The sequence below is a fragment of the Nycticebus coucang genome, chromosome X, assembly GCF_027406575.1.
Source record: "Nycticebus coucang isolate mNycCou1 chromosome X, mNycCou1.pri, whole genome shotgun sequence".
Classification (NCBI taxonomy): Eukaryota; Metazoa; Chordata; class Mammalia; order Primates; family Lorisidae; genus Nycticebus; species Nycticebus coucang.
Genome location: NC_069804.1, coordinates 30,567,245 through 30,639,333, shown reverse-complemented (window position 1 = coordinate 30,639,333; position 72,089 = coordinate 30,567,245). Strand labels below are relative to the sequence as shown.

Sequence of the window (72,089 nt, the reverse complement as noted above, 5' to 3'; positions counted from 1 at the left end):
ATTATATAGTTCCTTATGAGCAGAAAAATCCCATGGAATATAATCTGTGGAGTATCCTAGTTAATTGTTACTGACCATGATCAATTAAAAAAAAAGTGCATAATCTTTAACAGTAGGAAGTTTCAGTGTTTCTTTTTATACTTGAAATTGATTTAAATTTTTTTCTTTGTTTTTAAATTAATAGTAAAAGTGGTATATAGTTCTTGTGCCCAACATAATTTTTTATCGATACATACTAGTTGTACATGTTTATGGGATACATGTGATATTTTGACACATGTATGCAATGTATAATGATCAAATCGGGGTGATGAGGATATCCATCACCTCAAACATTTACCTTTTTTTGTGTGTGTTGAAGATGTTCCAAATCTTCTCTTCTAGCTGTTTTGAAATATACTATAAATTCGTGTTAACTACAGTTGCCCTACTGTGCTCTCAAACACCAGAACTTATTTTTTTCTTCCAACTGTATTTTCATAACCATTGATCAACCCCTTTCTTCTCCTGCCTCCATTTCCCAGTCTTTGGAACCACCATTCTACTCCCTACCTCCACGAGTCACTTTTTTAGCTTCCACATATGAGTGATAACATAATATTTGTCTCTCTGTGCCTGGCTTATTTCACTTAACATAATGTTCTCCAGTTCCATTCACGTTGCTGCAAATGGTAGGGTGTCATTTTATTTTATTATTATTATTTTTTGAGACAGAGTTTCACTATGTTGCCCTCAGTAGAGTGCCGTGCTGTCACAGCTCACAGCAACCGCAAACTCTGAGGCTTAAGTGATTCTCTTGCCTCAGCCTCCTGAGTAGCTGGGACTAGAGGTGCCTGCCACAATGCCCGGCTATTTTTTTGTTGTTGTTGCAGTTGTCATTGTGATTTAGCTGGCCTGGGCCAGGTTCGAACCCAGCAGCCTGGGTGTATGTGGCTTGTGCCCTACCCACTGAGCTACCGGTGCCACCCAAGGGTGTCATTTTTAATGGCTGAATGGTATTCCATTTTGTATATACCACATTTCCTTTATCTACTTATCTGTTGATGGACACTTAGGCTGATTCCTTATCTTGGCTATTGTCAATAGTGTTACAATGAACATGGGAGTGCAGATATAGTTTGGATATGCTGATTTCCTTTCTATTGGATATACTCAATAGTGGAATTGCTGGATCATATGGTAGATATATTTTTATTTATTTATTTAATTTATTTTTTAAAAATTATTCTTATTTTTTATTAAATCATAACTTTGCACATTGATGCATTTATGAAGTTCAGGAAACTGCTTCGATATATAATGTGAAATGCTTACATTTAACTAAGTAACATATCCATCACAATTATACTCTTTTCTTAATAGTATTGAAATGTACCATTGCATCATGTACATTAGGTGAGGTCCCCCCAAATACCCTGCCTTCTCATCTGTCCTCCCTCCCCTCTCTCTCCTCTTCCCTTCTACTTTCTGGACTATAGTTATGTTTTGCCATTCATATGAGTATGTAGGTGATTATATATTGATTTCATAGTAGTATTGAGTACATTGGACACTTTTTTTTTTCCATTTTTGAGATACTTTACTGAGAAGATTATGTTCCAGCTCCATCCAGGTAAACAAAGACGATGTGAAGTCTCCATCTTTTTTATGGCTGCATAGTATTCCACAGTGTACATATACCACAATTTGTTAATCCATTCATGGGTCGATGGGCACTTGGGCTGTTTCCGTGTCTTGGCTATTATGAATTGGGCTGCAATAAACATTCTGGTGCAAATGTCTTTGTTGTAAAATAATTTTTGATCATCTGGGTATATACCTAGTAGAGGGACTACAAGATTGAATGGTAGGTCTACTTTTAGTTCCTGGAGTGTTCTCCAAACTTCTTTCCAAACAGGCTGTATTCGCTTGCATTCCCACCAGCAGTGTAGAAGTGTTCCCTTCTCTCTGCATTCACACCAATATCTGTAGTTTTGGGATTTTGTGATGTGGGCTAATCTTACTGGAGTTAGATGATATCTCAAAGTGGTTTTGATTTGCATTTCTCTGATGATTAAGGATGATGAGCATTTTTTCATGTGTTTGTAGGCTGTGTGCCTCTCTTCATCAGAGAAGTTTCTGTTCAAGTCTCTTGCCTATGTAGAAATGGGGTTATTTGTTTTTTTTCTTATTGATTAGTTTTAATTCTCTGTAGATTCCAGTTATCAGACCTTTGTCGGAAGCATAACCTGCAAAATTCTCCCGTTCTGAAGGTTGTCTGTTTGCTTTACCTACTCTACTCTTGGCTGTGCAAAAGGTTTTTAGTTTGATGAGATCCCAGTAATGTATTTTTGGTGTTGCTTCAATTGCCCGGGGGGGTCCTCCTCATAAAATATTCTCCCAGGCCAATTTCTTCAAGTGTTTTCCCTGCACTCTCTTCTAGTATTTTTATAATTTCATGTCTTAAGCTTAAATATTTTATCCAGTGAGAATCAATTTTTGTTAATGGTGAAAGGTGTGGGTCCAGTTTCAGTCTTCTACAGGTCGCCAGCCAGTTCACCCAGCACCATTTGTTAAATAGGGAGTCTTTCCCCCACTGAATATTTTTGATAGGCTTGTCAAAGATCACATGATGATAAGTAGCTGGGTTCATGTCTTGGTTCTCTATTCTGTTCCATAAATCTACCACTCTGTTTTTGTGCCAGTACCATGTTGTTTTGATCACTATAGATTTATAGTATAGCCTAAAGTCTGGTAATGTGATGCCTCCTAATTTGTTCTTATTTCTGAGTAATATATTTGCTATTCGAGGTTTTTTCTGATTCCATATAAAATGAAGTACTATGTTTTCAAATTCTTTAAAATATGACAATGGTGCTTTAATAGGGATTGCATTAAACCTGTAGATTGCTTTGGGTAGTATGGACATTTTAAAAATGTTGATTCTTCCCAGCTATGAGCATGGTATGTTTTTTCATTTGTTAACATCTTCAGCTATTTCTTTTCTCAGAGTTTCATAGTTCTCTTTATAGAGATCTTTCATGTCCTTTGTTAGCTAAATTCCCAGATGTTTCATCTGCTTTGGCACTACTGTAAATGGAATAGAGTCCTGGGTGGCCCCTGTGGCTCAGTGAGTAGGGCTCCAGCCCCATATACTGGAGGTGGTGGGTTCAAACCCGGCCCTGGCCAAAAAAAAAAGGAATAGAGTGCTTGACTGTTTTTTCAGCTTGACTATTGTTGGTATATATAAAAGCTACTGACTTGTAAGTATTGATTTTGTATCCTGAGATGCTGCTGTATTCCTTGATCACTTAAGAGTTTTGAAGTTGACTTCCTGGGATTTTCCAGTTATAGGATCATATCATCAGCGAAGAGTGAGAGTTTGATCTCCTCTGACCCTATTCGGATACCCTTGATCACCTTCTCTTGCCTGATTGCTATGGCTAAGACTTCCATTACTATGTTGAATAGCAGTGGAGACAGGGGGCATCCTTGCCTCATTCCTTACCTGAGTGGAAATGTTTTCAATTTTACACCATTCAATATAATATTGGCTGTCAGTTTGCTGTAGATGGTCTCTATCAGTTTAAGAAATGTACCTTCTATGCCTATTTTCTTACGTGTTCTGATCATGAAAGGATGCTGGATATTATCAAAGGCTTTTTCTGTGTCAATTGAGAGAATCATATGGTCTTTGTTTTTTATTTTACTGATGTGATGTATTATATTTATAGATTTGCATATATTGACCAACCCTGTAACCCAGGAATAAAACCAACTTGATCATGGTGTATAATATTTTTGATGTGTTGTTGAATTCCCTCCCCCAAATATTAATATTGTCAATTATTTATTTTGGGGCACCCCAGAGATTTTAATGCTTTGGGTAATGCAGTATGGTAATATTTAGGATAGAGAAGAAGCAAAGTGACAGAACTCCTGCAATATCAGGCAGGAAAGGTTTTGTATGAAACCTGAGGATCTATCTGTAAATTGATTTTCTTGACATTCTCTGTGCCCATATACTCCTTGGGAAGGCTTTGTAGATTCCCTGCATAACCCCAACCCAGTTTGAAGGCTGTTATGCACATGAAATGGTAGTAATAAAGACAATAATTTGTTAATTTTTTGACTATTATTGGGATATTTGAACTCATTCTTACTGTAAAACATTCAGACAATATTAAAATATGCAGAGTCAAAAGTGCTTCACCTTCACCTCCCCTTAACCCTAATTTCCAGAGATAATTGCTTTTTACCAATTTAAATAACTTCTCAGACTTTTAGGTTATTATCTTATATGCACAAGAGAGTATTTCATTTAATAGGGGAGGTCATTGCCATTTCAGTTCAGTTACCCCTACGTGTTGTGTAAAGATGTCCCTTCTCTTCCACCATCTTCCTGTAGAAGTCTATCTTAGGTTGACCTAAAGTCTAGAAAAGACCTTGAGATGAAGGTTCATGCACATGTAATTTATTAAGGAATTGATCTAGGGGAAACTGATAAGGTACTGAAGGAAGCAGGGCAAAGATCACTAAGAAACTAAACATAAAATATAACCCAAGCATCACATTGTAACTCGTAAATGTATAAGTTATGATTTTAATTAAAAATTAAATAAAAAAGTAAAAAATAATCTTTTTTATTTTTATAAACTGTGTATCTGGGAGCTATTAATATTTCCATTCTGTTACATGCTTTTATGTCTCAATCTTTTAAATAATTACAATTTCCCAGGATTCTGTGATAGTAATGTGCCATAATTTATTTACTCTTTATTAATATTCCTAATTAGGTAGATTCAAAATTTTTACCTTTGAAAGTAATTCACAAAGCATCTGTATTTTTTTGGCATATATATGTATATATTCATTCTGTAGAAAATATTATTAAGAATTGGATGGATCACAACTATAAGAGGGACTTTACTAACAAATGCAATCAGTGTAATCTGGTTCTTTGTACCCTCAAGGAATCCCCAACAATAAAAAAAAAAAAGAATTGAATTTACTGGGCCCAATTTATTTAAAATTTTGACAACTGCTACCAAATTGTCCTTTAAAAAGGATGTAACATATCCTCACCAAGAACATGTAAGAGTCCTCTTACCCCCATTCCCTTGCATCATGTTATTAGTATTTACAGTATTGCAGGAAAAATGATATAGTATTGTAATGATAGTCAAATTTTTATATTCATGATTATTAGTGAGGTGACACTCTTTTCCCTTACATACTTACTGGCCTCTTGAATTTCTTTTGTAAGCCATCTGTTCATATCCTTTGCCTATTTTGTTTGTTACATTTGTCATTTTCTTTGTTTTAAAATTTAAAAAATAATATAGATGACAATTCTTTGCCTGATGTATGTACTGGAAATATTCTCCTTTAGTTTTTTGCTCATCTTTTATCTCTACTTATGCTTTTTTGTAATGCATAAGTTTTCAATTTTTATTTAGTGAATTTCACCAACCATTTTTTGGCAGTTTCTGCATTCATTGTCTTGTTTAAGATGGCCCTCCCATAGCAAGAATATGAAAATTCTCTACTGTATTTTCTTCAAGTACTTTCATAGTTTTACTTAAATTTTAAGATATTGCACCTATTAGGAATTTGTTTTTTGTGTATGGTGTGAAGAATCACATATAACATTATTTTTTCCCAAATGACAGACACTTGTAATTGAACCATTTGTAAAATAATTCATTTCTCCTCATTCATTTGAAATGCTATATTTTTCTTTGTTTTTATTGTTTGGGATTCATTGAGAGTACAAACAATTAGGTCACACTGATTGCATTTGTTAGGTAAAATCCTTCTTATAATTGTATCCCGCGCCCAAGAGGTGTGCTATACACGATCACCCCCCATGCTTCTCCTTCCTTCCCTCTCCACACTCCCTCATTCCCTTACCCCCCATACTTGTATTAGATCATCTACTGCCTTCATATTAGAATTGAGTACATTGGATTCTTGCTTCTCCATTCTTGTGATATTTTACTAAGAATATGTTCCACCTCCATCCAAGTTAATACAAAAGATGTAAAGTCTCCATCTTTTTAATGGCTGAATAGTATTGCATGATATACCGATACCATAGCTCGTTAATTCATTCCTGGGTTGGTGGGCATTTAGTTTGTTTCCACAGTTTGGTGATTGTAAATTTAGTTGCATAGGGCGGCGCCTGTGGCTCAAGGAGTAGGGCGCCGGTCCCATATGCCGGAGGTGGTGGGTTCAAACCTAGCCCCGGCCAAAAAAAAAAAAGAAATTTAGTTGCATAAACAGTCTAGTGCAAATGTCGTTATGATAAAACGATTTCTTTTCTTCTGGGCAGGTGCCTAGTAATGGGATTGCAGGGTCAAATGGGAGGTTTAATTTGAATTCTTTGAGGATTCTCCATACTTCCTTCCAAAAAGGTTGTATTAGTTTGCCGTTCCACCAGCAATGTAAAAGTGTTCCCTTCTCTCCACATCCACGCCAGCATCTGCAGCTTTGAGACTTTGTGATGTGGGCTATTCTCACTGGGGTTGAGTGATATCTTAGGGTGGTTTTGATTTACATTTCTCTGATGATCAGGGACGATGAGCTGAAATGCTATATTTTTCATGTAAAATATACCAATATGGATCTGTACCTTATTCTTTTTCAGAATCTATTTGTTTATCCCTGCTAGTTATAGTATGTTTTATACTTATAGGGCAATTTTCTGTCATCTAAAAAATATTCTTTATTGTTTGTGTACATTTTCTATTCCCAATGAACTTCAGAATAACATCTTCTGGCAAACTACAAGATTCGTCAAACATTTAATTGGGGCACTGATTAGGATGCATTGACCTTTCAGGTTAATTTTGGAAGAAACTATCTTTTTATAGTGCTGAGTTTTACCTTCAAGAACATGTTACCTAGATCTCTTTACTCAGATAGCCTTTCATGTTTTTCAGTGAAGTTGTATTATTTTCTCCATTTAAATCTCATTTTTTTAATTCTTAGTTTATGTATAGGCTATTTTGCATGTGTGAATGTGATCTTTTTGCGTTATATTTCCTAATTGATTATTACTTGTATGTTAGAAAATTGTTGATTTTTGTGTGATTATTTTATTTTTTATTACCTTCTTGAACACTTTTTAAAATTCATTTTTTATTACTTAATTTTTTTGAATTTTTAGGAACAACAAATCATGGCTATTTTGCTTTTTTCCCAGTATTTATGCCTCCTATTTCTCTTCCAAGTTTTTTTTTTAAACACAGGCCGGAACTGCTAATTCAATGTTTAATTGTAGTGCTGATAGAAAGTGTTTTTTGTCCTCTTGTTCTTACCCAATCAGAGTGTCTGATGTTTTTCTCTTAAGTTTGAAATGTTTTCATAGGTTTAAAAAATCTTGTATTTCTAGATAGCTAATTTTAATTCTTTCTAAAAATAAGAATGGTTGCTGCATTTTATGTCTTCAACATCTATTAAAGATGATCAGATGCACTTTCTTCTTTTTTCTATCAATATATTATGTTTCATTCTTACATTTCCTAATGTTGAACTATTTTGTTCTTGGGGTAAACTTTTTAGAGTCTAAATGTATTATTATTTAATACATTTATTTTATTTATATTTTTTGCATCTATATTGATTGATGAATGTTATCTCTCTCTTTCTCTGTCTTTGTGTGTGTGTGATCGCTTGTCTCAATCTGATGTCTGTTTTATACTAATATCTTAGAATGAATTGAGAAGCTTTCCATGTACTTAATATTATATTACTTTGTTAAAGATGTTCTTATCCTCTTCCTGAAAGCCTTGTTGGTTATTATTTGGCTCAGTTATAATAATCTAGTTTAGAGGGCTTCTCTGTCTATAGTTGTTTAAAACCCCAAATTAGACTGTGAAATGTAGTGAATAAAAGTTGCTAAGGGAAGGAAAAGAAAGATAAATAGATAATAGAAACATATGGATGTCAAGAAATGACCCTTGAAATGCCATAATTTTTTGGACTAGTTAGAGATATTCAAAAAAACAAAAGCAAAACTAGCAATGAAGAATAATCTTGATATGTGGAACTTGGTAAACTGTGAAGCTAGTGAATGATGCCCCATGATTATATCAATGTACACAGCTATGATTTAATAAAAAAAAAAAAAGAATAATCTTGGGCCATCTGTGTAGAGGTTAGGCATCCCACCCCTTGCAATAATGCCTAACAGCAGTTTCTATATATTGTATATTAATATCTCCAAACATTTATTATTATAGCTCTTAATCACAAGAGAACATTCCATTATGTTCACTGTGAAGAGAAGGAAATTTAGAAACTTTTACTTCAAAATATTTACAAGTTAATAAAAGGTATGGTGTCTGCAGAATCATGTTATTCTATCTGAGTTTTAAAATTTAAATTAAAAAACTATGTATATCAGCAGCTCTCTGGAGCTTAGCTGTACCTTGGAATTATTTTAGAAAATAGTTATAGTCTGCCCTTCAGAAATTGTAATCTAATGGGTAGGGGGCAAAGCTAGTGTTCTGGTATTTTAAAAGCTTTCCAAGTGGCTCTAACATAGAAGCAAGGCTGACAAACACTATCATTTGAATAGACCAGTGGTTCTCAACCAGGGACAACATTGCTCCCAGGGGACATTTGGTAATAGTTGGAGATGTTTTTGGTTGTCACTGGGGGGAGAAAACTTTTGTCATTTAGTGGGTTGCTAAATATCAAACAATGCACAGGACAGCTCCCCACAATAAAGAATGGGCTGGCCCCGAATGTCAATAGTGCCACGGTGGAGAAACTTGCTCATAGTCCTATCTTGCCCTTGCTTTCCGTGTACAACCAATGACCCATCTTGTTGAGTCCAATGATTAATCACCACTCCAGTTGGCCATTTTCTCTCCATTGCCACCATTTTCTTTCAGGCCACCATCCTCACACACTTTAATACCTTTAGGGTCTGGTCTCCTTCCCTCTGTTCTTGTTGTCCTCCATTACATTCTCAAACCTATGGGGAGAATGATCATTTTATTTTTGATTTTTATTAGTATTTTTGGAGACAGTTTTACCATGTTGCCCTCGGTATAGAGTGCTATGATGGCACAGCTCGCAACAACCTCAAACTCTTGGGCTTAAGTGATTCTCTTGCTTCAGCCTTCCAAGTAGCTGGGACTACAGGCGCTTGCCACAATGCCCGGCTATTTTTTTTGTTGTTGTAGTTGTCATGGTTGTTTAGCAGGCCCAGGCTGGTTTTGAACCTGCCAGCCACAGTGTATGTGGCTGGCGCCCTAACCACTGAACTACAGGTGCTGGGCCAAGAGAATGATCATTTTATGATACAAATCTTGTCATACTTAGTTACTGAAGCCCCTCAGTGGCTTAGGGTTGCCCTCAGGGCTCACAGAGCCTTAAGAGGGCTCACAGGGCCATATTGAGGTTGCTCCACCTCACCTTTAAGAACTTTATATCTCAACAACTTTTCATCAAATGCTAAACTCAACACATAACTACACATATTCTAATTCTTCCAAGATATTTTTCTTCTGAATAATTGCTCTTCCTGCTACTTGGAATGCCACTATTTTCTTTCTTTTTTATTTTTTTTTCACTTTTTTTTATTGTTGTGGATTCATTGAGGATACAATAAGCCAGGTTACACTGATTGCATTTGTTAGGTAAAGTCCCTCTTGCAATCGTGTCTTGCCCCCAGAAGGCGTGGCACACACCAAAGCCCCACCCCTCTCCCGCCTTCCCTCTCTCTTTCTTTAGGCTAGCCAATCCTTTCTCTCTTGGGTATTGGTTTGGAGGCTACCTATTCTAGGAATCCTGTTTGAATTCTCATTCTGGGTTATGTGGACGTCCTATATTTTTCTGGAGCAGGTAACTCTTATTTCTGTTAGAAAAGTGATCAAGCTCCCTTACTTATATTAATAGTAAAATCCAAAATTCCATCAGGGTGAGAATGATGGATGTTTTGATCTTTTCTGTATATTTAGAGCCTTATATAATTCCTTGTTGGTAGTCAGTTTTCAGTAAATGCGCAATTAGAGAATGAATTATACATAATATTTTATTGCTTAACATTCTGGAAGATTGAAATATTACTTTACTCATATTATCTTTTTAAAGGAGAAGAGTCTGTTTTCCTATACCATTATGCTACTTATATATTAAAATAAAATTGAGTTTCTTTTTGAAAACAACTTCTATATTTCAGTGTAAAGCAAACATCTTTAAAGTAACAAAAAACCCCCCAAACTTTCAAACTAGCAATTAACAAAAAGTGTTCATTACGAGCCTATTATAAATAAGTTCTGGGCTCAGCTCCCGTAGCACAGTGGTTACTGCGTCAGCCACCTGTGCCAAGGCTGGCGGGTTCGAACCCAGCCTGGGCCAGCTAAACAACAATGACAACTGCAACAAGAAAATAGCCAGGTGCTGTGGCAGGCACCTGTAGTCCCAGCTACTTACGAGGCTGAGGCAAGAGAATTGCTTAAGCACAAGAGTTTGAGGTTGCTGTGAACTGTGACGTCATATCACTCTACTGAGGGAGACATAGTGAGACTCTGTCTCTACAAAAAAACCCAGCTCTTCTCTATGTTAGCTATTTTAGAACAATATCTGAAATATACTTTTTGTCTGTAGTAAAGTTGTTTTACAACATTAGGCATAATAGATGCTCATGAAATGCTTGTTGAAGAAAGGTTAGAATGATTAAACTATGACTTTGAAACAAATTAGTTTCCATATACAAGTTTTGGCCTTAAACAATTATTTTGAGAAATGATTCATGAAAGGATTATTCTGATGTAAATTATTATACTTTGTACATGGAGATAAGCATACTGTGAACAGCATTCTTTGTCCTAAGTTACTTTTGAGATATTGGGATCCAATGAAATGCATTGGGAATAAAGATTCAGATTTTAATTGAAACAGTCTGAAACTTTACACTTACTGAAGGGCGTCCTTGACTATGACAGTAATTTGGAAAGGTATTATAATAGAGACTACTTGGAAGTTTATCTCTAAACTCATCTAGTTATGGGACATATATTTTAATGTATTTTACAGTATGTTCAAGCATGCATTAATATAATTACAAGGATAAGACCACAAAGTAAATTTTTATTAGCTTTGACATGCAACATTTTATGTGTATATATGTAAATATGTGTATATATTTATATTTTTCCTATTTCTATTTTTCTAAAAGTGATTAATTAGTGCTCCAGCTATAAAGCTTCTATTTTCCTTGTCAGTGACGATCTCAAGGCCTCTGAGCTGCCTCTCGCTTGACCTTGGTTGAAAAGCACAAAGAATAGCAACCTTGAAACTGGCATCAACAAGATTCATTCTACAGAAACCAGATGCAGCACAATAGAGAAAAAACACATTTAATTTTAAGGTTTTCCAGAAGTTGCTCTTAGCATTTCTTCTTCTTAAAGACTTTTAAGTGCAAACGTCCTTCATCTCACAAAAGGAAACGTGGCCATTCTGCCACTTAACACTGGTCAAAGCGGTCCTTTAGAGACCCCTGTGCATTGTTCCCTTTGATGGACACGTGCCAGCAGGGTCCATACCACCCGGGGGAGAATAACACAGCCTGATGCGACTGGTTAGCAATCTCCAGACCTGGAGCAGACGGCCCCAGCCCTTCACTACCTTCACATCCTGAATCTGTGTCTTTTCTTCGACTTCTACATGCAATCCTGACATTTATTATTTCCTGCCTAAAACATTATAATAGCAGAATCATTTCCTTGCTCCTTCTGTTTCTCAGCACTGGCTCACTGTCTTTGTTCCGCAGTTAACAAAAATCACACCCTATGAGCAATCCTTTATTCATCCACAGTCATTGCCGGCACGCTGGTTATACTCTAGCTGGAGAGATAAACACATGTATTCTGGAAAGTCACAGTTGCATGAGACAAATATAGAAGAAATGGTTCCAAAATAAATTGCTATAGGATGTCAGAGGAAGAAAGTTGCGAAGTTGGTGTGTAAATTAAAAAAAAGATGAGGGAGGAGTTTCTTTTTAGTAAATGTTTCTATTTTAACTGCCAGCTTCCTACCAACTTCCTGTTCCTAAAGACTTTTCTGCCTTATGAGTGGGAAGCAGGGTTACCTCCCAGTGTCAATGCTGAAATGTCAGATACTTAATTTCCCAGCAGCCCCTGCAGCTAGGATATGGACAGGTGACCTCAGTTCAACTAATTAGGCGCAGCGGTCCAGAGTTTAAATGCACAATAGCAGGTGCACAGTAGCAGGCGTGGCTTAGACTGCGTTTTGCAGACGAGCAGCAGCCCCATTGCAGGGCCATAGATGCAGCGATGCTGATGGTAAGGCCCAGGACCCTGTGTCCCAGTGGTGATGGCATGAGCTTGGAATCCAGTTTTTATTTACTAACAGCACACCCAATATCCTCACGAGACTTATGAGATGTGACGTGACGATGGGCACAAAGCTCCCATTTTCCTGTCCTAGTTCCATCTTCCTTGTTATTTATTTATTTATTTATTTTGGAGACAGAGTCTCACTCTGTTGCTCCAGGCTAGAGTACCATGGTGTCAGCCCAGCTCACAGCAACCTCAAACTCCTGGGCTCAACAAATCCCCCTGCCTGAGCCTCCTGAGTAGCTGGGACTAAGGGTACCCACCACAGCAACCTGGCTACTTTTTTTTCTTCTTTTTAGTAGCGACAATATTGCACTCTTGCTCAGGCTGGTCTCAAACTCCTGAGCTCAAGTGATCATCCCACCTCTGCTTCCCAGAGTGCTCGGATTAGTAAACCACTGCGCCCACCTGGGTGCCTTCCTTCTGTTATTCTATTATGCTTAAATCAGCCACAGCCAGTTTCTATTGCTCCCAAGTAGGAATCCTGACTGATATTTGGGGGCAGGGAGGCTGTGTGGATGAAATGAACAAAGAAGTAGAGTCAAGAGTCATGGCACCTAATCGCTCTGAATATTACAATAGCTAAACCAATGCTGAGAGAGAAATTGTTGCTTCTGTTTTCTACCTTTCTGGTCCCCTTTTAATTGCACTCACCTGATTTCCAAAACAACGTGGACTGTGCTAGGCACATTCCCACCTCTCTATCTCTGCGCATTCCAATTCCTAACCCTGGAATACTACTTTGTTTCCACTTAATCTAGTCCTGTTTCTTAACACCTAGTTCAAATGCTGTTTTATGTGTCATATCTTCCCAGCCTTCCCTGACCCATTAAGTCTTTCCCTTTTAGCCGCATTCAGAGAGCTTAGTGGCAACGCCGAGCATTTAGAATGTATACTAGAAACGCGGCTGATAATTTGATGATTCAGCAAATATGCATTCCCTACTTCTCCCACCGTGAGTGGAGAATACGTCCTCCTCCATAGATGCTGTTCTTGGCCATGCTACTTTCTTAAACCAGTGGAATGTGAACAGAAGTCTAAGTGTACATTCACAGTTTAGCTTGCACCTTGCACCCCAGTGATGCACTATGGGAAGACCACGCCCAAGCTAACTGCTGGCAAGGCACACTTGAATCCAGGCAGCAGCCTGGAAACCACCCCCGAAGCTGACCAGCAGAACTTTGAGTGCAAAAACTGCTTGCTGTTTTATGTCATCAGGATTTTTTTTTTTTTTTTTGAGACAGAGTCTCAGTACGTTGCCCTTAGTAGAGTGCTGGGGCCATCACAGCTCACAGCAACCTCAAACTCTTGGGCTTAAGCGATTCTCTTGCTTCAGCCTCCCAAGTAGCTGGGACTACAGGTGCTTGTCATAATGCCCAGCTAGTTTTTTGTTGTAGTTGTCGTTGTTGTTTAGCAGGCCCGGGCTGGGTTCCAATCGCCAGTCCTGGTGTGTGTGGCCAGCGCCCTAGCAGCTGAGCTACAGGCACCCAGCCTGTCATCAGGATTTTGAGATTGTTTATGATGTAGCATAATAGAAGCAGGGCTGATCCACTGTTTTCACTTCTACATTTTCATGTGTCTGGGCCTTCCTGTTCTAGCTAGATTATACGTTCTTTAGAGCATTGACCATGCTTTGTCCTTCTTTGGCAGGTGCCATAGCACACATCCAGAATGATGAAGCAATGTTATGTTCAGTAGCTATATATCTATTCTTTTACTCACAAATATTTATTGACTTTCTACTTTGTTCTATGAAACCATTTTACCAGATGTAAGGATGAAAGTAAAATGTACAGTTTTTGTACTAAAAGAATGCATAGACTGATAATGAAAGGAGATGAGAAAATGGGGTAGAGACAGTGAATCAAAGCAATGACGGGGCGCACATAAAGACCTGGAAGAGACAGGGCTGGCCAGCTCGCTCAATTTGGTACTGGCTTGGCCAGTAGAGACGTAGCCTATTAGCAAAGGCTTCCCGAGGCCATGTTTAAACCGAGTCTTAATGCATGAGTAGCATTTTTTCCGACAGAGAAAAATGAAGGATAGCGCAGACAGAGGAACAGCACATATAAAGCCACAGAGCAGTGAGAGACCTCGACATGTTTGGAAAACTACAATTGATTCAGGGAGCCCACAGTGCCCATTTTGTGTGCAGAAACAGTCCAGATTTCAGAGTGTTTCACGATCATTTTCTGCTTAAAAAGATGGAGGCGATATATCAGAAAACAATGTCTCCTGGCAATCAGAGCATGATTCAATCCAGCAGGCGCACAAATTTTATACAATGAGGCAGAGGAAGGTTCTTGGAGCCCTGGCCACTGTACAGAGAAAAAACCTTCAAAAAGAGGTTTCAGCAGTTTGATCAAGTCCACGGGAGAAATATGTGATTGAATACTACTAACCGCTAATACTATTGAGCTCTTACTGTATGCTTTGTATTGTTCTCGGTTTTGTACATGTACTATCCCATTTCATAATCGCAGCAACCCTGTAAGATAAGTACTATTATTATTCCCACTTAGCATGTAAAGAAACTGAGGTGAGCAATTAAGAAAATGGTTCTGGGCGTGCCTGTGGCTCAGGGAGTCGGGCACTGGTCCCATATACTGAGGGTGGCAGGTTTGAACCTGGCCCCGGCCAAAACTGCAACAACAATAACAACAACAAAAGTGGCTCACAGTCACACGGCTAGTAGTGGTTAAACCGGATTTCAAACCCAGACAGTCTGATGCCAGCCTCTGTGTGCTTAACTTCCTACCACCTCCAGAAAGAAGCTAATATGGAACTCAAAAGAATTATTTAAATTAACATAAGGAAGAATCATACTCAAAACATGCATAATAATGAAGTGCTGGATATCTATTCTGAAGGGAAAAAATGAAAGAAAGCTTTACTCTACTGCCTCTCAGAAGCCAGAGGAAGAGTTATGCGTAGTATAGACTTGAAAATGACTGATTAACTTCTTATCACTTTATAATGAGTGAACAACCCATTCTATTGTTATTGAAAATAGCTAACACTAAGAGTGGTGACCGAGAAGACCTGAATGCTTACATAACACAAGTGAAAAATCGCTCTGAAGTATGTAGAAGACATCAATTTCAGTGTTAGTTTAGTCAAGAGACTAAATTAAGATTAATCTGAAGCCACACATTTTGGCAGGATCTCAAATTATCTCATTTCCAAGACCCATAATATCCTTTCAGGGATGATAAAGAGAACTTTCACTCTCATTCTTAAACTATGATTATAACTTTTTATTTGATTTGATTAGCACATCTTACAGGCACGATGCTATGGGCTGAGGAAGAAAACTTGAAGACATGTTTCAACATTACCTAGTACAGGTGCTTTCAACATTTTCTGTCTCAACAATGGTCTCATGAGTAAACATACTATGATGTGAATTACTGGTGCACTCACTATAACATCACACTATTCTTACTCAGGAAAGTTTGACATGTAAATGCAGAAGAATATTTTTATTACAGGAATAAATTTGAATCCCTTATTGTATTTATAAGGAAATATCTTAGTCATGGGGAATACTTTTTGTTGACATATACATTGTGTCCTTCTCTTTCATATCCCCAGGGTGGAATCTTGAAAACTATTAAATATATTTCTCAGATTCCCTTGTGAACAGGGTTTCAGTTAGATTCCACCAATGAGAAGCACCTGTATATTTGAAAGTTGGAAGAGAAGTGGAGCCATTATTCTCTGATGGCAATAATGGCATAGACAGATAGCTGAGGTTCTTGGTGGTGACTTTGACTTTTTGAGGTTGTCATGAGCCTCACCCTCCTGCAGTGCTGGAAGTGACTGAGATCGCTGGTGGCAGCTTCCCCCCAATTCCTCCACTCTCAGATTTCCTGAGATCTACCTTCCTAACCTTGACTCCTCTGGTCCTTTCAATGATCATGTGGATTTTTTTTTTTTGCAGTTTTTGGCTGGGGCTGGGTTTGAACCCGCCACCTCCAGCATATGGGGCCAGTGCCCTACTCCTTTGAGCCACAGGTGCTGCCCATGTGGATTTTTTTTTCTGTTTTTTTTTTTTTTATTAAATCATAACTGTATACATTGATATGATCATGGGGCATCATATACTCGCTTCATAGACCATTTGACACATTTTCATCACAATGGTTAACATAGCCTTCCTGGCATTATCTCAGTACTGTGCCAAAACATTTACATTCTACATTTACCAAGTTTTGCAAATACCCCTGTAAGATGCACCACAGGTATGATCCCACCGATCCCCCTCCCTCTACCCACCACCCCCCTCCCTCCCCTCCCTTTCCCACTTCCCCCTATTGTTAGGTTGTAACTGGGTTATAGCTTTCATGTGAGAGCCCCTGGGTTATAGCTTTCATGTGAGTAGTTTCATGTAGGGCTGAGTACATTGGGTACTTTTTCTTTCATTCTTGAGATACTTTACTAAGAAGAATACGTTCCAGCTCCATCCATGTAAACATGAAAGAGGTAAAGTCTCCATCTTTATTTAAGGCTGCATAATATTCCATGGTGTACATATACCACAATTTACTAATCCATTCGTGGATTGATGGGCACTTGGGCTTTTTCCATGACTTAGCAATTATGAATTGGGCTGCAATAAACATTCTGGTACAAATATCTTTGTTATGTTGAGATTTTTGGTCTTCTGGGTATATGCCCAGTAGAGGAATTACAGGATTGAATGGCAGATCTATTTTTAGATTTCTGAGTGTTCTCCATATATCTTTCCAAAAGGAATGTATTAATTTGCATTCCCACCAGCAGTGCAGAAGTGTTCCCTTTTCTCCACATCCACGCCAACATCTCTGGTCTTGAGATTTTGTGATATAGGCTAGTCTCACTGGAGTTAGATGATATCTCAAAGTAGTTTTGATTTGCATTTCTCTGATGATTAAAGATGATGAGCATTTTTTCATATGTCTGAAGGCCGTGCGCCTGTCTTCTTCAGAGAAGTTTCTCTTCAAATCCCTTGCCCAGCCTGCGATGGGATCCCTTGTTTTTTTCTTGCTGATGTGTTTGAGTTCTCTGTGGATTCTGGTTATTAAACCTTTGTCAGAGATATACCCTGCAAATATCTTCTCCCATTCTGAGGGCTGTTTGCTTGCTTTACTTACTGTGTTCTTGGCTGTGCAGAAGCTTTTTAGTTTGATCAAGTTCCAGTAGTGTATTTTTGAAGCTGCTTCAATTGCCCGGGGGGTCCTCCTCATAAAATACTCGCCCAGACCAATTTCTTCAAGGGTTTTCCCTGCACTCTCCTTTAGTATTTTTATAGTTTCATGTCTTAAGTTTAAATCTTTAATCCAATGAGAGTCTCTCTTAGTTAATGGTGAAAGGTGTGGGTCCAATTTCAGTCTTCTGCAGGTTGCCAGCCAGTTCACCCAGCACCATTTGTTAAATAGGGAATCTTTTCCCCACTGAATGTTTTTAATTGACTTGTCAAAGATCAAATAGCAGTAAATAGCTGGATTCATCTCTTGGTTCTCTATTCTGTTCCAGATATCTACTTCTCTGTTTTTGTGCCAATACCATGCTGTTTTGATCACTATCGATTTGTAGTACAGTCTGAGGTCTGGTAGTGTGATTCCTCCTGTTTTGTTTTTATTTCTGAGTAATGTCTTGGCTATTCGAGGTTTTTTTCTGATTCCATATAAAATGAAGTATTGTTTTTTCAAGATCTTTAAAATATGACAGTGGAGCTTTAATAGGGAGTGCGCTGAAATTATATATTGCTTTGGGTAGTATGGACATTTTGACAATGTTGATTCTTCCCTGCCATGAGCATGGTATGTTTTTCCATTTAATATTTTCAGGTATTTCTTTTCTCAGTGTTTCATAGTTCTCTTTATAGAGATCTTTCATGTCTTTTGTTAGGTAAATTCCCAAATATTTCATCTTCTTTGGCACTACTGTGAATGGGATAGAGTCCTTAACTGCTTTTTCAACTTGATTGTTGTTGGTGTATATAAAGGCTACCGATTTATGGATGTTGATTTTGTAACCTGAGACGCTGCTGTATTCCTTGATCACTTCTAGGAGTTTTATAGTAGAGTCCCTAGTGTTTTCCAGATACACAATCATATCATCTGCGAAGAGTGAAAGTTTGATCTCTTCTGACCCTATATGGATACCCTTGATCGCCTTTTCTTCCCTAATTGCAGTGGCTAAAACTTCCATTACAATGTTGAAAAGCAATGGAGACAATGGGCAGCCTTGTCTGGTTCCTGATCTGAGTGGAAATGATTCCAATTTAACTCCATTCAATATGATATTGGCTGTGGGTTTGCTGTAGATAGCCTCTATCAGTTTAAGAAAAGTCCCTTCTAGACCAATTTTCTTGAGTGTTCTGATCATGAAGGGATGCTGGATATTATCAAAAGCTTTTTCTGCATCGATTGAGAGAATCATATGGTCTTTGTTTTTTAATTTGTTTATGTGCTGAATTACATTTATAGATTTACGTATATTGAACCAGCCTTGAGACCCTGGGATAAAACCAACTTGGTCATGATGTATAATTTGTTTGATGTGTTGCTGGATTCTGTTTGTTAGGATCTTGTTGAATATTTTTGCGTCTATATTCATTAGTGATATCAGCCTATAATTTTCTTTTCTTGTTGGGTCTTTTCCTGGTTTGGGGATCAAGGTGATGTTTGCTTCATAGAACGTGTTGGGTAGTCTTCCTTCTTTTTCTACATTTTGGAACAGGTTGAGTAATATAGGTACTAATTCCTCTTTAAAGGTTTGGTAGAATTCTGACGTGAAACCATCTGGTCCCGGGCTTTTCTTTTTAGGGAGGTTTTGTATAGTTGATGCTATTTCTGAACTTGATATGGGTCTGTTCAACATTTCCACTTGATTCTGGCTAAGTCTTGGAAGGTGGCGTGCTTCCAAGTATTGGTCAATTTCCTTCAGATTTTCATATTTCTGAGAATAAAATTTCTTGTAATATTCATTAAGGATTTTTTGGATTTCTGACGAGTCTGTTGTTATTTTGTCTTTGTTGCTTCTGATTGATGATATTAGAGATTGTACTCTTTTTTTCCTGATTAGGTTGGCCAGAGGTTCATCTATTTTATTGACCTTTTCAAAAAACCAGCTTTTTGATTTATTGATCTGTTGTATTATTCTTTTGTTTTCAATTTCATTTAATTCTGCTCTAATTTTGGTTATTTCTTTTCTTCTACTGGGTTTGGGGTTGGAATGTTCTTCCTTTTCCAGTTGCTTGAGATGTCCCATTAAGTTGTTAACTTCCTCTCTTTCCGTTCTCTTGAGGAAGGCTTGCAGTGCTATAAATTTCCCTCTTAGAACTGCCTTTGCGGTGTCCCAGGGGTTCTGATAGTTTGTGTCTTCATTGTCGTTTTGTTCCAAAAAATTGGCGATTTCTTTCTTAATCTCATCTCTGACCCAGCTATCATTCAGCAGAAGGTTATTTAACTTCCATGTTTTTGTATGAGTATGCAGATTCCTGTTGTTACTCAATTCAAGTTTTATTCCGTGATGGTCCGAGAAGATGCAAGGAATAATTTCTATTCCTTTAAATTTACTGAGGTTAGACTTGTGACCTAAAATGTGGTCAATTTTGGAGTAAGTTCCGTGGGCTGATGAGAATTATGTGTATTCAGTTTTGTTGGGATGAAATGTTCTGTAGATGTCTGCTAAATCTAAATATTGGATGGTTAGGTTTAAATCTAAGATTTCTTTGCTCAGCTTCTTGCTGGAGGATCTATCCAGCACTGCCAAAGGAGTGTTGAAATCTCCGACGATTATGGAGCTGGAGGAAATCAAGTTACTCATGTCTGTTAGAGTTTCTCTTATAAGTTGAGGTGCATTCTGGTTGGGTGCATAGATATTAATAATTGAGATCTCATCATATTGAGTATTACCCTTAACAAATATGAAGTGACCATTCTTGTCCTTCCTTACTTTTGATGGTTTAAAGCCTACTGTATCTGCAAATAAAATTGCAACACCTGCTTTTTTCTGATTACCATTTGCCTGAAATGTGGATGACCATCCTTTCACCCTGAGTCTGTATTTGTCTTTTAGGTTAAGATATGACTCTTGTCTTCCCTAATTGCGGTGGCTAAAACTTCCATTACAATGTTGAAAAGCAATGGAGACAATGGGCAGCCTTGTCTGGTTCCTGATTTGAGTGGAAATGATTCCAATTTAACTCCATTCAATATGATATTGGCTGTGGGTTTGCTATAGATAGCCTCTATCAGTTTAAGAAAAGTCCCTTCTAGACCAATTTTCTTGAGTGTTCTGATCATGAAGGGATGCTGGATATTATCAAAAGCTTTTTCTGCATCAATTGAGAGAATCATATGGTCTTTGTTTTTTAATTTGTTTATGTGCTGAATTACATTTATAGATTTACGTATATTGAACCAGCCTTGAGACCCTGGGATAAAACCAACTTGGTCATGATGTATAATTTGTTTGATGTGTTGCTGGATTCTGTTTGTTAGGATCTTGTTGAATATTTTTGCATCTATATTCATTAGTGATATTGGTCTATAATTTTCTTTTCTTGTTGGGTCTTTTCCTGGTTTGGGGATCAGGGTGATATTTGCTTCATAGAACGTGTTGGGTAGTCTTCCTTCTTTTTCTACATTTTGGAACAGGTTGAGTAATATAGGTACTAATTCCTCTTTAAAGGTTTGGTAGAATTCTGACGTGAAACCATCTGGTCCCGGGCTTTTCTTTTTAGGGAGGTTTTGTATAGTTGATGCTATTTCTGAACTTGATATGGGTCTGTTCAACATTTCCACTTGATTCTGGTTAAGTCTTGGAAGGTGGCGTGCTTCCAAGTATCGGTCTATTTCCTTCAGATTTTCATATTTCTGAGAATAAAGTTTCTTGTAATATTCATTAAGGATTTTTTGGATTTCTGATGAGTCTGTGGTTATTTTGTCTTTGTTGTTTCTGATTGATGATATTAGAGATTTTACTCTTTTTTTCCTGATTAGGTTGGCCAGAGGTTTATCTATTTTATTGACCTTTTCAAAAAACCAGCTTTTTGATTTATTGATCTGTTGTATTATTCTTTTGTTTTCAATTTCATTTAATTCTGCTCTAATTTTGGTTATTTCTTTTCTTCTACTGGGTTTGGGGTTGGAATGTTCTTCCTTTTCCAGTTGCTTGAGATGTCCCATTAAGTTGTTAACTTCCTCTCTTTCCGTTCTCTTGAGGAAGGCTTGCAGTGCTATAAATTTCCCTCTTAGAACTGCCTTTGCGGTGTCCCAGGGGTTCTGATAGTTTGTTTCTTCATTGTCGTTTTGTTCCAAAAAATTGGCGATTTCTTTCTTAATCTCATCTCTGACCCAGCTATCATTCAGCAGAAGGTTATTTAACTTCCATGTTTTTGTATGAGTATGCAGATTCCTGTCGTTACTCAATTCAAGTTTTATTCCATGATGGTCCGAGAAGATGCAAGGAATAATTTCTATTCCTTTAAATTTACTGAGGTTAGACTTGTGACCTAAAATGTGGTCAATTTTGGAGTAAGTTCCGTGGGCTAATGAGAATTATGTGTATTCAGTTTTGTTGGGATGAAATGTTCTGTAGATGTCTGCTAAATCTAAATATTGGATGGTTAGGTTTAAATCTAAGATTTCTTTGCTCAGCTTCTTGCTGGAGGATCTATCCAGCACTGCCAAAGGAGTGTTGAAATCTCCGACGATTATGGAGCTGGAGGAAATCAAGTTACTCATGTCTGTTAGAGTTTCTCTTATAAGTTGAGGTGCATTCTGGTTGGGTGCATAGATATTAATAATTGAGATCTCATCATATTGAGTATTACCCTTAACAAATATGAAGTGACCATTCTTGTCCTTCCTTACTTTTGATGGTTTAAAGCCTACTGTATCTGCAAATAAAATTGCAACACCTGCTTTTTTCTGATTGCCATTTGCCTGAAATGTGGATGACCATCCTTTCACCCTGAGTCTGTATTTGTCTTTTAGGTTAAGATATGACTCTTGTATGCAACAAATATCTGGCTTGAGTTTTTGTACCCAGTCAGCTAACCTATGCCTCTTTAAACCTAGTTTAAGCCATTCACATTAATGGAGAGTATTGATAAGTCTGGTGGAATTTTGGGTATTGAGTTTTTCAAAGGTCCAGTGGACATTTTTACTCCTTTCGCCAGTGTGGAAGTTGGAGTTTGATCCGAAGTTTCTGAGTGAGTTTACTTTTGTGGTATAGGATTGGGTTGGTCATTGTGGAGGATAGGTCTGAGATATCCTGAAGAGCTGGTTTACTTATGGCAAATTTTTTCGACATGTGAATATCATTGAAGTATTTAATTTCTCCATCATAAATGAAACTCAGTTTAGCTGGATACAAGATCCTGGGTTGAAAGTTATTTTGCTTCAGGAGATTAAAAGTTGATGACCACCCTCTTCTGGCTTGAAAAGTTTCAGCAGAGAGATCTGCAGTTATTCTAATATTCTTTCCTTTGTACGTAATGGTTTTCTTTCGCCGGGCTGCTTTGATCTTCTCTTTCATATTAACTTTAGTGACGCTAATTATGATATGCCTGGGGGATGACTTATTGGGGTTGAATCGTGCTGAGGTTCTGAAGCTGTCCGCTATCTGAATTTCAGATTCTCTAGGCATGTCTGGAAAATTTTCTTTCATAATTTCATGCAGAAGGGCCTCTGTGCCCTTTGAGGCCACTTCATCATTCTCCGAAATCCCAATTATTCGTATATTGCTTTTGAATTATCCGAGAGTTCTCTGAGTGAGTGATCCGTTTTTGCTCTCCATTTCTCTTCCTCTTTGAGAGATTGGGAGTGTTCGAAGACTTTATCTTCAATGTCAGAAATCCTTTCTTCTGCTTGCTCCATTCTGTTGCTGAGGGATTCTACTGTATTTTTCATATCTTTGAGGGCTGTAAATTCTTGCTTCAGTGTGTCTAAGTCTTTGGTGGTTTTGTCTTTAAATTCGTTAAATTCTTGAGACAACTTTTGAATTTCTCCTCGAATTCCTAATTCCATTTTATTAATCTTGTCTGCAATCCAAATTCTGAATTCGATTTCTGACATCTCAGCCAGTTGTTTATGAATGGGATCTTCAATCACATCTGCCATATCTTTTCTTGTGGGGGTTGATCTATTCTGGTTATTCATGTTACCAGAGTTTTTCCACTGATTCCGCCCCATGGTTATTTTACTCCCTTTGATTTTTCCCCTGGGGCTTTATCGAGGGCCTGTACAGTGTTATGGCCTGAGAAACTGGGGCCCTGTCTTGTGTGGTGGGCCGAAGTGGTTCTGTCTTGTTTTCAGTTGGTTTCTGTTCAATCCTGTTGTAACATTTACTCTGGCTTGAAGGCTCAGCTATGTGGAAAAACCAGCAATTAAGTCACCCCGCCACCCACCTCTGGCACCAATTTGAAAAGGAAAAGGAAAATCAAACCTTCCTACAACTGCATACCCAGGGCACCGCCTGAAAAGTCCTCAGTCTATTAGTTCAGTTCAAAAGGTCCAAATCGATTGTCTCAATCGGCACCTGTCTCGGGTGGGAGAGTTCAAGAGGTCTCTGGCAACTGGATCACAGGGGTCTGGTGACTCTTCTGATATGGCTTACTCCAATGCTGCGTGGAGTCAGGAGGAGCCACCTAGCAAATAGATCAGTCTGGGAAGGTTGATGTCTCCTTCCCCACTTTGCCCCTCTGTCGGACCCAGTCACTGGTATCTCTGCAGATGGCTAACCCAGTTGCCTGTAGTGAACAGATACTCCAGGGGTTTGCACCTGCCTGAATTGCAAGGAAGTCTGCCAGGCCCCTGCAGTCTTCTGCTATCTAGCAGGAGGAGATAGGGCCAGACATCTTTGAGTGCTTGATGCAGGTGGTGGGAGGGAGGTGTTCACTCAGGCTTAGCCCTGTCCCTGATTGATGTTGCTAACAGAACAGAACAGAGAACTTTGCGGGGTTCTGTCTCTGTTTCTGCTAAAATCACCTACAGAAGACGGGCTGTTCTGTGTTCAAATGTCTTTGCTGCTGGAGGTTTGTGTCTGATTACCTCTCTGAGTAGGCCCTGCCCTGGAAGCTTCCCAGGTTTGTGAGCAGTGCCAGGCAAATCCTTTGCTCACTGGTGGCCTCCTCTGGTTGCCCAGGGAGACAGGGGGTGTGGCTTCAGAATATCCGGAAGTGAGCCATTTTGCTGTTAAAGAAAAAACGGCTGTTGATTTGCCTCCAGGAACTGCTGCTCTGGTGTGGGCACCCAGCTGACCCTTTTCTCCTCTGTCTTGCGCCCCAGAGTCAGCACTGAGTGGCCGCAATTTATGCCCTGTCCACACCCCTCGAGAGATCTCCCAAGAATCCGGACTCCTGGGACGCAGGCCCCCAGACTCCCGAGTGAGAGTGGGGGGAAGCTAGCGTTTCATTCAGTTTTATGCCTGGCCGTATTGTTGCCCGGGGAGGGCTGCTGCACCTCACCGCAGGGAAGTGCCGCCAAGGCGTGACTCCCCCTCAGCCGAGTGCCCTCTCCTCACTGGCGTGTCTCAGAGTCAGCGCTGACCAGTCGCGGCTCGGGCACTGTGCACTCCCCTCGAGAAATCACCCAAGGATCCAAACTCCTGAGGGACAGGCCCCCAGACCCCGAGTGAGAGTGGAGGGGAGTGCTGAGAGCTCAGCGGGGAAGCTAGAGCTTCATTCAGTTTTATGCCTGGCCATATTGTTGCCTGGGGAGGGCTGCTGCACCGCACTGCAGGGAAGTGCCGCCAAGGCGTGACTTCCCCTCAGCCGAGTGCCCTCCCTCATTCGCGTGTCTCAGAGTCAGTGCTGACCAGTCGCCGCTCGGGCACTGTGCACTCCCCTTGAGAAATCACCCAAGGATCCGAACTCCTGGGGGACAGGCCCCCAGACCCCGAGTGAGAGTGGGGGGAAGCTAGAGTTTCATTCAGTTTTATGCCTGGCCGTATTGATGCACGGGGAGGGCTGCTGCACCGCACCGCAGGGAAGTGCTGCCGAGGCGTGACTCCCCCTTGGCCGGGTGCCCTCTCCTCGCTCGCGTGCCTCAGAGTCAGCGCTGACAGTTGCAGCTCGGGGACTGTCCACTCCCCTTGAGAAATCACCCAAGAATCCGAACTCCTGGGGGACAGGCCTCCAGTCCTCAGTGAGTGGGAGGGGAGTGTTGGGGTTCAGGGTTGCCGGCAAAGGATTTTTAAAGTTTTATACAGTTTTATGCCTGGCAGGAGAACGCCATGGCACCCTAGTAGGGGAGGTAGGTCCAGTTTTTAGAGGGTCTGTCCCGTGGAGTGTAGTGGGAGGGCCTTTAATTTCTGCCCGTTTGTTTAATTGTGGGGTTCTTGAGCTGGTCTCATGGGGGAGGGGGACTCCTGTCCGCTTGGTGGTGGATTTTGTACCTTTTGTTTGCGTCCTTGTGATCACAGCTTGCCTCAGCGGTGTTGATGTGCATTCTTCAACCTTCTCTCTTGGTGCAGCTCAAATCCACCAGGATACTTACTAAATTCCTGTCCCTTAACTCTCCTTCTGGACAGGAGCCTCTGTTGAAAGCTGGCTTCAGTCTGCCATATTGTCTCTCCCCCCCCTGGATTTTTATTATACAAAGTAAGTCTCTTCTTTCTCAAGGAAACTTGAGTGACTTCAGTCTTTCTGATTGAACTCTGATTGACATAATTCTTGAAATTTAGTATCTTAGTGAATTTCAGTAATAAATTATTTGGGCCATACGTGATAACCAATTGCCACTTTAATGTTGCAATGTCATGGTTGAAACTTGATAATCTAAGCCTTGGAAATAACCAGCAAGCAAAGTTAATTAAACATTTCGTGGGAAAAGATTCTGACTTGAGTAAATATACTGATCTCACTAAACTGTAAGAGAGACAAATAAAAAGGAGAGAAATGAGCCGGAAAAGACTAAGTCTCCGGTTACAAAATTAATGTACACAAATCAGTAGCATTTCTAATAATAGTTAAGCTTACAGTTAAATCAGAAACTCAATACCATTTACAATAGCTGACAAGAAAATAAAATACCTAGAAATATACTTAACCCAAGAAGTGAAAAGTCTCACCAAGGAGAACTATTAAGCACTGATGGAAGAAATCAGAGATGATATGAATAGAAAAATATCCCATGCTCATGGACTAGAATAATTAATATATATTTTATTTTATTTATTTTTTATTAAATCATAGCTGTGTAGAATAATTAATATCGTTAACATGTCTGTACTGCCCGAAGTGATTTATGGATTCAATGCAATTCCCACCAAAATACTTACATCATTGAAACAGCCCCACTAGCCAAAGAAATCCTGAGCAAAAAGAACAAATCTGGAGGCATCACCTTACCTGACTTCAAGTTATACTACAAGACTATAGTAACCAAAAGCTGTGGTACTGGTATAAAAGCAGAAAATGTAGGTTAATGGAACAGAATAGAGAACACAGAAATAAAACCATATATCTACAAGCAACTGATCTTTGACAAAGCAGATAAAACAAAGTTCTGGGTTGAAGCCTCGAAGACTTCTTTTAACAAAGGGAGATCCCTGATTGTTGTTTGAAATGCTGAAGAAGCTGCTGTGCAGAAGACTTTTTTCTTATCCCATGAATTACTGCTCCATGTTCCTTGTTTTTTTCCTAGTCACCTTCTCTGTTGTAAAGATTCATCAAAAGCCCGAATTTGTAAACAGCAGACTCTTGGAGCTTGTTGGAGAGAATCCTAGTAATATTAATTTCACCAAAGTTGTCCAGGGTGATATAGATGAAAACCAAAAGGCAAAGCTTGAGACACTAACAGTAAAATTCAGAAGGCGCACTCGGTGGACACCTCATGATTATATCAACATGACCAGTGACTGTGCAAATACATTACAGAACCCCTTAGTAAAGAAGAGGCGGGGTTTCCAATAGCCTATTCTATAGTGGTTCATCACAAAATCGAAATGCTTGACAGGCTTCTTAGGGCCATCTATATGCCTCAGAATTTCTATTGCATCCATGTGGATAGAAAATCAGAGCAGCCCTTCCTAGCTGCAGTGATGGGCATTGCATCCTGCTTCAATAATGTCTTTGTGGCCAGTCAATTGGAGAGTGTGGTTTATGCATCGTGGAGCTGGGTTCAGGCTGACCTCAACTGCATGAAGGACCTTTACAGAATGCGTGCAGACTGGAAGTACTCGATAAATCTTTGTGGTATGGATTTTCCCATTAAAACCAACCTAGAAATTGTCAGGAAGCTCAAGTCATTCATGGGCGAAAACAACCTTGAAACTGAGAAGATGCGACTCCGTAAAGAAGAAAGGTGGAAAAAGTGGTATACAGTTGTTGATGGAAAGCTGACCAACACGGGGACTGTCAAAACGCATCTTCCGCTTGAAACACCTCTTTTCTCAGGCAGTGGGTATTTTGTGGTCAGTAGGGAGTATGTGAGGTATGTCCTAGAAAATGAAAAAATCCAAAAGTTTATGGAGTGGGCGCAGGACACGTACAGCCCGGATGAGTATCTCTGGGCCACTACCCAAAGGATCCCTGAAGTCCCTGGCTCTCTTTCCTTGAGCCGTAAGTACGACTTGTCTGATATGCTCACAGTGGCTAGGTTTGTCAAGTGGCAGTACTATGAGGGCGATATTTCTAAGGGCACTCCCTACCCACCCTGCACCGAGGCCCACGTGCGCTCTGTGTGGGTGTTTGGAGCTGGAGACTTGAACTGGGTGCTGCACACGCACCACTTGTTTGCCAATAAGTTTGACATGGACGTCGACCACTTTGCCATCCAGTGTCTGGATGAGCACCTGAGGCATAAAGCTTTGGAAACATTAAACCACCGGCTGCTGTAGGCCATTTTAGGATTAATAAGACAGAGGCATTTGGTTCTTCCTCCTTGTCAGGAAGCATCAGAAAAATTGTCTGAGGTCCTTTTGGGGGCAGGAACTCTAAGTCTTCGCATTTGAGAAGCTGCAAGGTTTCTGCAGAGCACAGTTGGTTAGAAAGCTGATAGCATTAAATGCTGCCCTAGAGTCAACCTCAGGGAGAAATAAAGTAGCTATGAGGCCAGGGTGAGCAGCAAGGCATTCTGGAGAAGGGGTTCTGGAGAAGAGGCCAGTGCAAAAACTCAACCTGTTAAAAGACTTCAGGGACTTAACAAAAATGAGAAAATTTGAGCTGTGCCAAAACTATTTTGAGAATTTTATTTTATTTTTTGAGACGGAATCTTACTTTGCTGCCCTAGGTAGGGGGCTGTGGCGTCACAGCTCACAGCAACCTCAAAGTCTTGGGCTTAAGCGATTCTCTTGCCTCATCCTCCCAAGTAGCTGGGACTACAGGCGCCCACCACAACGCCCAACTATTTTTTGGTTGTAGTTGTCATTGTTGTTTGGCAGGCCCAGGCTGGATTTGAACCCGCCAGCTCCAGTGTATGTGGCTGGCGCCCTAGCTGCTGAGCTACAGGCGCTGAGCCTATTTTGAGAATTTTAAATATGACCATTTTGCTGGATGAATTAATTTATAACAACAAACAATTATAAGGATAAAATTTATCTCATGTTATATTTATTGAAATAGAGATTGGGTCAGTGTAGTGGTTCACAAAGTGCCTGTAATCCTAGTACTCTGGGAGGCTGAGGTGAGAGGATCCCTTAAGCTCAGGAGTTCAAGACCAGCTCGACCAAGAGTGAGATCTGTTGCTATTAAAAAATAGAAAAATTAGGCAGGCGTTATGGTGGGCACCTGTAGTCCCAGCTACTTGGGAGGCTGAGGCAGGAGGATGATTGGGCTCAGGAGTTTGAGGTTGCTGTGAGCTAGGATGATACCACAGTACTCTAGCCTGGGACAACAGAGTGAGACTCTATTTCAAAAAAAAAAAAAAAGAAAGAAAGAAAGAAATAGAAATTGGATTTGACTCGAAGTGATCCTTGTAAACAATTGATTTTCTGCTGTAACATTGTGCTGTGTACTGTGTCTCTATGTCATCTCAGGGAGCTTAAATTGGGTTTGATTTAACATGAAAATTTTTGTGTTATTTTTGCTTGTTTTCAAAAAATGACAATTTCTGTGAATCATCAGGTTATTAAAATTATCTTTTTTATAAACTAAAAAAAAAGGTTCTGGGGAAAGGACACTCTATTCAATAAATGGTGTTGAAAAAATTGGATAGCCACGTGCAGTAGAGTGTCCTTATCTCTGACCATGTACAAAAATTAACTCAAGATAGATCAGAGACTTAATATAAGACCAGAAAACATGAAAATTCCAGAAGAAAATGTAGGAAAACCTCTTTTGGATCTTGGCCTAGGAAAAGAAGTTATGACTAAGACCCTAAAAGCAAATACTATAACAATAAAAATAAATAGAGAGGGCATAATTAAACTGAAAAGTTTCTGCAGAGGAAAGGAAATAATTGACAAAGTAAATAGACTACCTACAGAATGGGAGAAAATATTCACATACTATACATCTGACGAAGGACTAATATTCCAAATCCATAAAGAGGCTGAAAAAAAATCAGCAAGAAAAAAGAGAAAAGCGGGTAAAAGAATGTGAACGGAATTTTTTCAAAAAACGGAATGGCCCACAAACATGAAAATATGCTCAATGTCACTAATCATCAGGGAAGTGCAAATGAAAACCACATCGAGACACCATTTTACTCCTGTCATAATGGCTATTATTTAAAACTCAAAAAACAATGGATTTGGTGTGGATGTGGAGAAAAGGGAACTCTGTTATACACTGTTGGTGGAAATGCAAATAATACAATCTCTGTGGAAAACAGTATGGAAATTCCTGAAAGAATTAAAAGTAGACCTACCATTCAATCCAGCAATCCCACTACTGAGTATCTACCCAAAGGAAAGGAAACCATTGTATATCCAAAAGACAACAGCATCTGAATGTTTGTTACTCAGTTCTGCCCTATTATTACCATGTAAGAATATCGGCTCAGTATCACCAGGGTTTCCTGTTTTTCAAAAGAAGACAAAAATATGGATGAGATTTTAGGTGAAATACCCTGATTTTTAAAGATTGAAAAATAGTTCAAACATTTTAAAAAACAATATGCAGAGGTGAAGGCTATGTCAACCAGTTTGATGTAAGCATTCCAAATTGTACATAAAATCAGCACATGGTAGCCGTAAATGCATTAATATACACAGTTATGAGTTAATAAAAAAATTGTTAAGAGAAAAAAAAAGCATATGCAGTTCAAATAAAACATACCCATGCTGGGGTGGTGCCTGTGGCTCTGTGGGTAGGGCGCTGGCCCCCTATACCAAGGGTGGCGGGTTCAAACCCAGCCGTGGCCAAACTGCAACAAAAAAATAGCTGGGCATTGTGGCAGGCGCCTGTAGTCCCAGCTACTCGGGAGGCTGAGGCAAGAGAATCACTTAAGCCCAGGAGTTGGAGGTTGCTGTGAGCTGTGTCATGCCATGGCACTCTACCAAGGGTGATAAAGTGAGACTCTGTCTTTACAAAAAACAAAAACAAACAAACAAAAAAACATAGTCATGCTAAATATAGCCTTTGTGCCACCAAATTGCAATTACTATACAAGACACTTATGATCATATTTAAAACATGAATGAATAGTCGCATTATCTTGTAGACAAAGAGGTGACATTATGTTAAGTCTGTTGTTAATATACATTAACAGATAACAATTTAGTCCCCAAATTTCAGTGATTTACTTAATAAAGCAAAGGTACAGCTAGCTGTAGGTCATGATTGTTTATAGCTGCTCCTTTCTAGATAATAACTCAGGTATGTGGTTCACTGCCATATTGCTGTCTTAGATCACCGTAACAGAAGGGGAGAATGCAGAAGTTCCCCCAGCAATATTTATTTCCTCAGCCCATGAATACCCATTTCTACTCAAAGTCTATTGCCTAGTACTAGTTGGTTTTGGATCTGCTCAATTGCAAGGTGGCCAGGAAATATATGTGAAAACATAGGTATTTGGTAAGTGATACATGTTGGTGCCACGGGGTGGTACTTTATATATTTGATCTGTTTATATTCATGTAATTTTGATCACTATTGGGTCCTAATGGAGGTGGGACCAAAGGTGTGGCCTAGAATACACACGAATCCTTGAATCAAGCCAGTCAGGTAACAATAATGGATGAAAAAAATTAAGATTTAGTGGATAAGAAACAACAGGAAGTAGGGTTTAGTTGAGGGCGGGGCATGAGCTGGGATGATACCACAGTGCTCAGGGGAATCCAGATAGTCAACTGGGAGGAAGCCAAAGTGGGTGGAATGAATCTGGTGAATAAATCTTAGCTGACGATCTGGACCGAGGAGAATATTGTCAATGTTCCTGATTTATGTGCAGTTGTAAAACAATATATGTTTTTAAATGACCATGACAAATTAGAACAATGATCCTTAAAGAATATTTTTTTTTCCAAAAGGAGAGGCCCCTTTTAACATCATAGAAGTCTCACAATCATTTTTACTAGGTATTCAAACAAGATACAAACATATGAAGTAGAAAGTAACAATTTCGCATACAATCCCGACCCTAAATAAGGCTATAGATAATGGACATTACCCACTGCACAGAAAATGAATACATGGACACTTAACTAAGTATATAAAACATACACTATTTTATAATCTTTAAAAAATTACATTATTGGAACATATTCTTCTTAGTAAAGTATCTCAAGAATGGAAGAAAAAGTATTCAATGTACTCAGCCCTACTATGAAACTAATTTATGGCTTTCACATGAAAGCTATAACCCAGTTATAACCTAAGAATAGGGGGAAGGGGGTGAGGGAGGGGAGGGAGGGGGAAGGTGGGTGGAGGGAGGGGGATTGGAGAGATTACACCTGCGGTGCATCTTACAAGGGTACATGTGAAACTTAGTAAAGGTAGAATATAAATGTCTTAGCACGATAACTAAGAAAATGCCAGGAAGGCTATGTTAACCAGTGTGATGAAAATGTGTCAAACAGTCTATGAAACCAGTGTATGGTGCCCCATGATCACATTAATGTACACAGCTATGATTTAATAAAAAAAAATTACACTAGAAAAAGTGGAGTGTAAATAGATTTAAAAGAGAAATTATGTTATACTTTCCTTGAAGTGGCATAATGTTGAAACCAGTAGATGGTGATAGGTTTTGTGTGCATAATGCATTGAATTGAATGGAAATGAAAATACAACATATCCAAATTGTATTAAAAAATCAATACATTGTACCCACAAATGCATAAATGTATTCATGATCTATGTGTATATGACTTAATAAAAGGAAAAAAAATAAAAAAAAATTACATTGTTAATTCCTTTCTCTCTCCACCTCATGCTTTTCAAAGATTGCAGGATTTTACACTTTAAGGACACACCATAATTGATTTGGCCAATTCTCTGAGAATAGACATGTATCTTATTTTGTCCTTTTGCTATTACAGAAATGCTGCGATGTACAATTTTGAACATGCACCTTTGTGCACATATGAAAGGATATTTGTCGGATAAATTTCTAGAACTGAAACTGCAGGATCAAAGAATATGTGCACTTACATTGTAGTATCTATTGCCTATTGATCTCCAGAAATGTTGCACCAATTTTTATCTCCACCAACAGTATATAAAAGTGAATTCCATTTTTTTTTTGTGAATTCCATTTTTAAGGAATATATTCTGCAGGAATTCGCACACAAGGACTTGTATAACCAACAAAAACAAGCTTTGTGGAAGTTTCGAACAATTAATAGAGTGAAAATGGGAATTTAGCAACATTCACAACATATTACAATGACATTTTCCATGGCCTATAATCTACATTCTAGTGGGCTGTATGGTAGACACAGAAAATCCTGAGAGCCTAAGAAAATGGCAAGGACAGTTTTGAATGTGTGCTTTGTTTGCACTTCTTTCCTCTATAAGTGAGGGAAGCACCACCTTCAGAACGTTTAGTGAAATAGCTGAAAACAAGGACCAAGAGAGGGCTCATGAGCTTTAGAAGCCTATCAGTAGCAGATAGTGTAGATTTTGCTTTTTTTGAGGAGTGGGGTGGTAGACTAAATTTGAATGATATTGTTACCTCCCCTGATTTATGAATAAGGACAAAAGCTGCGCAATTCATTCAAAAACGAAAACCTTGCAAGGTACCATGTCTATTTTAGAGACAGCAAAATCCATGCTTGGGCAAATCAAATTTCTTCCCCAAGAATTTCACAGGTTGGTAGTTTTAGAACCAAAATCCAACCTAAAGATTTCTGATGACAAATCCCATGCTTTATCTTGGCTGTCCAAATCTGATTTTAAATTTATTATAATTTTCAATTAGACTCTTAAACACCTTTGGCTGAGAACACTTTACTCTAGTGTGATATATTATTATCGAATAATTTGAATTTCAAAAATTATACTTTATCCAAGTATTATATGCAGTTAACAATTACTCTGACTTCTGTACTTTTCAGACAGATATCAATAGGTTTTTTTTTTCCCTTTAAAACTTAGGGACTTGAAGCTGCAAGTATAAACAACTTCTAAGATTACATCAAAATTTCCAAACTCATGATATTGAAGGTTCTAAAATGAGTACACACAATCTTTCTATGCCCTTCCTTTGACATCTGGTTATCATCATATATTTTTCTCATTTTTCTCACATCTTACCTAGTGACGTAGATGGTATCTTCTCAATATTTTCAAATGCTGATCTATTTAAATCTTTTCCAAAACAACATATACTTTCTCTTTTGTCTTATTTTTCTTCTTTATATTTCGTGTTTGTTTCTGTTACATTTTTTCCTTTTGCTATGTTAAAAATCTCTAAGACCTGACCCTGGCATTATGATTTTTTTTTTTTATGTAACATCCCTGACCTATTTTCAGTCATTAGTAACTTCATACATCAATTTGTTATTATCCAGAGACAGTGTGATAGGTCAGAAAAAGTTTATCTTAGATTGGCTAGTATTTCTCTGTGGGGAAGCTACTGGTATTTTGGGTGGGAATATTCCTTGTGACCCATTCATTTCCAAAGACCCCTTCTAGAGAGAACCTCTGTACTGGGCTGTAAGCAACCTGATGGAACAATTTACATACATTTTATTCATCATTGGCTCCCCCTGTCTAAAACAGTGTCAGGCAGTTAATAAGAAATCTAAAAATATTTGTGTGAATGTAGTTATTAGGCAAGAGTTACTCAACCTCTTTGGCCAGGTCTGCTTTGTACAGCTTCTCCAAGGCTTATAGATAAATGATTACACATGTTCCAATACATATGTCCATTGCAGCTCTGCCAGTTGTGATCTTGGTCATTGTTTTATAATACTTTTACTGTACTTACCAAGATAGCATGTGTTTTATTCTTTTAGTCTATTTACCCAACATTTTCATTCTTACACATCATTGAACAGACATGTGCATGTGTGTGCAACAAGAGACATGTACAAGAGTGCTCATAGCAGCATTATCTCTATTAACCCCAGATTGGAAGCTACCACAAGGTCATCAAATGGTAGATTGGAATAGAATACTGTGCAGCAATGCAAATGAATCTGCATGCATAATACCATGCATACTCACTAGTACCGGGGAAAATTCAATGCAAAAGATGAAATACTGTAAGTTTGCATTTATAAGAAGTTGCAAAAAGGTAAAATGAAGCTAAAACATTATAAAATGTTAGAAATCAGGAGATGGGTTACTTTTCAGAAAAAACTTGGATTAAAAACTGTGTGGGTGTGGGTGAAGCTTGTGATGCATGCATGGATCGTGTTCTACTTCTTGATTTGGCTGTTGATTACATGAATGTGTTTTCCTTGTGACTGTTTATCAGTTTTGTGTAATTGTGAATTATGCATTTTCTGTGTATGTGCCACTCCTTAGTAAAAATCTATGTAAAAATTCAATACATTTGTGTGCATGTACAAAGATTAATAAGTATGTGGAAGGATAGGAATCTTGGCAAGATTAGAGAAGAAATGAAAAGGCAGAAGGAAAAGTGCCACTCACAAGTGATATCATTGGGTAGACATAGAAAATCCAAAAGAATCAATAGACAAATTAGTAGAGTCTAAGGAGGTGACTGGATATGTAATTAACATTGAGAATCAACTATGATGGCTCAGCACCTGTAGCTCAGTGAGTAGGGCGCCAGCCACATACACCAAGGCTGGCAGGTTGGAGCCCAGCCCAGGCCTGCTAAACAACAATGACAACTGCAACCAAAACATAGCCAGGTCTTGTGGCAGGTGCCTGTAGTTTCAGCTACTGGGGAGGCTGAGGCAAGAGAATTGCTTAAGCCCAAGGTATGAGGTTGCTGTGAGCTGTGACGACAAGGCACACTACCGAAGCTGACATAGTGACACCTGATGAAGGGCATGCTATAATTCTGCTTATGAACCAACACAAGTCTCAGCTCCATCCCAAGATGCACAGCCAGAACACACCAAGAGCAGCCCTGCAAGGGTCCTGAGAACCCAGTGTGCAGGCCGCTTTTCAGGTCCCACACTAAATCCTGCAGGAATATCTAAGGAGCAGACCCAAAGCAACACAGCAAGGACTGGGAGAACTTAGGTAAAAGGTCTCAAAAAAAAAAAAAGAAGGAAAATCAACTACGTTGATTGTATAATGAAATGATTCTTTGTACTAACAACATAGAGATAATAAAACAAACAGATATAATTTATAATAGAATTAAAGTTATCTAGTATCTAGGAATAAATTTAACCTGCTGAGAAAACCTCCATTTTTTTCATTAAATTAAAGAAAATCCAAATAAATTGAATGACATATTGTTTTTGTAGATTGGCTTGTTATTGTATGCATATAAATCATTCCACTTTATAGAGTCAATAAAATGTCAATCAAAAACTCAACAAATTTTCTTGTGGAACTTGACTAGCTTCTAAAATTTAGATGGGAGTATAAAAGGCCGAAAGTAAAATTATCCTGAAGGATATTAATAATGTAGGAAGATTTGCACTACTGAATATCGAAACTTATTATAGGGTAGGTTCTGTGGCTCAAGCCTGTAATCTCAGTATTTGGGAGGCTGAGGCAGGATGATCACTTGAGCCCAGGAGTTTGAGAGCTGCATGAGCAGCATAGGGAGACACTGTCTCTACACAAAATCAGAAAAATTAGTCAGGTGTGGTGGCATGTGTCTGTAGTCCCAGCTACTCAGAAGGTTGAGGCAGGAGGATCTTTTGAACCCTGGAGTTCAAGGCTGCAGTGAGCTATGAATCCCACCACTGCCCTCTAGCCTGGGTGACAGAATAAGACATTGTCTGAAAAACTAAAGATAATAGGGTGGTGCTTGTGGCTCAGAGGAGTAGGGCGATGGCCCCATATGCTGGAGGTGGCGGGTTCAAGCCCAGCCCTGGCCAAAAACTGCAAAAACAACAACAAGAACAAACAAACAAAAAACACAAAAGATAATATAAAACTGCAGTAATTATTGTATTGGTACACGGATAGATAAGTAGAACAATGGAAGAAACTAGGAAGCCCAAAACTAAGCTGAACCAGGTCATGGTAGTGGAGAAAGGACAGTTATTTCAATGAGACTGGGACAACTGGGCAATCATATAGAAAATAAAAAGAAACAGCAATCTCTTCTTCAAATGGCACATAAACAAATTCCAGATGTAGCAGAAAGTTAAATGTGAAAAGCAGGCTTTCAACCTGGCTTATTGTACCCTCAATGAATCCCCAACAATAAAAAAAAGTTAACTCTAAAAAAAAAAAAAAGAAAAAAAAAGAAAAGCAGGCTTTCATATGAAAGCTATAACCCAGTTATAACCTAAGAATACGGGGAAGGGGGAAAGGGAGGGGAGGGAGGGGGAGGATGGGCAGAGGGAGGGTGATTGGTGGGATCACACCTATGGTGCGTCTTACAAGGGTACATGTGAAACTTAGTAAATGTAGAATATAAATGTCTTAACACAATAACTAAGAAAATGCCAGGAAGGCTATGTTAACCAGTGTGATGAAAATGTGTCAAACGATCTATAAAACCAGTGTATGGTGTCCCATGATTGCGTTAATGTACACAGCTATGATTTAATAATAAAAAAATGTGAAAAGCAAAATGATAAAACTTCTAGAAGTAAATATAGAATAATATTGTTATGACCTTAAGGAAAGGAAATACTTCTTACATAGAATACTAAAATCACTAACCAAAAAGGAAAAGATCAACAAATTAAAATTAAGAACCTTATCAAAAGTCACCACTGACATGAAAAAGGTAGGGTATAGAGCAAATGATATTTGCAACACCCATAGCCACAAAAAGGACTATCAGTGAGAATATATAAAGAATTCCTGATACTCAGCCGCGGGGCAGCCGGTCCAGAACAGAGGAAGAGATAACATCAAGATGCCCAAGAGTGAGGAAACTGTACTCCAAAATGATCCTAATGAAGCAAAGTGTGGAGCCCATAATTCTGAAACATCAGAGAAGAACCAAGAAGAGGAAGACTTCTGTTTAAATAACGACTCTCCTCGTCTAATAGAAACAATTAACGAAGTTCCCAGGATGAGCATTGCTCATGAAATCATGGTAAACCAAGATTTCTACATGGAAGAGAATGTTTTATCTCCGAACAGTCTGGAAGACAGGTTCATGGAGACATTGTACAATGTTTTTTGGGACCATTTAAGAGAACAACTCTTGAGTAATCCTCCCGAATTCACTTGTGCTCTTGAACTTATGACAGAAGTTAAGGAGGTTTTGCTATCACTGCTATTACCACGCCACATCCGCCTAAAAAATGAGATTAAAGAAGTTCTGGACGTGGATCTCCTCAAGCAAGAAGCAGAACATGGAGCCCTAGACGTCTCTCGTCTCTCTAGCTACATTCTTAGTTTGATGACCCTGCTATGTGCACCAGTTCGAGATGAAGCAGTAAAGAAACTACAGAGCATAACAGATCCAGCACAGTTACTGAGGGGCAGCTTCCATGTTCTGGGCCTAATGAAAATGGACATGGCGAACTATACCATCCAGAGCATTCGACCCTACCTGCAGGAATATTCCATCCAGTATGAAAGAGCTAAATTCCAGGAACTCCTTGACAAACAACCCAATCTCCTTGATTACACCAAGAAATGGCTAACCAAAGCAGCCACAGACCTCATTACACCATGTCTGGATTCTCCTGACATCCCCAGCTCCTCCAGCATGGCCTGTTCACCTCCAGACAAGGCAGCTAAGAATTCAGATCCTCCCAATCCCATAATGGTGCTATACCAGGGCTACCTGAATCTCCTCCTCTGGGATCCTGAAAATGAAGAATTCCCTGAGACTCTGCTGATGGACAGAATCCGGGTCCAGGAAATGGGGTCCCATTTGCGCCACTTGACTATATTGGCCTCAGTCTTACTAGTGGCTAGAAGTTTCTCTGGTTCAATTTTATTCAACTCACCTGGATTTGTGGATAAACTGAAATGCATAACCAAGGCTGTGACTGAGGAATTTAACTCCAAGCCTGAAGAAGCTATGTTGAATGTGAGTGAACAGGTGTCTCAGGAAATTCATTGTGGCCTCAAGGACCTGGGCTTTACTGCCCTAAGCAGTGAAAACACAGTATGTCTTATAGGACAACTCCAGAACATCACCAAGAAAGAAAACCGTGTCCGTAGTATCATTGATCAGCGCCTCCTTTTGTTTCTCAAATGCTGTTTGGTTCGTGGCATGCAGGAGTCTCTGCTACACTTCCCTGAAGGCCTTAATCACATCGAAGGAGAGTTGACAGAACTAGGCCGGAAGTTTGTCAAGCTGATGCATCATAATCAGCAGGTATTTGGCCCATACTATGCTGAGATCCTAAAAAATGTCGATACTCTAGTTCAAGCACAAGAAACAGAAGTGGAACCTATCTGATAGTGCTGGACTCCAGCCATGGCAACAGGGACCCAGGAGAGAGGGCTCAGCATGTTCCTGAGATGATATCACCTGTGGCCAGCACAGAAGCCAGCCATCTTCCTCACTACAGCCGGGATACAGGGCTGCAGAGGTCAGCATGTAAACACCAGCTGACCCAACCCCGTTGGTTAATAAACTTCTGAGCTGCAAGAAAAAAAAAAAAAAAAAAAAAAGAATTCCTACAAATAACTAAGAAAAATACAAATAATTCAATAGCAAAATGATTCAAAACCACGAACAAGATCTTCACAAAGAAGAAATCAAATGATAAAAGTACAGGAAAAGGTGCTCAATTCCATTTATAATCAGAGAAATAAAAATTTGGACTATAATAAAATGCCAAAATATGACTACCAGATTAGGAAAAAAAAATTAGTCTGACGATTGCTCTCGCACACTGCAGATAAAAATGTACCAGATCATTATTCTACATGAAGCCAAGTGTGGCCTGCCATAGTTGCATGACTGATTATTTAGCCCAAACCCCAAAACACCAAGAGTGGATCTGGCAAAGGTTAATGATAGTCAAGTTTTGAGGAGGGCAGAGTGGGGGCAATTTAATAGAAAGAGTGAGGTCTCTGATGGACATTGAGTGGCTGTACTAGCACTGAACTGCTCGATGAGCAGCCATCAAACCATACTTGGGGACTTTATTTTTATTTATTTATTTATTTTATAAATTCTTCTTTTTATTAAGTCATATGCACATAGATCATGAATACATCTATGCATGTTTGGGGTACAATGTGTTGATTTTTTTATACAATCTGACATGCTTACATCAAACCAATCAACATAGCTTTTGCCTCATTTACTTGATTATTTTATTATTTTATTTTTTTATTAAATCATAGCTGTGTACATTAGTATGATCATGGGGCACCATACACTTGGTTCATAGACCGGGGGACTTTATTTACTTGAGAGTGGTTTAACCTTCTTCTCACGTTTAAGCTATTGTTACTTTGCATCTTCACTTTCTTGAAGATTTAACTAATTCTAACTGATATGCCTTTTCATGAGTAACATTTTGAGTAGCTGTTATTTGTCAAGCCCTGTGGTAAGTGCTTCACATAAGTTACCTCATTCAATGAACTCAACAACAATAGGAAGTAAGTACTTAGACACAGAGAGGTTTAACAAATGTGTGCTAAAGTTACGCAGGAGGTTTAATTCCAGCTCATATATTCTTATTGTTTTATTTATTTATTTTTTTTGGAGACAGAGACTTACTTTGTCACCCTCAGTAGAGTGCCCTGGTGTCATAGCTCACAGCAACCTCAAACTCTTGGGCTTAAGCAGTCCTCTTGCCTCAGCCTCCCAAGTAGCTGGCACTACAGGTGCCTGCCATAACTCTCTGCTATTTTTTAGAGATGGGTCTTGCTCTAGCTCAGGCTGGTCTTGAACTTCTGAGCTCAGGCGATCCACTTGCCTCGGCCTCCCAGAGTGCTAGGATTACCAGCATGAGACACCGTGCCCAGCCCTGAGCTTACATATTTTTAACTGTACTTTATACTCCTGCCTGCCTACGTGTATGTGAGCCTTATTTATCTTTGTGTCCTTATAATACTTACCAGTAGTTTGCATATAACTCTTGATTCATATATAAGTATATTCCCTAAAAAATTGTCTTGGTTTAATCAAACAAAATAAAGCATGCATCAGGTTTTTAACTAAGGAATTCTTCTGCCATTCACTCATTCATTTATGATAGGTCTTGCTAAGTTTAAATTCTTTTTGTTTAAGCAAAATGGATTTTCAGTGCAGAATAAGATTAACTTTGTAAGCAATTACCAGAAACATATCTTGACAATAAGTCTTTACATTTTAGTAGTTGCTTTTCATGATAAAAACAAAACAACACCTATCCAACAAAGCCCAGGCAGAAAATCACTACAAAGGAAAATATCTGGAATTCAATCGTTTCCCATATGTAGTATATCCTAAAGATTTTTTTTTCCCTTTCTTAATGAAGGTAAATTTATCAGCAAAGACTGAAATTACATTTTGTTAATGGTATTCAAATTGTGAAGTGTTAACTTGTCTTCCAAAAGTTCTTGAAAACATCTCTACTTGCAACAATTTATTTCTTAATCACCACAGGTGGGAAAAATGATAGCATGATTCCTAGGAACAAGAAGTGGATGTGTATCAGAAATTTGGTATACAAATTTGAAATACAGATGTTCCCTGTGTTAAATAAAAAGTAATCTCTTCCCCATTTTCACAAACAGTTATTGAGTACTGACTTTGTGCCAGGAACTGCTCTACTCTGGAATTTATCACCAAATGTACCTGATGAAAACACAGACGATAAACAGAGAAAGCACATTATAGAATGTCAGGCAGTGATAAGTTTAGGAAGAAATATGAGGCAGGGTGCAGGTGACTAAAGGCTGGGTAAAGATGCACTGGTCAAAGAAGCCACATGTCATTTGTTGATGTGACATTGGAGCAGAGACCTGAATGCAGTGAGGGGAAAGTCAGTATTTCTGGAGGAAGTACTTTCTAGATCAGTGTTTTTCAACCTTTTTTAGCTCACAGCACACTTGAACCTATAGTTATATTTCCTCAGCACACTTAAATTATGTTGATCAAAAAATTTTTTTTGAGTGAAAAGAAGAATATGCTTACTATGCTTTGAACTTCTTTTGGAAATAATTTCATTAATGACCATTAAAACATTTCGTGGCACACCTAAGATCTTCTCATGGCACACCAGTGTGCCAAAGCACACGGGTTAAAAATTGCTATTCTAGATAGACAGGGTGGCGCCTTGGGATGGGCTGCCAGTGTGAGAGGGGAGTCCGAGGCGCTGAGGTAAGTGAGGCAGTCACCGTTCAGTGCTACAGAATGGGAGCTATGTATGTAAGAGAGTATACATGTTATATATATATATCCAATTAAGAAAAGTTTGGAGTCAACTTTAGGATAAATTTTTAGTGACAAAACATATATGAGATGGTAAATGCAATAATTGTTGCACTTGCTATCTCATTTCTGTTGAGTTTTTCAGGCATTGTTTTAGGACTTGCAGTAAGCAGCTTCTGAAATGGCTCCCATGGACCCTGCCTCCGGGCGTTCACATCCTCTACCATCACCTGCTTTTGAGTGCAGAGCAGACCTAGTGACAGGATTCCAATGAGTGTGGCAAAAGCGATAGAATGTCATGTCTGTGTTTAGGTTACACAAGATTGCCACTTTCGTCTTGCTAACTAGCACCCCTTCTATCATATGTGCTCTTTCTCACTTGCTCATTCTGTGAAGTCTGCTGCTCACCTTGACATGCTCTGCAGACAGATTCATGCAGCAAAGAACCAAAGGAGGCCTCCAGCTGACAGCTACTGAGGAACTGAGGCCTTAGTCCAAGAGTCCACAAGGAACTGAATCTCATTACCATGTGAGTAAGTCAGCCAGCAGATCTTTTCCAATCAGGGCCTTGAGGTGACTTCAGCCTTGTGAGAGACCCACAGCCAGAGGACCCAGTTAAGCCATGCTTAGATTTCTGACCCACAGAATCCATATGAGATAATGAATGTCTTTTTTAAACCACTAAGTTTTGGGATAATTGTTACATAGTAATGGATAATTAATATAGTTTTGTTTTTAAATTGAGCAATAACAATCATGTAATATTGACTAATAATTGTATTTCCTTGATTCAGTCTTTAGTTTTGAAATTTACAATAATTGTAAAAGAACAAATTTTAATTTTAAGAAGTTATGCAAAAACCTCTTGAAGGTTATACAAAAACCTCTTGTATACTCAGTATACAAACATAGAGGGGATATGGAGTAACATTTTATTACAAATGAAATCTTATACTTTCCTTTTTTTTTTTGAGACAGAGTTGTCACCCTCGGTAGAGTGCCATGGCGTCACAGCTCGTAGCAACCTCAAACTCTTGGGCTGAAGTGATTCTCTTGCCTCAAGTAGCCGGGACCACAGGTGTCCTCCACAATGCCTGGCCATTTTTTGGTTATAGTTGTTATTGTTGTTTGGCAGGTCCAGGCTGGGTTCGAACCCGCCAGCTCCAGTGTATGTGGCTGGCACCCTCGCTGCTGAGCTACAGGTGCTGAGCCCAAATCTTATACTTTCTAAACAAGAAATATGATACCTAGCAATTCACATTCTGTTTTACTGTTTTAAACTTGGAATTGTAAGTGATCACATGGAATATGAAAGCTCTGTTTCTTCTTTACTATCATCGTTTAATTATTCATTTATTATTCATATTTACTGTTATTGTTTATTTTCAATCCACTGTTTAACCATAGAAACAATTAATACTACAGGGGTTGGAAACACAAACTCTGCCCAAAGCAATTGCTCCCAAAACAAATGTGTAGCAGAGTCTAACTATGTCAGGGATGACAACATAAGTGGGACTTCTCATTAAGTTCACTGTAGAACTGGAAAATATTCTTCTTAGCAAAGTATCTCAGGAATGGAAAAAAAACTATCCAATGTATTCAGTACTACTGTGAAACCAAATAATAATAACTCACACTTGCATATGAAAAATGAAACACAACTTTAGTCTATAATGAAGGAGAGAAGGGGAGGGCGAGGGATGGGGAGGGGGTGGGAGGGATAGTAGGGGATAGTAGGGGGACCACAACTATGGAGCACATTGAAAGTACAAGTTGGTTCTATCATGTGTAGAACACAAATGTCCTAATGCTATAAATGGGTGAATGAGATGAAAGCTATGCTGACTAGTATGATGTAAGCACTCCAATTTATACAAATAATCAACACACTGAAATGGGCATAAATGTATTTATGATCTATGTACAAAAGACTTAATAAAGAAAGAAAATAAAAAAAATAAAAGAGACAAGATGGCGGACTGAAGCCAGCTTTCAACAAAGGCTCCCGTCCAGAAGGAGAGTTAAGGGACAGGAATTTAGTAAGTATCCTGGTGGACTTGAGCCTCACCAAGAGAGAAGGCTGAAGAACGCACATCAACACCGCTGAGGCAAGTTGTGATCACAAGGACGCAAACAAAAGGTACAAAATCCACCACCAAGCGGACGGGAGTCCCCCTCCCCCATGAGACCGGCTCTGTAGCCCCACAATTGAACAAGCGGGCAGAAATTAAAGCCCCTCCCACTACACTCCACGGGAGAGACCTTCTAAAAACTGGACCTACCTCCCCTACTGGGGTGCCGTGGCGTTCTCCTGCCGGACATAGGGCTGAATAAAACTTTGGGAATCCTTTGCCGGCAACCCTGAATCCCCGGCGCTCCCCTCCCGCCCACTGAGGTCCGGAGGCCTGTCCCCCAGGACTTCGGATCCTTGGGTGATTTCTCAAGGGGAGTGGACAGTCCCCGAGTTGCGACTGGTCAGCATTGACTCTGAGGCGCGCCGAGTGAGGAGAGGGCACCGGGCTGAGGGGGAGTCACGCCTCGCGGCACTTCCCTGCGGTGCAGTGCACCAACCCTCCCCGGGCATACGGGGCCCAAGACTGAATAAGACTCTGGCCTCCCTGCTGAGAGCTGAGAACCCCTACTCTCACTCGGGGTCTGAGGGCCTATCCCCCAGGAGTTCGGCTCCTTGGGTGATTTCTCGAGGGGAGTGCACAGTGCCTGAGCTGCGTCAGGTCAGCGCTGACTCTGGGATACGTGAGCGAGGAGAGGGCACTCCGCTGAGGGGAAATCAAGCCTTGGCGGCACTTCCCTGCGGTGCAGTGCAGGAGCCCTCCCCGGGCACAAGACTGAATAAGACTCTGGCCTCCCCGCTGAGAGCTGAGAGCCCCTACTCTCACTCGGGGTCTGAGGGCCTATCCCTCCGGAGTTCGGCTCCTTGGGTGATTTCTCGAGGGGAGTGCACAGTGCCTGAGCTGCGTCAGGTCAGCGCTGACTCTGGGATACGTGAGCGAGGAGAGGGCACTCTGCTGAGGGGAAATCAAGCCTTGGCGGCACTTCCCTGCGGTGCAGTGCAGGAGCCCTCCCCGGACCGTAGTATTGCGTGAAACTGAATGAAACTCTAGCTTCCCCCCGCCCCACTCCCAATCGGGGTCTGGGGGCCCATCCCCCAAGAGTTCTGATTCTTGGGGGATCTCTTAAGGGGTGTGGACCCAGCACAAACTGCGGCCGCTCAGTGCTGACTCTGGGGCGCGGGACAGAGGAGAAAAGGGTCGCCTGAGTGCCCACACCAGAGCAGCAGTTCCCTGGAGGTAGATCAACAGCCGTTTTTTCTTTAACGGCAGAACGCTCACTTCTGGATATTCTGAGGCCACACCCCCTGTCTCCCTGGGCAACCAGAGGAGGCCACCGGTGACACGGCTCACAAACCCGGAAGCCTCCAGGGCGGGGCCGACCCAGAGAGGTGTTCAGACGCAATTCTCCAGCAGCAAAGACGTTTGAACTCAAAACAGCCCGTCTCCTGTAGGCGACGACAGGAACAGAGACAGAACCTCACAAAGTTGTCTGTTCTGTTCTGTTCTGTTAGCAGCATCCATCAGGGACGGGGCTAAGCCTGAGTGAACACCTCCTTCCCATCACCTGCATCAAACACTCAAAGATGTCAGGCCCCATCTCCTCCTGCTAGATAGCGGCAGTCTGCGGGGGCCTGGCAGACTTCCTCGCGATTCAGGCAGGTGCAAACCCCTGGAGTGTCTGTTCACTGCAGGCAACTGGGTTAGCCATCTGCAGAGATACCAGTGACTGGGTCCGACGGAGGGGCAAAGTGGGGAAGGAGACGTCAACCTTCCCAGACTGCTCTGTTTGCGGGGTGGCTCCTCCTGACTCCACGCTGCACTGGGGTGAGCTGTCTCAGAGGAGTCACCAGGCCCCTGTGATCCAGTTCCCAGAGACCTCTTGAACCCTTCCACCTGAGACAAGTGCCGATTGAGACAGTTGATTCGGACCTTTTGAACTGGGCTAATAGACTGAGGACTTTTCAGGTGGTGCCCTGGGTGTGCGATTGTAGGAAGGTTTGATTCTCCTTTTCCAACTGGGGCCAGAGGTGGGCAGGCGGGGTGACTTAATTGTTGATTTTTCCACACAGCTGAGACTTCAAGCCAGAGTAGAAGTCGCAATAGGATCGAACAGAAACCAGCTGAAAACAAGACAGAACCACTTTGCTCCACCACACCAGACAGGGCCCCAGTTTCTCAGGCCACAACACTGTACGGGCCCTCGATAAAACCCCAGGGGAAAAACCAAAGGGAGTAAACCATGGGGCGGAATCAGCGGAAAAACTCTGGTAACATGAATAACCAGAATAGATCAACCCCCCCAAGAAAAGATACGGCAGATGTGATTGAAGATCCCATTCATAAACAACTGGCTGAGATGTCAGAAGTCGAATTCAGAATTTGGTTTGCAGACAAGATTAATAAAATGGAATTAGGAATTTGAGGAGAAATTCAAAAACTGTCTCAAGAATTTAACGAATTTAAAGACAAAACCACCAAAGACTTAGACACACTGAAACAAGAACTTACAGCCCTCAAAGATATGAAAAATACAGTAGAATCCCTCAGTAACAGAATGGAGCAAGCAGAAGAAAGGATTTCTGACATTGAAGATAAAGTCTTCGAACGCTCCCAATCTCTCAAAGAGGAAGAGAAATGGAGAGCAAAAACGGATCACTCACTCAGAGAGCTCTCAGATAATTCGAAAAAAAATAACATAAGGGTTATAGGAATTTCGGAGGCTGATGACGTGGCAGCCAAGGGCACAGAGGCCCTTCTACATGAAATTATGAAAGAAAATTTTCCAGACATGCCTAGAGAATCTGAAATTCAGATAGCAGACAGCTTCAGAACCCCAGCACGATTCAACCCCAAAAAGCCATCTCCCAGACATATCATAATTAGCTTCACTAAAGTTAACATGAAAGAGAAGATTCTCAAAGCAGCCCGGCGAAAGAAAACTATAACGTACAAAGGTAAGAATATTAGAATAACTGCAGATCTCTCTGCTGAAACTTTTCAAGCAAGAAGAGGCTGGTCATCAACTTTTAATCTCCTAAAGCAAAAAAACTTTCAACCCAGGATCTTGTATCCAGCTAAACTGAGTTTCATCTATGATGGAGAAATTAAATACTTCAATGACATTCATATGTTGAAAAAATTTGCCATAAGTAAACCAGCTCTTCAGGATGTTCTCAGACCTATCCTCCACAATGACCAACCCAATCCTATACCACAAAAGTAAACTCACTCAGAAACTTCGGATCAAACTCCAACTTCCACACTGGCGAAAGGATTAGAAATGTCCACTGGACCTTTGAAAAACTCGATACCCAAAATTCCACCAGACTTATCCTTACTCTCCATCAATGTGAATGGCTTAAACTGTCCTCTAAAGAGGCATAGGTTAGCTGACTGGATACAAAAACTTAAGCCAGATATTTGTTGCATACAAGAGTCACATCTCAACTTAAAAGACAAATACAGACTCAGGGTGAAAGGATGGTCATCCATATTTCAGGCAAATGGTAATCAGAAAAAAGCAGGTGTTGCAATTTTATTTGCAGATACAGTAGGCTTTAAACCATCAAAAGTAAGGAAGGACAAGAATGGTCACTTCATATTTGTTAAGGGTAATACTCAATATGACGAGATCTCAATTATTAATATCTATGCACCCAACCAGAATGCACCTCAATTTATAAGAGAAACTCTAACAGACATGAGTAACTTGATTTCCTCCAGCTCCATAATCGTTGGAGATTTCAACACTCCCTTGGCAGTGTTGGATCGATCCTCCAGAAAGAAGCTGAGCAAAGAAATCTTAGATTTAAACCTAACCATCCAGTATTTAGATTTAGCAGACATCTACAGAACATTTCATCCCAACAAAACTGAATACACATACTTCTCATCAGCCCACGGAACTTACTCCAAAATTGATCACATTTTAGGTCACAAGTCTAACCTCAGTAAATTTAAAGGAATAGAAATTATTCCATGCATCTTCTCGGACCATCATGGAATAAAACTTGAATTGAGTAACAACAGGAATCTGCATACCCATACAAAAACATGGAAGTTAAATAACCTTATGCTGAATGATAGCTGGGTCAGAGATGAGATTAAGAAAGAAATCACCAATTTTTTGGAACAAAATGACAATGAAGACACAAGCTATCAGAACCTCTGGGACACTGCAAAGGCAGTTCTAAGAGGGAAATTTATAGCACTGCAAGCCTTCCTCAAGAGAACGGAAAGAGAGGAAGTTAACAACTTAATGGGACATCTCACGCAACTGGAAAAGGAAGAACATTCCAACCCCAAACCCAGTAGAAGAAAAGAAATAACCAAAATTAGAGCAGAATTAAATGAAATTGAAAACAAAAGAATAATACAACAGATCAATAAATCAAAAAGCTGGTTTTTTGAAAAGGTCAATAAAATAGATAAACCTCTGGCCAACCTAATCAGGAAAAAAAGAGTAAAATCTCTAATATCATCAATCAGAAACAACAAAGACAAAATAACCACAGACTCATCAGAAATCCAAAAAATCCTTAATGAATATTACAAGAAACTTTATTCTCAGAAATATGAAAATCTGAAGGAAATAGACCGATACTTGGAAGCACGCCACCTTCCAAGACTTAACCAGAATCAAGTGGAAATGTTGAACAGACCCATATCAAGTTCAGAAATAGCATCAACTATACAAAACCTCCCTAAAAAGAAAAGCCCGGGACCAGATGGTTTCATGTCAGAATTCTACCAAACCTTTAAAGAGGAATTAGTACCTATATTACTCAACCTGTTCCAAAATGTAGAAAAAGAAGGAAGACTACGCAACACGTTCTATGAAGCAAATATCACCCTGATCCCCAAACCAGGAAAAGACCCAACAAGAAAAGAAAATTATAGACCAATATCACTAATGAATATAGATGCAAAAATATTCAACAAGATCCTAACAAACAGAATCCAGCAACACATCAAACAAATTATACATCATGACCAAGTTGGTTTTATCCCAGGGTCTCAAGGCTGGTTCAATATACGTAAATCTATAAATGTAATTCAGCACATAAACAAATTAAAAAACAAAGACCATATGATTCTCTCAATTGATGCAGAAAAAGCTTTTGATAATATCCAGCATCCCTTCATGATCAGAACACTCAAAAAAATTGGTCTAGAAGGGACTTTTCTTAAACTGATAGAGGCTATCTACAGCAAACCCACAGCCAATATCATATTGAATGGAGTTAAATTGGAATCATTTCCACTCAGATCAGGAACCAGACAAGGCTGCCCATTGTCTCCATTGCTTTTCAACATTGTAATGGAAGTTTTAGCCACCGCAATTAGGGAAGAAAAGGCGATCAAGGGTATCCATATAGGGTCAGAAGAGATCAAACTCTCGCTCTTCGCAGATGATATGATTGTGTATCTGGAAAACACTAGGGACTCTACTACAAAACTCCTAGAAGTGATCAAGGAATACAGCAGCGTCTCAGGTTACAAAATCAACATTCATAAATCGGTAGCCTTTATATACACCAACAACAGTCAAATTGAAAAAGCAGTTAAGGACTCTATCCCATTCACAGTAGTGCCAAAGAAGATGAAATATTTGGGAATTTACCTAACAAAAGACGTGAAAGATCTCTATAAAGAGAACTATGAAACTCTAAGAAAAGAAATAGCTGAAAATGTTAACAAATGGAAAAACATACCATGCTCATGGCTAGGAAGAATCAACATTATCAAAATGTCCATACTACCCAAAGCAATATATACTTTCAACGCACTCCCTATTAAAGCTCCACTGTCATATTTTAAAGATCTTGAAAAAACATTACTTCGTTTTATATGGAATCAGAAAAAACCTCGAATAACCAAGACATTACTCAGAAATAAAAACAAAACAGGAGGAATCACACTACCAGACCTCAGACTTTACTACAAATCGATAGTGATCAAAACAGCATGGTATTGGCACAAAAACAGAGAAGTAGATATCTGGAATAGAATAGAGAACCAAGAGATGAATCCAGCTACTTACCGCTATTTGATTTTTGACAAGCCAATTAAAAACATTCAGTGGGGAAAAGATTCCCTATTTAACAAATGGTGCTGGGTGAACTGGCTGGCAACCTGCAGAAGACTGAAATTGGACCCACACCTTTCACCATTAACTAAGATAGACTCTCATTGGATTAAAGATTTAAACTTAAGACATGAAACTATAAAAATACTAGAGGAGAATGCAGGGAAAACCCTTGAAGAAATTGGTCTGGGTGAGTATTTCATGAGGAGAACCCCCCGGGCAATTGAAGCAGCTTCAAAAATACACTACTGGGACTTGATCAAACTAAAAAGCTTCTGCACAGCTAAGAACACAGTAAGCAGAGCAAGCAGACAGCCCTCAGAATGGGAGAAGATATTTGCAGGGTATAACTCTGACAAAGGTTTAATAACCAGAATCCACAGAGAACTCAAACGCATCAGCAAGAAAAAAACAAGGGATCCCATCGCAGGCTGGGCAAGGGATTTGAAGAGAAACTTCTCTGAAGAAGACAGGCGCACGGCCTTCAGACATATGAAAAAATGCTCATCATCTTTAATCATCAGAGAAATGCAAATCAAAACTACTTTGAGATATCATCTAACTCCAATGAGACTAGCCTATATCACAAAATCTCAAGACCAGAGATGTTGGCGTGGATGCGGAGAAAAGGGAACACTTCTGCACTGCTGGTGGGAATGCAAATTAATACATTCCTTTTGGAGGGATATATGGAGAACACTCAGAGATCTAAAAATAGATCTGCCATTCAATCCTGTAATTCCTCTGCTGGGCATATACCCAGAAGACCAAAAATCACAACATAACAAAGATATTTGTACCAGAATGTTTATTGCAGCCCAATTCATAATTGCTAAGTCATGGAAAAAGGCGAAGTGCCCATCGATCCACGAATGGATTAATAAATTGTGGTATATGTATACCATGGAATACTATGCAGCCTTAAAGAAAGATGGAGACTTTACCTCTTTCATGTTTACATGGATGGAGCTGGAACATATTCTTCTTAGTAAAGTATCCCAAGAATGGAAGAAAAAATATCCAATGTACACAGCCCTACTATGAAACTAATTTGGGACTCTCACATGAAAGCTATAACCCAGCTACAACTTAACAATAGGGGGAAGTGGGAAAGGGGGGGTGGGTAGAGGGAGGGGAATCGGTGGGATCACACCTGTGGTGCATATTTGCGAAACTTGGTAAATGTAGAATATAAATGTTTTGGCACAGTAACTGAGATAACGCCGGAAAGGCTATGTTAACCACTGGGATAAAAATGTGTCAAATGGTTTATGAAGTGAGTGTATGATGCCCCATAATCATATCATTGTATACACTTATGATTTAATAAAAAAATAAAAAAATAAAAAAAAATAAAAAAAATAAAAAAAATTTGGACCCCACTACGTAAAAAAAAGTTCACTGTAGAAAACAATGCTTATTAAAAAATAAACAATAGCAATGTGCTAAATTGAAGATAATGTATATATTATTAAAACTCAGCAGTATCCACAGCAATTGCTTAGAACAATTGACAAAAGGCTTTACCATTGTTTAAAATTGCTGGAACATAGTGATAATAAAAAGTGGCCCTATTTTAGTTGGTTTTAGCTTCATTTTATATTCTCTATAGGCAAGTACCCCGATCTGCCTGCACTCTGGGTGAGCTGCTCCTACCCACCTGTCCTTGCTATGGCACCATTTTCCATGCACATAGTGGCTGCTCAATAAATATTTGTTCTCTGGAATGGACCTAATTAAACTCAAATAAGTAAACCCAACCAAAACATTCAATTGTTCCGTATTGTTCAACAAAAAGAAAATAAAATGAGAAAAACATAAGTTGAAAATAAACTGCCCTGATTGGGTAAGAACAAAAAATTAATATAAAAACTCCAGGAAGTAGATTAGAAACCTCAGAAAACAAGTCACACCTAGTTAAAGTTAATCTCTGTGGTTCAATTTCCAAAGAGGCTTGTACTTCTTTGCAAATTTAGCCTAAGTCATAATCAAAGGAATTGTTAGGCATTAAAGTTTATTACTTTTTTTTTTTATTGTTGGGGATTCATTGAGGGTATAATAAGCCAGGTTACACTGATTGCATTTGTTAGGTAAAGTCCCTCTTGCAATCATGTCTTGCCCCCAGAAGGTGTGGCACACACCAAGGCCCCACCCCTCTCCCTCCTTCCCTCTCTCTGCTTTTCCTCCCCCCACCATGACCTTAATTGTCATTAATTGTCCTCATATCAAAATTGAGTACATAGGATTCATGCTTCTCCGTTCTTGTGATGCTTTACTAAGAATAATGTCTTCCACTTCCATTCAGGTTATTACGAAGGATGTAAAGTCTCCATTTTTTTAAATAGCTGAATAGTATTCCATGGTATACATATATATTCATGTATATATATGTATTGTAACAATACATATATATACATGAGCTTGTTAATCCATTCCTGGGTTGGTGGGCATTTAGGCTGTTTCCACATTTTGGCAATTGTAAATTGAGCTGCAATAAACAGTCTAGTACAAGTGTCCTTATAATAAAAGGATTTTTTTCCTTCTGGGTAGATGCCCAGTAATGGGATTGCAGGATCAAATGGGAGGTCTAGCTTGAGTGCTTTGAGATTTCTCCATACTTCCTTCCAGAAAGGTTGTACTAGTTTGCAGTCCCACCAGCAGTGTCAAAGTGTTCCCTTCTCTCCACATCCACGCCAGCATCTGCAGTTTTGAGAGTTTGTGATGTGGGCCATTCTCACTGGGGTTAGATGGTATCTCAGGGTGGTAGAGTTTATTACTGTTTATAAACTCACTTGTAAAAAATATGAGCTTAGGTAATTTTTGGATAAGTGGCATTTGGTTCAAAGACATTTTGATCCAGCCTCTTCAGTTATCTTAGCTTAGAGGAGGAGATAAAACAAATATAAAGATAGAAGAGAAAATTAGCAAATAGATGAAGTGTGTGGTTTAGTTATGCTACTATTAGCTTTTTCCTTCTGCCTTGCATATTGTTTAATCCAAGAATAGTTATATGTTTTAGGAGTAGAAAAATAGGCCAATATCATTGTGAGTGCCTATAGCCAGTGAATAATGTCATTTGGGGCTCATCCCAATTCTGATGCACAAAAAGGCTTTCATTTATATTGTTTGGTCTCTTTCAATGGGCCTGCCACAATTACTGGTTCAAATTCTAAAACTGTGGCTGGGTGCCTGTAGCACAGTGGCTATGGCGCTGGCCACATGCGCCAAGGCTGGCGGGTTCGAACCCGGCCTGGGCCAGCTAAACAACAATGACAACTGCAACAAAAAAATAGCCGCGAGTTGTGACTGGCATCTGTAGTCCCAGCTCCTTGGGAGGCTGAGGCGAGAGAATCGCTTGAGCCTAAGGGAGACATAGTGAAACTCTGTCTCAAAAAAAAAAAAAAAATCTAAAACTGAGCCTATTTATGCTGACATTATGTAAAAGACATTACAGAAACTCATGGGACACTCATGAGCCATCCTTCTGGTCAACTGTCAACTGGTCAACTTAAATGTAAACAATTAAGTGGGGTTTCTGGCAAAGCTTTTTAAGGAGGATTGACTCAGATGCCATACATAGTTTCACCCTTCCCACTTCCTCTCCTTTTTTTTTTTTTTTTTTTTTTGAGACGGAGTTGTATTCTGTTGCCCAGGCGTGAGGGCAGTGGTGTCACCATAGCTCACTGCAACCTCAAACTCCTGGGCTCAAGCCATCCTCCTTCTTCAGTCTCCCAAGTAGCTGGGACTACAGGCAGGCACCACTGTGCCAGGCTAATTTTTTTCTATTTTTTTGTTTTTTTGAGACAGAGTGTCACTTTGGTCACCCTTGGTAGAGTGCTATGGCGTCACAGCTCACAGCAACCTCAAACTCTTGTGCTTAAGTGATTCTCTTGCCTCAGCCTCCTGAGTAGCTGAGACGACAGGCGCCTGCCACAGCACCCAGCTATTTTTAGAGACGAGGTCTCGCTCTGGCTCAGTCTGGTCTAGAACCCATGAGCTCAGGCAATCCACTCGCCTTGGCCTCCCAGAGTATTAGTATTATAGGTGTGAGCCATGGCGCCCTGCCAATTTTTTCTATTTTGGGGAGAGACTGGCTCTCAGTTTTGTTCAGGCTGGTCTCAAACTCCTGACCTTGATCAGTTGGCCTTCCAGAGTGCTAGGATTACAGGGGTAAGCCCCCACTTCTCTTTCTTCCTGAAACTTGCACTTCTGACCAGAGCTTCAAAAGCCATCTGGAGGATGACAGAGCTAGAAGGAACTTGGGTTGCAGATGGTATCTGGCGATGCCATACTAGCCTGGCACTTGCAGGCTTCTTTAAACCTTTGACTTGGTTAACTATTACTTTTCATCTACACGAAATCACAGTAGAAAGTCCCATGAAGAGTTCTTTGTTTTTTGAAGATAGCAGTATACTTCAACTTCAATTTGGAATTAGGATGGACAATATAAAATAGTTTGATTTGGTTTTGTGGGGCTCTCAGTCCTTTCTTTAATCTGCCTGCTTGGTGTTCACCTTCCTCAGCACTCCCAGCTTGTGAATTTCATCATCACTTTCACACTTCCTAAATCTTTGTTTCTATTTGGTTATACATACTGTCTGTCATCTAAGCTTTGCAAGAAGTGATGTAAATGTTTGCAAATAACTGATGATCTCCTTGGACCTCTCTTGTAATAATCTACATTTATTTTAAATAGGCAAGTCAAAATTAGATGGTTTTAAGATGACAAAATTGAACAAATTACTTACTCTGTAAGTTCAACATCCTGGATTTTGAAAAACACCTTTAGATTCACTCCATATTTATTATTTTTGTATCTCTTCTAAGGGACATACCTATACTGAATATTTCTGGTAATATATTTTAGAAACACTTAATAGTTTATTACTATACCACTAGAAATCTTCAACTTTAAGAAACCAATGCAACAATTAGGCAAGACAAGGAAATACAGGGAATCCAAATGGGAGCAGAGGAGGTCAAACTCTCCCTCTTTGCTGACGACATGATCTTATACTTAGAGAACCCCAAAGACTCAACCACAAGACTCCTAGAAGTCATCAAAAAATGCAGTAATGTTTCAGGATATAAAATCAATGTCCACAAGTCAGTAGTCTTTGTGTACACCAATAACAGTCAAGATGAGAAGCTAATTAAGGACACAACTCCCTTCACCATAGTTTCGAAGAAAATGAAATACCTAGGAATATACCTAACGAAGGAGGTGAAGGACCTCTATAAAGAAAACTATGAAATCCTCAGAAAGGAAATAGCAGAGGATATTAACAAATGGAAGAACATATCATACTCATGGATGGGAAGAATCAACATTGTTAAAATGTCTATACTTCCCAAAGCAATCTACCTGTTCAATGCCATTCCTATCAAAATACCAACATCGTACTTTCAAAATTTGGAAAAAATGATTCTGCGTTTTGTATGGAACCGGAAAAAACCCCGTATAGCTAAGGCAGTTCTCTGTAACAAAAATAAAGCTGGGGGCATCAGCATACCAGATTTTAGTCTGTACTACAAAGCCATAGTGCTCAAGACAGCATGGTACTGGCACAAAAACAGAGACATAGACACTTGGAATCGAATTAAAACCAAGAAATGAAACTAACATTTTATAACCACCTAATCTTTGATAAACCAAACAAGAACATACCTTGGGGGAAAGACTCCCTATTCAATAAATGGTGTTGGGAGAACTGGATGTCTACATGTAAAAGACTGAAACTGGACCCACACCTTTCCCCACTCACAAAAATTGATTCAAGATGGATAAAGGACTTAAACTTAAGGCATGAAACAATAAAAATCCTCCAAGAAAGCATAGGAAAAACACTGGAAGATATTGGCCTGGGGAAAGACTTCATGAAGAAGACTGCCATGGCAATTGCAACAACAACAAAAATAAACAAATGGGACTTCATTAAACTGAAAAGCTTCTGTACAGCTAAGGAGACAATAACCAAAGCAAAGAGACAACCTACACAATGGGAAAGGATATTTGCATATTTTCAATTAGACAAAAGCTTGATAACTAGGATCTATAGAGAACTCAAATTAATCCACATGAAAAAAGCCAACAATCCCTTATATCAAAGGGCAAGAGACATGAATAGAACTTTCTCTAAAGACGACAGACGAATGGCTAACAAACACATGAAAAAATGTTCATCATCTCTATATATTAGAGAAATGCAAATCAAAACAACCCTGAGATATCATCTAACCCCAGTGAGAATGGCCCACATCACAAAATCTCAAAACTGCAGATGCTGGCGTGGATGTGGAGAGAAGGGAACACTTTGACACTGCTGGTGGGACTGCAAACTAGTACAACCTTTCTGGAAGGAAGTATGGAGAAACCTCAAAGCACTCAAGCTAGACCTCCCATTTGATCCTGCAATCCCATTACTGGGCATCTACCCAGAAGGAAAGAAATCCTTTTATCATAAGGACACTTGTACTAGACTGTTTATTGCAGCTCAATTTACAATCGCCAAAATGTGGAAACAGCCTAAATGCCCACCAACCCAGGAATGGATTAACAAGCTGTGGTATATGTATACCATGGAATACTATTCAGCCATTAAAAAAAATGGAGACTTTACATCCTTCATATTAACCTGAATGGACGTGGAAGACATTATTCTTAGTAAAGCATCACAAGAATGGAGAAGCATGAATCCTATGTACTCAATTTTGATATGAGGACAATTAATGACAATTATGGTTATGGCGGGGAACAGAAAGAGGGATGGAGGGAGGTGGGTGGGGCCTTGGTGTGTGTCACACTTTATGGGGGCAAGACATGATTGCAAGAGGGACTTTACCTAACAATTGCAATCAGTGTAACCTGGCTTATTGTACCCTCAATGAATCCCCAACAATAAAAAAAAAAAAAGAAACCAATGCAAATGCTATGAGGGCTATGTTAACCAGTTTGATGAAAATATTTCAAATTGTATATAAAACCAGCACATCGGGTGGCTCCTGTGGCTCAGAGGAGTAGGGCGCTGGCCCCGTATACCGGAGGTGGCAAGTTCAAACCCAGCCCTGGCCAAAAAACTGCAAAAAAACCGCCCAAACCCAAAAACCAAAACCCCCAGCACATTGTACCCCATGATTGCATTAATGTATACAGCTATGATTTAATAATAATAATAAAAGAAACCAATGCAATAAGCCACAAATCTGGGTTCCTCTGGTCTTCTCAGTCAGTATCACTCATACTTTATGTTCTAGCTTCCACAACTTGGTTACTGTCTCTCGTCTGTTATTATTCCCTGACATGATGCTAATGGATATAATGATGGATGTCATTGGTGACCTCACCAGAGGAATTCTGGTGGAGGGATTGAGACGACATTGAGACGGAATGGAGAGGACAGAAGAGAAAATGTGCGAAGCAAATAGACAACTTTATTGAGAAGTTTGGCTGATCAGGAAGATAGAGATGAGGCAGTAGCTGGACAGAGAAGTGGAACTGAAGGAGGAAGAGAGATATGTTTACCATCAAAAGAATTTTTGACTATGTTAAGTCAAGTTACATACCTATCTTTCTGTCTGGAAAATTATCTTTTTATCTTTCAAAGTAGAAAGTCCTTGATTGCTTATGATGATTAGTATCACAAATTCTGCCATTCTGAGCATCTCCTTTGTGCCCTTTATAACAAGTAAAATGGGTAGAAGACAAAAAAGACTGTGAACTTCCCAAGTGGAGACAGCGCTGTTAGATGCAGCTAGATGTCAGAGGTTTGGGAATGACTTTCCTAGGCTGATGTTCTCTGGAGGGGGTACCTGGGGTACATTAAATACCCAGGGGCTATGCCATTTCTTTTTCCCTCTTGTAATTCAATCACCCCCAAAGCTTTTCTTTTTACTTGGAGTGGATAGGCTGTAACTATGTTTGATGTTGTTTTGTATTATTTGCTGATATTACAACATTAAATGACCTTACTTGAAGCTTGAGTACACTTGTAGGTGATTATATTTATGTGAATTATTTCTTAAAGTCTGAGGCTGAACTCATGACTATAAGGAAGGAGGAAAGGAGAATGTCTCAGAGTCATTTTCTCTTTCTATTTGAATATATCACTAATTTTGAAGCCCAAATCTATTTTTTGGTTACTTTAGTTGTTAAGCATTCAGTATGAATCAAAGGGGCAAGTAATTATCTCCAGAAGTACGAGAATACTTGTGCAGAGTTAATACCTTATGAGGTGCGAAGTGCGTGTCTGCGCTACTTATAAATTAAGCAGGTAGGAGCCAGCTGTAGTAGTATATGACCTGTTTGGAATGAGTTGGATTCTGTTTTTGAGGATCATGAGAATTTTATATTCCAATAATGTGAATCATCTTTAGCTCTCTTTTGAGTTCATTCACCTCTGTCACTTTTTCAAAGTATTAATCATAACTAGCAAAATCTAAGGTGAATAGAATAATGACTATATGCTCAGACTGGTTTCAACTTCACTTAAATTATTTTCTGAATTGCTTATGTGTCCTGTCAGCCATGACTGCTTCCCTTCAAATATGATTATTATTATACTTTCTGCTTTCAGGGGATGGAAATAATTAAAGCCACAGACACTATTATAACAATTTTAGCAAACATATTCAATCATCATTCATAGATTTGCTGACAATGAATCTCAATTTTATCATTTTCTTCTTTCCTCTATTCCCTCTGATGATGTACAGTTCAAAGACTTGGATATTATGCTACTTGCTACATGTACGTCCTTGAGCAAGTTACTCTTTTGAACTTGGTTTCCTAAAAATTAGAGCTAAGAATATCAACCTAAGGAAGTTTCTATGACTGCATGAAATAATGTGTGTAAAATAATTAGAACTTGGCTCCTGAGAAGTATCAGTTATTTCATAAATATTTAACTCAAGATGAATTGTTTCCTGAGGGGTAATACATACATACTTTGTTTTTCTACATATGCTCAATGTAGAAAACTTGGTATAAAAAAGCAAAAATTAGGACCGCCTGCAGAACCGTAAAACAGATGTAATAACTATTAACATATTGGTAGGTTAAATGAAAAATTATGTAAAACTCTGAGCCCCAAACTAGCACTTAGGTTCTAATGTGTGTGTGTATGTATATATATACACACACACACACATATTTGTGGGTTTTTTCTGATCAGACAAATGTAATTGGTCTCTCTCTCTGTCTCTGTCTCTCTCATCTACCTATCATCTATTTATCTGTCTAGCAATCAGTCTATAGTAAAATAAGGTGATAAAATTAGCACTTTAAAAGATCTATATTTTTATCTATAGATACATCTATATCCATAAATCTATCTTTACTTGCACCTCTAGGGATAACATGATTTAAACTGCCAGATAAACCTTGCTGCAGGGACTGAAGGGTTTTCTGCTGTCAGGGGTACTGATCCGTTCAAGCTAATGTCAGAGAGTACCGCTCACATCATGCAAGGTGGGCCAACATCTGAGTAACAGGCATAGTCCTCTCTCCTCTGTTCTTGACAATTTAGAGAAATGAAAGTGCTATCTTGTTGTAGTGTTTTTGTTCAAAGGTGTTTTTGTAGATCCTGTATCACTGGGAGTAGGAAGTGCAGTGTTAAGAGTATAACTAACTCCTGGAGACCTCAAGCTTGCAACAGTGTAAAGGGAACATCAACCGGAAGTGGATCTTAGCACGCTAGTCAGTGCTGACAGTTCTCACATCCGGTGGGCTTCCTTTGACCAGTAAGAATTACACATACTCCAGCTGCGAGTAGGAACTTAGAGTCTCAGAAGTCTGTTCAGGGGCACCAGACTGGTGACATCAATCATTTGGATTTGGGGGGATATCTGCCATTCATTTTGCTGTATTATCTAAGGCAGGTTATATGTTACCTCTCTGAGCTGCAGGTTCTTTAACAGATGCGAACATTGTAACCTAATTGATTGTAACCTCACATTAATCTGAACTAAAAAAAAAAAAAAGACTCTTGCTTGCAAGCAATGGTAATTTAAGGTTAAAGGTAAATAAAAAGAGAATTTATCACCTGTAGGATAATATGAGAATAACATGTATTGAGAGTATTTTATTTGGCAAAACCTGCTGGAAGGGCTTTACATGTATTTGCTTATTTAATCTTTCCACTGCAGGTGCTATCATTATTATCTCCATTTTACACAGAAGGAAACAGTGGCACAGAGTAGTGCCTGAGGATATCAGTTAATGAGTATAAAGCTGGGGAGCTGGAATTCAAATTGATAGCAGTTGCTCAATAAATAAGTGTTGAATAAATACACAAACATGAACTGGCCAGACAGTGATTTATGAAGCCAAAACCATGATTTCCTTGCTGTATGATTCACTTAGTTTATTTCCTTTTTATGGTAATGGTGGCATCCTTATCCTTACCTATCTCTGACTTTTGGTCACCTGATGAGCCAATGCATGAATGTCATTCCCGAGATTAACACCTTAAGCAGGCTCTACTGATGGGAGATCAAGAGCCTAATCTCATATATGAGATGGCAAGCACAGGAATTATTCCTTTACTATGTTATTACCAGTCAGCCTTTGAGTAAGGACAAAAATGTGTGCTGAGTTAAACATAGCCAAAAGGATTTGCCTCTACCTTTAAAAAGATCTCTATATTTCATTCAATGCATTTTTCCCTATTTAGACTTTGCCTTCTTTCAAAAGAAATTTGAGGTGATCATGCAACCTATTGGCTATAACTCTTCCCTAAGAAGCCCACTTCATAGCTGCCCCAATTTTCATTTAGAATACGAGATAACCAAAAGTTACCATAAAACCAAGATAAAAAATGCACATGCTAAAAGTGTAAAAGAGAAAACAATAAAAAGAGGAACATATAAATGAAGATAGCCACAACTCTGTCATGTCCCTTCCCCAAAGGGACTGCTCACCCCTTTGCCATTCAGATGAGCATATAATATACCCCACCACGTTGAGCTAGGGCTGTTAGGGGGATGTGGTGGGCCATGATGTTGTAGTACTTCTTACCTGCCTGTGAGTAGAACAATCTATGGCCCAGAGAGTAGAACTAGTGCCCAAATGTTGTATAAAGTCAAAACCAGAATACAAACAAGTCTAAAACTGAGTCCTCTTCAGAGGGCTGGGCAGACAGTGGTAAGAGAATCTTTAAATGGGAAGTGGGAGAAATATGCTAGGGATTGAACAACTTCTGCTAGACTTGGCAAGAAGGAAATGTGATTGCCTTTTAAAGGCCAGCACCGATAGTATGGAAAAGGCAGAAACTGGAATGTTGTAGCTTGGGTAGCGTAAAGAACTGTGTAAATCTAGGTAATATATAATACAGCACTAAATAAATAGAGCTATGGAGTTGGAGTAAATTCAATTATGACTGAAGGAACTATGGAACATTCTATGAAAGAGTAGACATTGAAAAATGGTGAGGATTCGAATAATTAGAGATGGAAGACAAAAAATTATGATGAAAGGAACAAAATATGCAAAGACACAAAAGTAGTGAAGTGTAAAGGAAAGCGTCCATACTTCGATATGACTGTAACTTAGAGAATACATTGGGATTAGAGGTGAGTAAGATTGAAAAAGTAAGCTAGGGGTAGATCATGAAGCTCCTACAATACTGCAAAAATTTTAACAGAATAAAATTAAAATAAATAAATTAAAATTTAAAATTTGATTTAAAATAAATTAAAATTTAAAATTACTTATTAAAATAAAATAAATGTAGTCCTAAAGAATTAGACTTTCTGGCCAGTTTTGTTTTGAGAATATGATCATTACAAAGTAAAAAAAAAAAAAAGTCAGCTTTACAGCAATAAATGTTTTGGTTAACCATTCCCAAATAATAATCACATCTAAATGAAAAGTTGAAGGATTTTAAAGCACTTTTACAGAGTGCAGGAACTAGCCGACAAGGTCATAAGAACTGATTATACCCACCATCACAAGACACTGCTGTTTATATTTCTGCAACTCATGCTTCCAATTTAATTTTAAATCTAGAGTATTCTGACGCGTACATGTTATTCCTTAACCATTTCTCTGAAACTTAAATTAAAGGTGGGCTTACCTATATTGGAAATGTCATTTATATGGAGTTCAATAGAATTTTTTTTCAAAAGAGAACTGAGAACTAATTAATCAAGCATAGTTCATAAAATAGTAATCCAGTCTATCTTATCTTATTCAGTATTTCACCTTGATGTAACAACAGTATTGTCCTTCAATAACTGGAAAGTACGAACTCAATTGGAATAACTGCTAGACTTCTTGTAAGTTCTAGAAAGTCACGTAATTTAATTATATTCTTTCAAACATGCCATGGCTTTACCCGATTTTAGTTATATTTGGGGGAAAGATCACTGTCAACATAGATAATAAGGGTAACATTAAGGGTACTTAAGGGCTCAAAATATTTCCTAACAATCTGCTTGATGTCTCTACTATGGCAAATACTACTGTTTGTCTACCCAACAAGTTGATAGTGTCAGATCTACCCACTTTCTTATTTTCTCTTGCAGCAAGGGGTGGCCACGTGATTCAATACTAACCACTAAGGTGATTGCCCACTTCCTCCGCGAAAATAGGGAGATGTGAGACACAGTAAGCATTCTTTTTGGCTACTGAGGTCATCTCCTTTCTGTCTGGATAGTTATGTCAGAATGTGATGCTTGGAGCTGGAACAGCAATCTTTTGACCTTAGGCACAAACCTGCACATGAAAAGCCATCATAGTGATATTGAGGGTCAGAAAGATGGAAACAGCCAGAGGTTTTGATAATACTGCCGAGCTTGGGCCAGGCACTGTGGCTTTCACCTGTAATCCTAGCACTCTTAGAGGCGGAGGCAGGTGGACTGCCTGAGCTCACAGGTTCGAGACCAGCTTGAGCCAGAGCTAGACCTTGTCTCTAAAAATTAGCAGGGTGGGCTCAGCGCCCGTCGCTCATTGGTTAGGGAGCTGCCCACATACACCGGGGCTGGCTGGCTCGAACCAGCCAGGGCCTGCTAAACAACAATGACAACAACAACAACAACAAAAAATAGCCAGGAGTTGTGGCGGGCGCCTGTAGTCCCAGCTTCTTGGGAGGCTGAGGCAAGAGAATCACTTAAACCCAGGAGTTTGAGGTCACTGTGAGTTATGACACCACTGTACTCTAGAGGGCGACAAAGTGAGACTCTGCCTCAAACAAACAAACAAAACAGCCGGGCGTTGTGGCAGGCACCTGTAGTCCCAGCTACTCGGGAGGCTGAGGCAAGGGAATCACTTCAGGTCAAGAGTCTAAGGTTGCTGTGAGCTGTGACGCCACGACACTGTAGAGGGTGACAAAAAAAGAAAAATAGCCGGGCGTTGTGGTGGGCCCTTGTGGTCCCAGCTACTCAGGAAGCTGAGGCAAGAGAATCACTTCAGGTCAAGAGTTTAAGGTTGCTGTGAGCCGTGACGTCGCGACACTCTAGAGGGCGACAAACTGAGACTCTTATCTTCAAAAAAAAAAAAAAATACTGCTGTGCTTCAACAAACGCCTCACGAAGGGGTGACTCACAAGCGGCTGAACCTAAAGATCCAGTTCCCCAAGAAAGAAGCCAAGACTCCCACCAAGAACACACTGTCTGGCTCCCTCCCCGCCTTTCCAGAGAGAGAGAGGTGAAAGGGAAGGCGGAGGTGGTTTCAGGGGCACGCTTGGGCCTCGGGGGGGACAGCCGAGAGCGGCCCAGCGGCGTTTTCTCCTCACAATGGATCCGTCTGTGGGGCAGGGGCAGCTCGGCCAGAAACAGAAGCGAAAATCAAACCACCTGGGCCCTGATGAGGACTCCCAGGATGGCTCCAATGGAATACCATCTGCGCCAAGCGTGACTGACAGCCTGGTGTCTAACGGGACGCGCGGCATCGTCACCCAGATGAAGAACATTGAGTGCATCGAGCTGGGCCGCCACCGCCTCCAGCCGTGGTACTTCTCCCCGTACCCACAGGAACTCACCACCTTGCCAGTTCTCTACCTGTGCGAGTTCTGCCTCAAGTACACCCGTAGCCTCAAGTGTCTTCAGCGTCACTTGACTAAGTGCCACCTGCGACATCCCCCAGGCAAGGAGATTTACCGCAAAGATACCATCTCCGTTTTTGAGATTGATGGACGGAAGAATAAGAGTTACTCTGAGAATTTGTGCCTTTTGGCCAAGTGTTTCATCCAACACAAGACCTTATACTATAACACAGACCCTTTCCTCTTCTATGTTATGACGGAGTATGACTGCAAAGGCTTCCACATTGTGGGCTACTTTTCCAAGGAGAAGGAATCAGCACAAGGCTATAACGTGGCCTGCATCCTAACCCTGCCTCCCTATCAGAACCGGGGCTATGGCAAGCTGCTGATTGAGTTCAGCTATGAACTCTCCAAAGTAGAAGGGAAAACAGGGACTCCTGAGAAACCTCTCTCAGAACTTGGCCTCCTATCCTATCAAAGCTACTGGTCCCAGACCATCGTGGACATCCTGATGGGGGTGAAGTCAGAGAGCGGCGAGAGGCCACAGATTACCATCAACGAGATCAGTAAAATCACCAGCATCAAGAAGGAGGATGTCATCTCAACCCTGCAGTACCTCAACGTCATCAACTACTACAAGGGCCAGTATATCCTGACACTGTCCAAAGACATCGTGGACAAGCATCAGCGGGCCAAGCTCAAGCGGCTCCTTCAGATCGACTCGGAATGTCTGCACTTCACTCCCAAGAACTGGAGTAAGAGGGGAAAGTAGTGGCCAGGCAACTGAGAGGACCGGGGTTTATGGTTCTTCTCAGACCACTAGGTGGGGGGTGGGAGCTTTCTGTACAGAAGGGTAGTTGTAAAAATTTCTTTCGTAAAGTAGGAATTGGAGGTGGTATGGGTATTGGCTGCAAAATTCTGGTCTGTCTTACACCGATGGCCTCTGGCGATAAATTGTTTCTGTAGGCCAATATGTACGTATACAAACATGTATATATATAGTCCATTTCTACATTTGTAATAGTCCATTCTGAAGCCCTATAACTTTTCACTTTATTTACATATATATCATCATATTTGTTTCTTTAAAAGTTTATATGATTATATATTAGTTACTACTTCTGCATAACAGAATACCATAAATGTAGAGGCTTAAAACAAAATATGCTTTTTTAAATTTCAGGATGGGTCAGGAGTATGGGCTTGGTTTATCTGGATTCTCTGCCTTGGTGTCTCTTATGAGAGCTGCACTCTAGGTCTTGACCCGGGCAAGGGTCTCATTTGAAAGCTTGGTTGAAGAAAATCTGTTCCCAAGTTCATTTCATTATTGGCAGGATTTAATTCAGTGTGGATTGTTGGAGGGAAGTCCTTCATGTCTTAATGTCTATTGGCCACCCTCATTTCCTTGCCATACATACCTCACCAACATGGCAATTTGCCTTATCAAAGCCAGAAAGCCGAAGAGAGAAAAATAGACCTAGAAATAGAGAGATTGCTAGCAAAGCAAAAGTCACGATCTTACGTAGCCTAAATATAGAAGTGACATTCTGTCATCTTTGACATATTCTATTTGTTAGAAAGAAGTTACAAGTCTTGCCCATTCTCAAGGGGACAAGATTATGCAAGGGCACAAAAACTAAGAGGCTTAGGTCACTGGGTGCCGTGTTAGAGTCTGCCATGACACATTATTTCCTCACACCTTTTGACATTTGAAAATATAGCTAATTCTCTAGGATTCTCTAATATTTCTCTTGATATTTTTATGTTGATATAAGCACTATGTTTATCATTAGAGAGATGTTTGTCATAATCCTTTGTGTACAGTAACAAATTATTTCAAAAAATTGAATTTATTCTTCTGTATTTCAAAAAGTATATGAGATTGGGGAGAGCTAGGCTGTCATAAGCCTTAAAGCAGATACAATTGCATTGGCTTATGAGAGATTTTCTTTAAGGGACAATATGGGGTTGAGACCAGTGAGGCCCCAAAATACAAGTGATTTAAATTTACTTAGCTTTCTGCTACTGCTCTTAGCTCAGTGGGTAGGGCGCCAGCCACATACACCAAGGCTGGCTGGTTCAAACCCAGCCCAGGCCAGCTAAAGAAACAATGACAACTGCAACAACAACAAAAAATAGCCTAGCTGGGTGGTGCCTGTGGCTCAGTGAGTAAGGTGCCTGCCCCATATACTGGAGGTAACAGGTTCAAACCTGGCCCTGACCAAACTGCAACAAAAAATAGCCAGGCATTGTGGTGGGCGCCTGTGGTCCCAGCTACTTGGGAGGCTGAGGCAAGAGAATCGCCTAAGCCCAAGAACTGGAGGTTGCTGTGAGCTGTGACGCCACGGCACTCTACCGAGGGCAAGAAAGTGAGACTGTCTCTAAAAAAAGAAAAAAAAATAGCCGGGTGTTGTGGTGGGTGCCTGTGGTCCCAGCTACTTGGGAGGCTGAGGCAAGAGAATCTCCTAAGCCCAAGAACTGGAGGTTGCTGTGAGCTGTGACACCATGGCACTCTACTGAGGGCAAGAAAGTGAGACTCTGTCTCTAAAAAAAAAAATAGCCGGGCATTGTGGCAGGCGCCTGTGGTCCCAGCTACTTGGGAGGCTGAGGCAAGAGAATCGTTTAAGACCAAGAGTTTGAGGTTGCTGTGAGCTGTGATGCCATAGCACTCTACTGAGGGCAACACAGTGAGACTCTGTCTCAAAAGAAAAAAAAAGGAGTAGCGCCGGTCCCATGTGCCGGAGATGGTGGGTTCAAACCTAGCCCCGGCCAAAAAAAAAAAAAAAAGAAAATTTACTTAGATTTCATGCAAAATTTCTTATGCTGATTTAAGCTTTCAGATTTTTGTATATGGTGTTTTTCTTTTTATTAAGTAGGCATCCGTGAAATTCCAGTTATTTTCTTACCAAAGTATTATGGCAAATATTTCTTAGTGAAATGTAAGGATATTCTTGAAATAATTTTATGCTGTTATTTATGTTAGTAGGAATTGGAGGTGGTATGGGTATTGGCTGCAAAATTGAAGTAACGTTTTTTTCTTTTTTTTTTAGTAACTAAAATTCTTGCTATATTCACAAAGAGCTCTGTCTTTGTTAATACAACTTTATTGCAAATAGAAATGTCAGAATATAACAAAGGTAGAGCTATAATTTTTCATATATATTTTATTTTATTATTTATTTATTTTTATTTTGGAGACAGAGTCTCATTTTGTCGCACTTGGTAGAATGCCGTGGCAGTCACAGCTCACAGCGACCTCAAACTCTTGGGCTCAAGCAATTCTGTTTCAGCCTCCCAAGTAGCTGGGACTACAGGCACCTGCCACAACGCCCGGCTATTTTTTTTCAGAGATGAGGTCTAGCTCTGGCTCAGGCTGGTCTCCAAACTGTGAGCTCAGGCTATCTACCTGCCTCGGTCACCCAGAATGCTAGGATTACAAGCGTGAGCCACCGCGCCCAGCTATGATGTAATTTTGAACATATACTTACTCTCGCATAAGTAGAGATTTTTATTCACATTTGCTTTCAGTAGTCACAGAGTGTTTTCATGTATATTTTTCAAATAATAAGGTTACCAATTTGGAGTGGAAATGGAATGGGCTGTATTTTTTGTGACAATGATTCTTGTCTTCTATCTTTTTCAAGTAGTGGCTTCAATGTTTAATATATCTGGTTTTATAATATCATAAATTTTCAGGAGAGGAAAAACTCTCCAGAGACTGATAGGAATAATTAATATTCACTCGAAGTTTAATCGGTTTTTATTTAAACAAAAGCTTGGACAAAATACCCAATTTTTCCTTTTAGATCAGTTCTGTTCAATATGTTGATGCAATTATACACATGAGGACTTAAAATGTAACTAGTCCTTACTGAGACGTGCTAAAATATAAAATACTTATCAGATAACAAACCTTAGTATGAAAAAATAATATGAAATATGTCATTAATATTTTTATGTTGAGTACAGGTTGAAACAATAGTGGGGTTATGTTATATTAAAGAAAATACTTTATCAAAACTGATTGTACTTTTTTTATGTTTTATTTTGGGGGGCTTAAATACATTTTGTTATTGTTGGGGATTTATTGAGGATACAAAAAACAAGGTTACATTGATTGCATTTGTAAGGTAAAGTGCCTCTTTTTTTTAATATGTGGAAAATGAAAAATTGCATGTGTGGTTCGCATATTTTTATTACATAGAATTGTTCTAGATAACCAAGGAAATAAACAGTGTTGAAAGAAATAAAAATCTGGATAATTGTCTCTGTGAAAAAGAAATCAGATTAACCATACACTAGCCCCCAAGTTACTTAGAATTTAGTTTGATTTTGTTGAGAATAGGTTTTTATTTAAAACCTGACGTAACAAACTTAACTCTTCAACAAGCTAACACACACTGTGAAAGGGAAAAATCACTTTTTAAGTCTATTTCACATACCAGTATGGAAAAGAAAAACAACATTAATAAAAAACTATAAGTATAAAAAAAATACTGCTGAGCTGAATCTCAACCCTGAAACTACCTACCTCCAGACTATTAGTTACATGAAATAATTAAATGTGTTTTCAGTTTAAGGCATTGTGATTTGGGTATTTTATTACTTGAAACTGAAAGCAAATTAACTGATCTACCTGCATTGGTCACTTTCTAGCCATTTTTCATTTACTAAGTCAGTGATTATTTATAAGTGCTCTATTATGTGCCAGATTCTATTTTAGTCAACAAGATAGATGCTGTTTTCACCCTTATAGAGTTTACAGTTTTAATGATTTACTAGTTAAATAAATTATTTGATACTACTACTAACCCACATTTACCCTTTACTATAAATTTGTCTTGTTACCTTTGAGAGTCACTTAAAGCATTTTTAAATCTCCTGTTTATATGTAGTAGGTGCTCAGTAAATGTTTGATGAACTAGTGAGCTCCTTCATTTAGCAGATGCAGCTTTGCATCATTTACCTGTTGCTCTAATAATCCTACGGAACACACTATTCAAAAATAATCACTTACTGTTCATGAGTCCCTGGGGAGGCTGAGGGTTTCTTCTGGGCTCATTCATGTGTCTGTGGTCAGCTGCAGATTGGGTAGGTGGCTCTGATGATCTTAGATGGGCCCTCACTCATGTTTGGGGATTATCTGGCTCTTGGCTGGTGTAGAATGAGCCATCTGGGATGACTAGACACCCCTTCACCTACTTCGCATATCCCTCCAGCAGGGTTGCCCAGGGATGTTCTCATGGCAGTGGTAGGGTCTAAGGACAAAAAAAGCCAAAAGACACAAATACTTTTTCCAAACTATGCTGTGTTAATGATTTTGCTTTCCTAATGACCCACTGGCCAAAGCAAGTCATATGGCCAAACCCATAGTAAGGTGGGAATAGAGTTGCCAGAAAAATACATATAAACAACTAGTATTTATTTTAGTGTAAGTATATCTGGAAACCTCATGTGAGAGAGCGCTACCAAAAGTTACAGATGCAAGGAGCGCAAAAAATTAAGGCCAGTAGTGCCATCTACTGATTGGTCCCAGACTCTTTACAACCTGAGTGTCATCCTTTATACCTTCTCATTTTACCAATATTCTAGTCACAGTGAACTTCTTAATTATTCTGAGATCTGTCATATTCTTTCATTTCTTTTTGTGTTTTCAGATGCTATTTTCTCCACTTGGAATATGGTTCTTCCACATCTTAACTTGGCTAAACCCTAACCATCTTCAAGACCTACCTCAGGCTTTCAGTACCTTGGGTTGGGCTGTAGTCTTAGCTTGTGTTCCTATAGTCCCCGGGGCATATCCCTCTTCTGGCATACAATATATTAATAAATATGCATATAACATATTACAGGCCAAGGCACTGTTCTAAGAGCTTATAATAATTAGTTATCTTATTCTCCCGGCAACTCTGTGACATAAATTCTAGCTAATTATTATCATACTGCTTTATACCCACTGGCATTCTTGTTAAGCTTCTCCATTCAACTGGAGAGCACAATTGTGTTATAGTCATCTCCGTGCATAGCACACTGTCAGACACATGTACATATTCAATAAAAGCTTGCTGAGTCACTACATTTGTTTATCAGCTATATAACAAGTCATTCAGACTTAAGGTAGGTTTAGATGGGATTGGGGTAGGGGATTAAGAGGGGTTAGTGTTTGGGGTTCCTGGGGGAAAGGGAAGCTAAAGTTGGATCCATACCTGGAGACCTTTTGTAAACAAAGGGCATCACAGAAGGAACTGGCTGAATAAAAAAGGCAACAAAAAGGACGAGGGAACAGCAGACAAAACAACAGAATAAACAAGAAGTTTGCCTATTCCACAATTTTGTCCAGCATCTCTGGGGACAAAGGTGAAGAATCCAAGGCTAGGGAGTTATATTATATTTCCTAGGTTGCCAGGGAATCCAAAGACCTTCAGTCTGTAATAAACAAAGAATTATTTGGTCGAGGGAGCTAAACGCCACATCTACCCCTTGGTAGAATAGTTGTTAACTCACCAAAAAGCTGCATGTCTTCCTTGCCATTAAAGACGGGTACAGTGCACCAACTCCCTTAACAGTTTGTTTCAGAGTTTGTTCTTACTAATAGCTAACTTATACTCCTGATAATTTTTGAGCTAATTTCTTTAAAAGCATTTAGTAGAGATGAAAAACAACTGATCAAAATGCTTAATAAATCCTCCATACTCTCAGAAGATGTTTTTTTAAACTGTTACAATAGGGAAGACCTCTATTTTTAGTTAGGCACTATTATTTACATGGGAAAAGATCTCATTTAATCCTCAGATGGTGGTGTGAATTATGTACTGTTATTAGCCTCATTGTATAGATAAGAAAACTGATTCTCAGAGAAGATAAGCAACTTATTAACACCAATATTTTCCTCCCTAATTCTTACCACCTCCACCCTTGATAAGAACAGAAAAAGAGGAGGGCTACAGCTGGGACTGGATCATAGTATTTGATTATTTAAAATGATGATTTCTGAGTCTCAAACCCAATTATTCTCTTGTATAATAAAATTTCTTCCCATAAAGATTGGGAATAAATTGGTGTGTTTGTTTTTTTTATTATTTATCAATTTCAGAGTCTCACTCTGTCACCCAGGTTAGAAAGTCGTGGGGTCAGCCTAGCTCACATGAACCTCAAAGTTCTGGGCTCCACTCCACTCCTCCTGCCTCAGCCTCTCAGGTAGCTGGGACTACAAGTGCCCACCACAATGCTCAGCTAATTTTTCTATTTTTAGTAGAGACAGGGTCTCACTCTTGCTCAGGCTGATATCCAACTCCTGAGCTCAAGAGACGCTCCCTCCTCAGCCTTCTAGTATGCTGGTATTACAGGCTTGAGCCACCAGGCTTGGCCCTAGTCAGCTTCTTTAGACACAATTTATCAAGGAATTGATTAACTCAAATATTTGCTTTTTACATGGGGGTGATTTAGAGATATATTAGGAGTGCTTATCTGGTTCGGCTCCCATAGCATAGTGGTTACAGCGCCAGCCACATGCACCAAGGCTGGCAGGTCCCAGCCCATCTTGGGCCAGCTACACAACAATGACAACTGCAGCAAAGTGGCTGGTGCCTGTAGTCCCAGCTACTTGGGAGGTTGAGGCAAGAGAATTGCTTAAGCCCAAGAGTTTGAGGTTGCTGTGAGCTGTGATGTCACAGAACTCTACTGAGGGTGACATAGTGAGACTCTGTCTAAGAAAAAAAAAAGAGTGCTCATTTTTGGAAATACAAATTCAAACCTTGAGATACCACTTTGCACCCAATAGGATGGCTATAATAAAAAAAAAGATAGATAATAACAAGTTTCGA

The 72,089-nt window shown here is 39.5% G+C and overlaps 1 protein-coding gene and 2 pseudogenes across 3 annotated transcripts; all 3 read left to right on the top strand.

Moving 5' to 3' along the window:
• Positions 1 to 26,916: 26,916 nt before the first annotated feature.
• LOC128576746 (beta-1,3-galactosyl-O-glycosyl-glycoprotein beta-1,6-N-acetylglucosaminyltransferase-like) lies at positions 26,917 to 28,190 on the top strand (annotated as a pseudogene).
• Positions 28,191 to 37,678: 9,488 nt separating this feature from the next.
• LOC128577984 (T-complex protein 11 X-linked protein 2-like) lies at positions 37,679 to 39,265 on the top strand. 2 transcript variants are annotated; one of them, XM_053580350.1, is made up of 2 exons: positions 37,952 to 38,976; positions 39,027 to 39,175. In XM_053580350.1, exons 1-2 carry the CDS (start codon positions 37,952 to 37,954, stop codon positions 39,049 to 39,051), a joined length of 1,050 nt encoding a protein of 349 aa, XP_053436325.1. In that variant the 3' UTR covers positions 39,052 to 39,175. The 2 variants fall into 2 exon arrangements, with proteins under 2 accessions (XP_053436323.1, XP_053436325.1); XM_053580348.1 differs by having other exon boundaries at positions 37,679 to 39,265.
• An 8-nt stretch (positions 39,266 to 39,273) lies between these two features.
• Positions 39,274 to 65,042, top strand: LOC128576745 (histone acetyltransferase KAT5-like; annotated as a pseudogene). The gene is made up of 2 exons (XR_008377490.1): positions 39,274 to 39,376; positions 63,818 to 65,042. The product of XR_008377490.1 is annotated as a histone acetyltransferase KAT5-like (transcript).
• Positions 65,043 to 72,089: the final 7,047 nt, after the last annotated feature.

What these genes read in the sequence shown, in the direction of transcription:
- LOC128577984 (XM_053580348.1), top strand. Translation starts at nt 37,706, where the DNA reads ATGCCCAAGAGTGAGGAAACTGTACTCCAAAATGATCCTAATGAAGCA.